The 72,089-nt window shown below is 47.0% G+C and overlaps 1 protein-coding gene across 1 annotated transcript; it reads left to right on the forward strand.

Annotated features, from left to right (window-relative positions):
• Window positions 1-24,249: 24,249 nt before the first annotated feature.
• On the forward strand, window positions 24,250-40,290 carry LOC119972682 (CCN family member 3-like). The gene is made up of 5 exons (XM_038809788.1): window positions 24,250-24,383; window positions 24,534-24,753; window positions 28,381-28,632; window positions 30,962-31,170; window positions 39,760-40,290. Exons 1-5 carry the CDS (start codon window positions 24,327-24,329, stop codon window positions 40,039-40,041), a joined length of 1,020 nt encoding a protein of 339 aa, XP_038665716.1. The 5' UTR covers window positions 24,250-24,326; the 3' UTR covers window positions 40,042-40,290.
• Window positions 40,291-72,089: the final 31,799 nt, after the last annotated feature.

Consider the following 72,089-nt stretch of genomic DNA (forward strand, 5'->3'; position numbering starts at 1 on the left):
AAGCTATTGGACGAAAATAGTGCCCTCAGTGGCACAGATGGAGGCAACAATTTAGTGCAGTCTCTGCCATCCATTGGCAAATATTGTTGGTCTGTATCAGTTAAGGTATTTAGCCATAGTTCATGAGGCACCATGGAAAGAAATGAACAGTGAATGCACACCAGCTTGTACTGACTAAAATTGTACAATGTTTTCTTGAATTTTGAGAGTGGATAACATGGACAGATCAACATTCTCACATAAGCTCATCACATCTTTTCTAGGTAATGAAAGTGACTTGCTAAAGTGTACTAAGTAACGATGCAGCAACCTACGTAGTCTAACCAGAATCACATAGCAGCATAGTACACGGGAATGCCCAAACTTGCCACATATGCCTGGCCAGATACTACCATTTCACTAATTTGTCAATTTGAAATAAATTAATAAAAACAGAAAGTACTGTGGAAAAAAAACTCCACAGAATCTGACAGCATCTGTGGAAAGACAAACATTTTGAATCCAATATGACTCGGTACTGACGAACCGCCATATTGAACTATAAACGTTAACCCTGATTCTCTCCTGACAGATGCTGACCACCCCCACCTTCCCAAGCTGCTGAATGTTTTCCAGAACTTTGTTTTTATTTTGGATCTCCAGCATCCGCAGTATTATGCTTTTAATTTAGAAATAACGCATTTTTAAGAGAATTAGCAAAAAAGTTGAATTAGATTGAAAAATTATTTTATTTTGGCTGGTTTAAGAAAAAAGGTAGGAGTAGACTACAGTGTCTTGGGATTCTTCATGATGAGCGTGTACATGTGGAATCCTTTAGCCTCTTCTGTAAGCGATCTGGAATGCAGACAGGCAAGGGAACATTTACCTTATTAAATCTCCGGTGTGTATTTCATCGTATTTACATCTACCCAAAGAATTATCATCAGAGATCCTGAGTTCCACATCTGGATTTCCATACATCTCTGCCATTTGTTCATTCTGCATGTAGTATTGTAGATACAATTAAATCGTTAAAAACTTATGTGTAACAGCAGTAACACAGGAGGAACAACTGCTTCTGTGCACCACGGTACTGAATTTGTTAACACATTTATAAAGAACTGGGCCACGGTTTTCCTTCACATAATACACAGGATATCTTTTCTTTCACAGAAGAATATTGATAAAAGAACACTGAAGGTATAAGAGATAGAACATCGAACATTGGGAGCATCCAGCATCCCAGTAGGAAGAATGATATAAGAAACTTGGCTTTGGCAAGATTCATCACTTATAAATGTTTCAGGAATGAGGACACCTGAATATCTTTCAGGGCCCAACATTGAGAATTCCTCATGGATGAAGAATTTGAGGAAGATAAAGGAAGTGTTAGACAGACAATGCCACGAGTGATTTGTCATAGCAAAGAGACACAGGTGGCTGAAGTGGTCAGGGTAGTTCGGAACCAACCGCAAAGGATTTCATTCGATCCCATTCTCATTCTTGAGCAAAACAATGGGAATGGGGGCCTCACGGTAGCATGGTGGTTAGCATCAATGCTTCACAGCTCCAGGGTCCCAGGTTCGAATCCTGGCTGGGTCACTGTCTGTGTGGAGTCTGCACGTCCTCCCCGTGTGTGCGTGGGTTTCCTCCGGGTGCTCCGGTTTCCTCCCACAGTCCAAAGATGTGCGGGTTAGGTGGATTGGCCATGCTAAATTGCCCGTAGTGTAAGGTTAATGGGGGGATTGTTGGGTTGCGGGTGTACGGGTTGCGTGGGTTTGGGTAGGGTGGTCATTGCTCGGCACAACATCGAGGGCCGAAGGGCCTGTTCTGTGCTGTACTGTTCTATAGTGTTCTAATTTAATACTGATAGGAGATAGAATATAGTTTAATATTTTTTTTTAAAAAGGAACTGGCCAGTTGAACCATTTTCTCATCTTTGCTGTTTTAAGAGGCTTGGGGCTAGATTTTGTCACCGAGATAATTCTGGGTTTGGAGGTGAGTGTGGTAGGAATTTCTTGATGCTGCTATCAAGCCACGTTCCCACCTTTGGCCTATTTTCAGTGATTTGACACCTCGGAAGGAGTGGGGGGGGGGGGGGGGGGGGGGGGGGCTGGAATGGTAATGATGGGGAGCCCTGCCCACCAGCAATGCGTGGCCAATTAGGCCAATTAAAGTGTCCATTGAGGACACTCTTCATACTCCATATGAATTTTCCAGGTGGCTAACTGGCTCCCGTGCAGCTGGTAGCTGGAAGGTTGGCAGCATGCCAGCAACAGGTGATGGGGGTCAGTGGCTGGCCCAGCCTGGATCCGGTGGATTGCAAGAGCCATCCTGCAAAGGGGATTGTGCACATTTAGGGACCCTCCTGGTCTCTCGGTGGGACAGCTAAGGTTCCAGAGCTGCTGCAATCCGATTGGGCTCGCAATATTGTGGGCCCGCCACCGTCCTTTTGCAATGGCAAGCTTGGAAGTGGCCAATGAGGACATGGACTCCCTGAAGGTTGATAAGCCACACTTTTGCTGCCAAGTGCAGGCCACAGACCTCCATTTGGTTGCAATGTTGGTGTCCCAAAGACAATGAGAAAATAGGGCTGCCAACTGTGATAAATGTGTTCCTGGAGACTTTATCACATGACTTGCCCCCACAGCCAGCTAATAGTCGGCCAACATATAGATCCTTGTGACACACTGCTTTCCTATGTGAATTGGAAAGCAAAGAAGACTCATTAGCCAAATGGATGCTGGGTCAGTCAGCCAAACAGCCACCCCTCCCCCCCCCCGATCCCGTGCCGTTTTCAATATTTTTATACCAGGGAAAGAGAAACGTTCAAAAAATATGACAAAAAACACAATCTTTTTTAATATCCCAAGAAATTTTCTCCAGGAAGTGTTCTGGAGATTGGCCTTCAATTCCTGGAGATCCCCGGCCAATCCTGAAGGCTACCCAAGCCTCTGCCTACCTTCCCCCCACTGCTTATGCAGCTCAACCTGACCCGACTACTCACCCACCCAGACACCCACTCACTCACTCACTCAATGACTAATCTGCAATCTCCACTCAAAGCCGAGACCTTTAGAAATTTCCATGGACACAGTAGCTGGTACTGCTGCACCTCTTTGACATTGCTCTCCACGGACAGTTTCACTGATAGATCACTACTGTGATAGGAAGACCCAGCTGCAAGGACGGAGAAAGGTTATTGACTGAAAGATGTGGCTGCTTGTCTGGACAGGAGGATTACAACAACACTTCCTTTTTCACACATTTGCGATTTGTTTTTAAACATTCTTCTGCACAAAATGGAAAAGGCTTGCCATTAAATGATATATTACTCCCGTCTTTGGCAGGGACACCTTTAATAATAATAGGCAATATATAAATAATAAAGGAAAAATCAAACAACTTTAAGAAGCGGTTTGCAGAAGCTGAAAAATGTTAACTGAGCAAAAACAAAAATCTTGAAACCACAGAGTGCGAGTGTTCATTGGCTGAATTGAGAATGAATCACATCTTGGAACTCAAAGAATACAAATAGCCAAAACAAATATTAGATGTTTTAATATCTAATTATTTCAGCCTAGTTATTTCTGGCAAGAAACAATAACTAAGGTCAATCATAGAATAACATTTGTTTCAAAAAGCAATTACAGGGAAAGGACTTTGTGTTGTTCCAATTTATGAGAAATGGAACTATTGCTTGAAAACATGATGTTGTTACTGGGGGAACGCATCATCAAATTATAATCAAATATTACACATATTATTTTAAATACTGCAGATGCAGCAATTTTTCCAATTAAGGGGCAATTTAGCGTGACCAATCCACCTAGCCTGCACATCTTTGGGTTGTGGGGGTGAGACCCGCGCAGGCATGGGGAGAATGTGCAAATTCCACACGGACAGTGACCGGGGGCTGGTCCATCTGGTTCTTCCTACCAAAATAAATCACTTCACACTCCTCTGCATTGAATTTCCTCTGCCACTTTTCATAGAATGTACAGTGCAGAAGGAGGCCATTCAGCCCATCGAGTCTGCACTGGACCTTGGAAAGAGCACCCCACCCAAGCCCACACCTCCACCCTATCCCCATTACCCAGTAATCCCACCCAACACTAAGGGCAATTTTGGACACTAAGGACAATTTATCATGGCCAATCCACCTAACCTGCACATCTTTGGACTGTGGGAGGAAACCGGAGCCCCCGGAGGAAACCCACGCACACACGGGGAGAATGTGCAGACTCCACACAGACAGTAACCCAAGCCGGCAATCGAACCTGGGACCCTGGAGCTGTGAAGCAATTGTGCTATCCACTGTGCTACCGTGCTGCACTTGTCTGTCTGTTTTATAGGAAAAGAGGAACATATGAATTAGGAGCAGAAGTAGGCAGTTCAGCCCTTTAAGCCTGCTCCACCATTCAATCAGAACATGGTTGATTTCTTCCTGGTCTCAAATCCACCTTCCTGTGATGATATCATGGTTGTGTTGTAATTCACTGACTGACCATTAGGATTCGTATTAGTATATTAGTATATAAGTATTAGTATATAAGTGAATGCTAGAGTCAGGTGACCTCAGGCTGACTAGGGAGCTGGGAGAGAGTTTCCTTGTGAATGCTCATATTGTTATTCATCATTTGTTTTGTAAATATTTGACCCAGAGTTAACGTTAATAAATTATTTATAGCTTTAGCTACAAGTGTTCTTGTAATATAAATTAGGCCATCGGCAAGAATTTTACATTCTTTTTAGGTGGATTGACCATGATAAATTGCCCGTAGTGTCCTAAAAAGCAGCGAGTTCCACAAATCCACCACCCTCTACGAGAAGTAGTTCCTTCTAATCTCAGTCCAAATCTACCGCCTCTCAACCTTTCCCTGTGACCTCTCATTCTAGATTGCCCTACAAGGAGGAATATTTGGTCTACATTTACTTTATTAACCCTTTTAGTATCTTATATACCTCAATCAGATCCCCTCTCAACCTTCTAAACTCCAGTGAGTCTAAGGTTTGATCTCTCCGCATACAAAGGGGCTGGTTTAGCCCACTGAGCTAAATCGCTGGCTTTTAAAGCAGACCAAGCAGGCCAGCAGCACGGTTCAATTCCCATACCAGCCTCCCCGGACAGGCGCCGGAATGTGGCGACTAGGGGCTTTTCACAGTAACTTCATTGAAGCCTACACGTGACAATAAACGATTTTCATTTTTCATTTTCATCAACGCTTTCATCCCCGGAATCAATCTGGTGAACCGCCTCTGAACTGCCTGCAATGCCACCACATCCTTCCTCAAATAAGGAGACAAAAACTGGGCACAATACTCCAGATGTGGTCCCACCAACACCCGATACAATTGCAATAACACTTCCCTACATTTATACTCCAGTCCTTTTGCAATAAACGCTAACATTCCATTTGCCTTTTTAATTATATGCTGTACCTGCAAACTGACTTGCTGCGATTCATGAACAAAGAAACCAGGTCCCTCTGCCTAGAATAATCTTGAATCTGCTTTCCATTTAGATAATAACTTGCCTTTCTATTTTTTGGGCCAAATTGGATAACCGCACAATTATCTACATTAAGTGTGGCAGGCTGTGGACAGTTCCAGTCCCCAGGGTCAGCACGTGTGCAGGAAGTGTCTCCAGTTGCAACTCCTGGAAGCTCGAGTTTCAGAGCTGGAGCGGCGGCTGGAGACACTGTGGAGCATCTGCGGGCTGGAGAGCATCGTGGATAGCACGTATGGAGAGGTGGTCACACCGCAGGCTCAGGCTCCGCAGGCAGGAAGGGAATGGGTGACCACCGGACAGAGCAAGCGAGCGAGGCAGGTAGTGCAGGAATCTCCTGTGGCCATTCCCCTGCAGAACAGATATACCGCTTTGGATACTGTTGAGGGGAATGGCCTCTCAGGGGAAAACAGCAACAGCCAAACTTGTGGCACCACGGTTAGTTCTGCTGCAGAGGTGAGGGGGGATAAGTGTGACAGTGCAATAGTTATAGGGGATTCAATTGTAAGGGGTATAGACAGGCGTTTCTGTGGCCGCAAACGGGACTCCAAGTTGGTATGTTGCCTCCCTGGTGCTAGAACATAGAACGTAGAACATACAATGCAGAGGTAGGCCATTCAACCCATCGAGTCTACACCGACCCATTTAAGCCCTCACTTCCACCCTATCCCCATAACCCCTCCTAACCTTTTTGGACACTAAGGGCAATTTAGCTTGGCTGATCCACCTAACCTGCACGTCTTTGGACTGTGGGAGGAAACCGGAACACCTGGAGGAAACCCGAGGTCACGGATATCTCGGAGCGGGTACAGGACATTCTGGAGGGGGAGGGTGAACAGCCAGTGGTCGTGGTACACATCGGTACAAATGACATAGGTAAAAAAAGGGATGAGGTCCTAAAAGCAGAATACAGGGAGCGAGGAAGGAAGTTAAGAAATCGGACCTCGAAGGTAGTGACCTCAGGATTACTACGGGTGCCACGTGCTCGTCAGAGTAGAAATGACAGGATGTATAGGATGAATACATGGCTGAAGGGATGGTGTCAGGGGGAGGGTTTCAGATTCCTGGGGCATTGGGACCGGTTTTGGGGGCGGTGGGACCTGTACAAACTGGACGGGTTACACCTAGTCAGGACTGGAACTGATGTCCTAGTAAATGTCCTATTTACTAGAGGTGTTGGGGAGGGTTTAAACTAATGTGGTAGGGGGATGGGAAACGATGCAGGAAGTCAGAAGGTAGTAAAACAGGGACAGAAACAAAAGGCAGTAAGGGGGAAAGTGGAAGGCAGAGAAGCCATAGTCAAAAATCAAAAAGGGTGACAGTACAAGGTACAGTGACTGAGGGGAGCTCAGTGAATAAGCCCAGTAATACTAAAAGGAATAAAACGGGAAGTGAAAACATAAATGGAAAGCGACGCGGCAGGTTGTTACATGAAGATATGGGTTTAACAACAAGGAAAATTAGGAGAAACGTTAAGAGGAAAAATAACTTAGGAGAGGTTGCTGATCAAGGTGTTAAGATTCAAAACAGAGGTATAAAAGCCAACATAAGTGTACTTTACCTGAATGCTCGTAGTATTCGGAATAAAGTAAATGAGTTGATGGCGCAAATCATCATGAATGACTATGATTAGCTGGTCGACTCCATACTGGAGGTAGACCGTAAATACTCCGAGGCCCCGACCATAGAGCTCCTGGCGGAGAGAAAAGAATTACAAAGGAACTTTGACCTGCTCTCCACCAGGAAAGCAGTACACCAACTCCGCCAGGCACGCGGGGCCCTGTACGAACACGGAGACAAAGCCAGCCGCCTGTTGGCACACCAGCTGAGAAAGCAGGCAGCCAACAGAGAAATTGCGCAAATCAGAGGTACCAGAGGCACGTGGGAAACAGAACCAGAGAGGATTAACGAAACCTTCAAGGCCTTCTACCAAGAGCTGTACACCTCAGAGCCCCCAACGGGGAAGGCTGGGATGAACCGGTTTCTTGATGGACTGGACATACCAGTCGTGGGAGAGGGCAGAAAACGGGATCTGGAAGCACCACTAGCACTGGGAGAGATCATGGAGAGCATTAGCTCCATACAGATGGGGAAGGCGCCGGGACCGGACGGATTCCCGGCGGACTTCTACAAAAAATTCGCGACAGCGCTGGCCCCGCACCTGCGGGAGATGTTCACAGACTCGCTAGCTAGGGGCACACTGCCACCCATGTTAGCACAGGCCTCAATCTCGCTGATACCTAAGAAAGACAAAGACCCAACGGAATGTGGGTCATGCAGACCCATATCTCTGCTGAACGCAGACGCCAAAATACTGGCCAAAATCCTAGCCAAAAGGCTAGAAGACTGTGTACCTGAGGTGGTCACAGAGGACCAGACGGGCTTCGTCAAAGGTAGACAGCTTACCGCAAACATCAGGCGCCTGCTGAACGTGATAATGACCCCCTCCGGGGAGAGAACACAAGAGGTGATCGTCTCCCTGGACGCAGAAAAGGCCTTCGACAGAGTCGAATGGAAATACCTCATAGAGGTACTGGAGCGATTTGGGCTTGGAACAGGGTTCACCGCTTGGGTAAAGCTCCTATACAACGCTCCCATGGCGAGTGTACGGACCAACAATACCAACTCCCAATATTTCCAGCTGCACAGGGGCACCAGACAAGGATGCCCACTGTCCCCGCTGCTGTTTGCACTGGCAATCGAACTGCTAGCAATCGCGCTCAGGGCAGCAAAAAATTGGAGGGGGATCCGAAGGGGAGGTAGAGAGCACAGAGTCTCACTCTATGCGGATGATCTGCTCCTCTATATCTCGGACCCACAAAGCAGCATGGACGGAATCATCGCGCTCCTGAAAGAGTTTGGAGCCTTCTCGGGCTACAAACTCAACATGAGCAAAAGTGAGATCTTCCCAGTACACCCGCAAGGGGGGGGGGGGCGGGGGGGGGGGGGGGGGGGGGGGGGGGAGAGGCGGGGGGGGGGGGGGGGGGGGGGGGGGGGGGGGGGGGCAGCACTAAAGGGGCTGCCGTTCAAACAAGCCCGACATAAATTCCGCTACCTGGGGATCCAAATAGCCCATGACTGGAAAGGGATCCACAAATGGAACCTCACCAGCCTGACGGAGGAAGTTAAAAAGGACCTGCAAAGATGGAACACACTCCCGCTCTCCCTCGCAGGGAGAGTTCAGACGATCAAAATGAACGTACTGCCCAGGTTCCTCTTCCTGTTTAGATCCATTCCGATCTACATCCCCAAGGCCTTTTTCAAAGCGCTGGACAAACTTATCATGGCATTCGTATGGGGGGGGTAAAAATGCTAGGATCCCAAAGAAAGTCCTACAAAAAACAAAATCCAGGGGAGGGGCTAGCCCTCCCGAATCTACAATTCTACCACTGGGCGGCAACAGCCGAGCGAGTAAGGGGATGGATCCAGGAGCCAGAAGCCGAGTGGGTGCATGCGGAGGAGGCCTCCTGCATGGGAACCTCCCATGGCAGCACTCCCATCCCCACCCAAAAAACACTCCAGCAGCCCAGTGGTGACAGCCACCCTCCAATCCTGGAACCAACTGCGGCAGCAATTTGGCCTGTACAAAATGTCGGACAAGGCTCCCATCTGCAACAACCATAGGTTCAAACCAGCACTGACTGACGCCACCTTCAAAATGTGGAGGCAGGACGGGGGGATACTGACAGTCAGGGACCTATACACGGACGACAGGATCGCAACACTGGACGAACTGACAGAGAAATTTCAGCTAACTGGGGGGAACGAGCTACGGTACCTGCAGCTCAAAAACTTCCTACGAAAGGAGACAAGGACGTACCCACAAACGCCACGACAGACACTACTGGAAGACCTACTGGACGCAAGTATCCTAGAGAAAGGGAACTGTAGTGACATGTATGACCGACTGGTAGATAGGGACGACACCGTACTGGACGCAACAAGAAGGAAATGGGAGGACGACCTGGGGATGGAGATAGGGTGGGGACTCTGGAGCGAAGCACTGCATAGGGTCAACTCCACCTCCACGTGCGCAAGGCTCAGCCTGACGCAACTAAAAGTGGTACATAGAGCCCACTTAACGAGAAACCGTATGAGTAGGTTCTTCCCGGAGGTGGAGGACAGATGTGAGCGGTGCCAAAGAGGCCCGGCCAACCACGCCCACATGTTCTGGTCTTGCCCCAGACTTGTGGAGTACTGGACAGCCTTCTTCGAGGCTATGTCCAAAGTGGTGGGGGTGAGGGTGGAGCCATGCCCGATAGTGGCGGTCTTCGGGGTTTCAGACCAGCCAGATCTATTCCTGGGGAGGAGGGCGGACGCCCTTGCCTTTGCCTCCCTGATCGCCCGCCGTAGAATCCTGTTTGGCTGGCGGTCAGCAGCACCGCCCAGAGCTGCAGACTGGCTGTCCAACCTCTCGGAATCTCTCCAAATGGAGAAAATCAAATTCGCCATCCGAGGGTCAGACAACGGCTTCCACAGAACGTGGGAGCCATTCATGCAATTGTTCCGGGACCTGTTTGTGGCCAACGTACAAGAGGAAGAAGAGTCGGGTGGCCAAGAATCAGGGGAAAATGGACGGGAATCGGGGGAAGGTGGGGGGGGGGGGGGGGGGGGGGGTCTATAGGTCACCAAATAGTAACATTATGGTGGGGCAGGCAATAAACAAAGAAATTACTGATGCATGTAGAAATGGTACAGCGGTTATCATGGGGGATTTTAATCTACATGTCGATTGGTTTAACCAGGTCGGTCAAGGCAGCCTTGGGGAGGAGTTTATAGAATGTATCCGCGATAGTTTCCTAGAATAGTACGTAATGGAACCTATGAGGCAAAAAGCGGTCCGATCTGGTCTTGGGTAATGAGACAGGATTGATTAATGATCTCATAGTTAGGGATTCTCTTGGAAAGAGCGATCAATATGGTGGAATTTAAAATACAGATGGAGGGTGAGAAGGTAAAATCAAACACTAGTGTTTGTGCTTAAACAAAGGAGATTACAATGGGATGAGAGATGAGCTAGCTAAGGTAGACTGGGAGCAAAGACTTTATGGTGAAACAGTTGAGGAACAGTGGAGAACTTTCCAAGCGATTTTTCACAGTGCTCAGCAAAGGTTTATACCAACAAAAAGGAAGGACGGTAGAAAGAGGGAAAATCAACCGTGGATATCTAAGGAAATAAGGGAGAGTATCAAATTGAAGGAAAAAGCATACAAAGTGGCAAAGATTAGTGGGAGACTAGAGGACTGGGAAATCTTTATCTTTATCTGAACAGGTTTTTTGGGTCAGTCTTCACAGTGGAAGACACAAATAATATGCCAGTGACTGATAGAAATGAGGCTATGACAGCTGAGGAGCTTGAGAGGATTGTTATCACTAAGGAGGTAGTAATGGGCAAGCTAATGGGGCTAAAGTTAGACAAGTCTCCTGGCCCTGATGGAATGCACCCCAGAGTGCTAAAAGAGATGGCTATGGAAATTGCAAATGCACTAGTGATAATTTACCAAATCTGGGGTGGTCCCAGCGGATTGGAAATTAGCAAACGTGACACCACTATTTAAAAAAGGAGGTAGGCAGAAAGCGGGTAATTATAGGCCAGTGAGCTTATCTTTGGTAGTAGGGAAGATGCTGGAATCTATCATCAAGGAAGAAATAGCCAGGCATCTGGATGGAAATTGTCCCATTGGGCAGACACAGCATGGGTTCATAAAGGGCAGGTCGTGCCTAACTAATTTAGTGGAGTTTTTGAGGCCATTACCAATACGGTAGATGACGGGGAGCCAATGGATGTGGTATATCTGGAAAGACCAGCTATTATCTCATTGAATGGCGGAGCAGGCTCGAGGGGCCAGATGGCCTACTCCTGCTCCTAGTTCTTATGTTCTTATGTTCTTAAACTCCATCTGTCAAATTTTGTTCCAATCTTTTAGCCTATCTATATCTATCTGTAAAATCTGCTCCTCCTTTTCACTGCCTACTTTCCCACCTATTTTGGTATCATCCACAAATTTTGCTATGTTACACTGTCCCTGCTTGCAGATCATTTATATAGATTGCAAATAGTTGAGGTCCAAGGACTGACCCCTGCGGCACCCACACAGTTCGCCAGCCAGAGAATGACTCATTTATCCCGACTGTCTGCTTTCTGTCCATCTGCCAATCTTCAATCCAATCTAGTAATCTACCCCCAGTCCTGTGCAATCTCACTTTATGGATCAGTCTTTTTTTTAAATGTTTTTATTGCAGTTTTTCATTTTATACACTATACAGTAGACAAGGGTTGTACATCGGGTACAATATACAAGAAATTTCCATTGGTGTCGACCCACCCTCCCCCTACTTCTTGGTTTCCACCCCCCGCCCCCCCCCCCCCCCCCCACCCCCCACCCCCCACTCCCCTATTTGTTGCTTTAAGATATTTTCTTAGGTCTAGTATCATACAGTGGCCGATTGTCCTCTATTTACATATGTGTGTTTCTTTCCCCTTCTCCCCCTTTGTCGATTGGCCCCACCCCCTCTCCTTACTCCCCCCGTATCTTTGGGATTCTGATCTTTGTGGCCTTGCACTCGGCCCCCTATTATCCGTTTTGGCCATTCTCCAGCCTCTCCCTCTGTGGTGATAGGCTTTTGGGTATATCATAGATGGATGGCATGTGACCTCCAACCAGCAAGTGGCGGTGCAGACAACCCATGCGGTCTCTAGGCCAAGGTCATGTGACCAGTGACTCCCATATAAGGGGAGACACATCCGGCCATCTTCAGAAGAATATTGAGAGGGTAATAAGTCATAGCTAATGGTCAGTGCTCAGTACAGATTCCAGAGGAGTAATTCGCAGACTCCATGATAAGTGCTGTGTATCAGATTGCTATCTTACCACACAAGACTCAATAAAGATTTGAGTTTGGACAAGTCAAAGTGTTTGGTGGATTCCTTCTTAAGGTATAAAGGACCAAACACAACACCCTCCTCTCTCCGTGGACTTCCCCCACTCCCCTCCCTTCCCTGTCTGTCCCCAGCTGTCTCGTTGGTTCCCGTGTGCCCCCTCTTCTCGCTCTATTGGCTTTTGGCTTCGAACAGATCCTGGAACAAGTTGGTGAATGGCCTCCATTGATCCTCGGATAGAAAATTTGATCTTTTCCAGATGGAGAAATTCCAACAGGTCTGCCAGCCGGTCTGCCAGCCAGTCTGCAGCTTTGGGTGGTGCTGCTGGTCATCAGCCGAGCAGGATTCTCCGGCGGGCAATTAGGAAAGCAAAGGCAAGGTTGTCTGCTCCCTTCCACATGAATAGTTCCGACTGGTCTGAGCCCGAAGATTGCCACTCTAGGGCATGGCTCCACCCTCCCCCCCACAACCTTGGACATTGCCTCGAAGAAGGCTGTCCAGAACCCGACAAGTGTGGGGAGACCCAGAACATGTGGGTGTGGTTGGCTGGGCCTCCTTGGCACCGTTCACATTTGTCCCCACCTCCGGAAAGAACCTGCTCATTCGGGTTCTTTTCAGATGCACTCTGTGCACCACTTTCAGTTGCACTTGCCTTGCATAAGTGGAGGTGGAGTTGACTCTGTTCAGTGCTTCACTCCAGAATCCGCACCCTATTTGCACCCTGAGTTCTTCCTCCCATTTTTCCCTTGTTTTGGCCAATGGGGAGTATGCCCTTTCTAATAGTTGTTCGTATTGGACCAGTCGTTTGTGTGACACCTTGTCAAAGAGCTTCTGGAAGTCTAGATCTACCACATCCACAGGTCCTCCCTTATCTGCCTTGCTGGTTACGTCCTCAAAGAACTCAAGCAAGTTTGTCAAGCATGACTTACACTTCATAAAATCATGCTGACACTCTTTGTCGAAAGGCCTTCACCATGGCGGGGGCGGAAGAGACCCCCTCCCCTGCGTATGCGCCTGTATGACATCATCAGCCCATGACACACGCACATACACATACGCATGCACATACATGCATACAAACACACACACACACATAAACAGTGCAAAGGGGGATAGAAAAGAAGAGTTTTCCAACTCTAGATAGTAATTGTACAAGAACCACAGAATTGAATATCAGTTCATGTGATTTCCAGGGCCTGAGAAGTCAAACTCCAGAGGGTGTTTCCTTTGTAGCAGAGTTCAGTCCCAGTGAGCAGTGACTATAGTTTGGATGAGCAAACTGATCACAGCATAGTACAGGGAGCCATTTAAGTTGAGGGAGAAAGGACAAATGTAGTCATAATTGGGGATAGTATAGTTAGGGGCATAGACACTGTTCTCTGTGACAAGAATTGAGAAAATCAAAGGTTGCCTATCTGGTACCAGAGTTCAGGATAACAAAACTTACAGCTAACATCAACTGAGCATGAATTAGCAGCTTTACCTAACTGGATTTAGGTCAGGTGAGTACAAAACCCAATTGCTATGTAAATTTGATACTTGGGCTATTATGATTTTCCGGCAGGCTTCGAGGGCTTTTGTTGCTTCACTGCTGCAAAAGGATATTGTCCAGAAATTGGGGTGGAGCATATTTATTATGCTAAGCAAGGTTGCACAAACGTCCATAGTTGTTTGTGCATTTGTGTGTGAGTCGGAGATAAGACCCCACATTTCCTGTACCTTCCTGGAAGTCATGATCAAATGGGTGAAGAAGAGAACTACTCAATGTCTGGAAGGCTTACAAAAATTACGTTGTCACCCGATCTGGAAAGAGATGACTGAGATTGTCAGCTTCAGGAGGTATCCACCCTGAGAATCATAGAAGCCCTACAGTGCAGAAGGATGTCATTCAGCCCATTGAGTCTGCATTGCACCTTTGAAAGACCACCCCCCTAGGTCCAATGCCCTACCCAATTCCTACAATCCCACCCTAAGGGGAAATTTGGCAGTGATGAATCCAGTAGCGATGGTTTAACAGTATAGGTGAGTAGACTTTCTTTCTCCATCCGTGGATCTTGGCAGCAGCCCATCCCACTGCCCACCCCATCACCCTCCCCCCCCCCCCCCCACACCCATCCTCCATCCCTTGCACAATTCCGTCCTCTCACGTCCTTCACCATGCATCACAAGAGCACATCAAAACATCTTTAATTTTCATTCTACACATAGACTCTCACCTCTTCTTTCTTCCAATCACAGAAATGTATAACAGCATTCTGTTCTTACATGGCAACATTTAGAGAATCAAGAACATGTCTCATGCATGCTTCCTGGCTCACACTCCAGTACTTTGTTTTCCATTAGCAGCTCCTTAACCTGCTTACAAATTGTTTCCTCTCAGATCTTCCAGGCTCCGAATACTCGGGCAATTTCTGACCAACTCCACCAAGAAAGCATCTTACCATCTCCCATTGACATTCAACAGCATTAGCATTGCTAAATCCCCCAAGCAATCAACATCCTTGGGGTTATCATTCACCAGAAACGTAACTGAACCAGCCATATATGGGGCGAAATTCTCCCATCGGGAAACTAAGTCCCGACGCCGGAGTGAAAACCGGAGTGTTTCACTCGGGCGTCGGATGCCGCTCCTCGCCCCCTATTCTCCCACCCCCCGGGGGGGGGGCTAGGAGTGGCGCCGCATCATTTACGTGCACCGGGCCTTGGCGCCGCGCAATAGCGGCGCCGCATGAGTGACGTCACCCGCCCATGCGCGGTTGCCGTCCTCCCCGCGGCCGCCCCGCAAGAAATGTCGGATGGATCTTGCGGGGCGGCGGAGGAAAGGAGTTCCTCCTTCAGAGAGGCCAGCCCGCCGATCGGTGGGCACCGATCGCGGGCCAGACCCCTTTTGAGGCCCCCCCCAGTGCTGGATCCCCCTCCCCCCCACAGGCCCCCCCCCACCCCCGCGTTCCCGCGCTGTTCCCGCCAGCCGGGACCCGTCGTATTGGGCAGGCCGCTCGGCCCATCCGGCCCGCAGAATCGGTGCTCGCCCATTACAAACGGCGAGCGCCGATTCTCCCAGCAGCCAGCCGTAAATCTCGCCTCGCCGGTTTGGGGCGGGGGGGGGTGGGAGAATCGCGTGTGGGTGCCGGGGCAGCATTGCGGGACTCGCGCAGTGCCCCCGCGATTCTCCCACCCAGCATGGGGGGGGGGGGGGGGAATTCCGCCCATGTTCTGTGGCTCCAACAGCAAATCAAAGGCTCTGAGTTCTACTGCAAGCAACTCATCTCCAGGCACAAGAAAGCCTAGCCAATATCTGTAAGGCACAAGGTAGGATTGTAATGGAATATTCTCTGTGAGTGCAGCTCCAACAACACTCAGGAAGCTTGACACCATTCGGAACAAGACAGCCGACTTGAGTGCCACCCTCCACCACCTTAAACATACACTCCCTCCACCACCTGCACAGAAACGGCGTGTGTACCATTTACAAGATTGACTGCAGAAAGTTGCCAAGCCTCCATCAACGGCATTGCAACCGTTACTATTTAGGTGGACTGTCCCTTCACTGTCACTGTGTCAAAAATCAGCAACTCTGTTACTAACAGCACACTGGGCTCCAACAGGATGGACTACAGTGGTTCAAGAAGGTGGCTCACCTTCTGAAGAGCAATTAGGGCTAGGCAATAAATGCTGGCTTTTCCAGAAGCACTCATCCCTGTGACAACCAGCAGCCTCAGTGATGGCTGCAGTAGGGAGATCATTGGCTCATTCCTATTGGCGATATCATTCTCACTAGTGAATTATTTATTTCATTCACAAATTTTTAATTTACTTCTTTCAGCCTCAGTTCCACTCTTATCTGATTATTCTACCTCGGATCTTCATCAGCTGAGGTATTGTTTGTATTTTCACAAGCTGAGTCTGCTCCCAGCAGAGCCTTTGTGTTCTTAACATATGTTTGTCTTATCATTATCAACCTGCAAATCCTTCCAATTTGTCTATCGCAACCGGTAAGTGCGGGAGAGTTCCCTGGTCAACCAAAACTATATAGTAACTGCTGCGCAACAGCCTCCACACGGTAAAAGGTTCCCCACAGTGGTTGTCTTCCAGTGCAAGCATCTCCTTTCTTTGAGTTACCAACAATATGTCCCCGCATGCTGATTTGTTTTTTATTCATTGTACAAGGACACTCTGGTCCCCGCTGTACCACAACATTTTTCAGTCTCTCCATTTAAATGATGCTTTGATTTTCTATTTTTCTGGCCAAAGTGGACAATCTCACATTTTCGCATATTATACTCCATCTGCCAAATTTTTGCCCACTCGCTTAACCTATCCATATCCCTTTGCAGTCTCCTTATATCCTCTTCACAACTTACTCTCCTATCTATCTTTGCATCTTTAGCAAGTTCAGCTACCATGCATTCTGTTGCTTCATCCAATTCATTGATATCATTTGTAAATAGTGAACCTTGTGGCACTCCACTAGTTACAACTGGCCAACCTGAAAGTGACCCATTTACCCCTACTCTATGCTTCTTGTTAGCTTACCAATCCTCTATCCATGATAATATGCTACCCCCCCCCCCATACCAATGATGGACCCTAGGCTGGTGAGTGGGTCTCATGAGTTGCCCTCCTTCATCTCAGTCGGCCGCAAGATTGCAAATTGGACATGTCCACTAACCATGACCCTGTGAATAAGATTAAATACATTTCCATACACATTAAAACATTTATAATGAGTTAAAGTAAATGTTTTGGGTGGCACGTTGCCACAGTGGTTAGCACTGCTGCCTCACAGCGCCAGGGGTCTGGGTTCAATTCCAACCTTGGGTGACTGTCCATTTGGAGTTTACATGTTCCCCGCGTGTCTGTGTGGATTTCCTTCGGGTGCTTTGTTCTCCTCCCAGTCCAAAGATGTGCAGGTTAGGTGGATTGGACATGCTAAATTGCCCCTCGGTGTCCAAAGATGTGCAAGTTAGATAGATTGGCCATGTAGAATTGCCCCATAATATCCAAAGGTTAGGTGGGGTTACGGGGATAGGATGGGGAGTGGGCCTGTGTTTGGTGCAATCTTGATGAGCTGAATGGCCTCTTACTGCACTGTAGGGATTCTATGCTAAAACTGTCATCAAATTCAATAGTAAAAATAAAAAGATTTGTGTGTTGATTTTATACAGAAGGAATGCACAGCTCTCACTGTCAGTGTGCACACACCTCACTTCATGAACCCTTTGCCTGTATCGATAGGGGAAAAAAGCGATGTGGATGAAAACCAGTGGAACCTGACAACCCTGCATGTAGTCAATGATCAACAAATACTTCTGCACTCAGTACCCTGATGGGCTGCATGTTGCCCACCACTGCCCTATACCATGAACTCTTATTTTGTGTAGTAACCTCTGATGTGGCACTTTATCAAATGCCTTTATCCAAGTACAGCACATCTATAAGTTCCCCTTTATCTACATTGCCTATTATTTCCTTCATATCCCAGGTTGTCACTCCATTGATGGTTCCGGCTGCCCCTCAGTTTGCAGTGTTGAACATGTTGCTGCCAGACAATCTATCCTGCCACTTGATGCCAATTAAATCATAGAGAGGAGAAGTGGAAATGGTCAAGCTGAAAAATGTGAAGGCAGTAGCAGATCCATGATTCCAGTCCATACAGTGAAGTGGCTATGACAACACCATGCATATAACAACCCTTTGTTCCTACCAGTGCTTTGCTTGAGAGGGTGGAATTATGTTATACTCAACTTCTGTATACGCCTCGATTTCTTTCTTATCGTTTTACCAACTGTGACCTGATCTGTCTGAAAGTTTCAAACTGCCGCGTGATTTGAATAGTTGCAACCTGGAGCCCGAAGATAACTATAAAATGTTGAATAAGATTACACTTGGCTGAATTAGCATTTCAATTATTATCATAAACATTTAATAAAATTAACTTCTACCAGACAGAAGGACAGATTTCCGACGGTGTTTCAGAACGTCAGTGTTAACAAACAAGACCTAATTCACTCTTGAACAGAAAACAGCAGGTGGCTCAGTTTACTTTCCGACCATGAATCTCATTCTCGTGAGTAATCATTTTGATAAGTATATGTTATGACGGTTCACAGAGTCCTTCAGTCTCCAAACAACATTTGCGTGACACAAGAATGTCTTCTCATCGAGAGAACCCGTTGAAAGGAGACAAGAGTGTCCAAGTCCAACACAAACATTTGTTGCACAGCACATTGCTCACCGATTGTTTTGGCTACTGCAGGGCTGATGTTTGACATTTAAATGGCACATTCCACAGGTCTCAATTCAGAGACACACCACAAAGTGTTTTCAGATATCAGTCCCGGCAGGAGGGGGTTTTGCTGTCGTGGCGATTTTGCAACAAATACTCCCGGTGTTTTCCTGCAGCCTCCATGCGTTTTCGCCTGCAAACGCCAGGTGTTATCCTGCAGCACCCAGGAGTTTCCCTTCAGTCTCCAGTTGTTTTCCTGCAGCCTCCAGGAATTTTCCTGCAGGCACCAGGAGTTTTCCAGCATCCTCCAGGTGTTTTCCTGCAGTTTCCATATGTTTTGCTGCAGGCACCAGGAGTTTTTCGGCAGTCTCCAGGTGTTTTCCCACAGCCTCCATGTGTTTTCCTGCATCCTCCAGTTTTTCCACCGCTTCCAGGTCCATTTCCCATACCAGCCTTCCCGAACAGGCGCTGGAATGTGGCGACTGGGGGCTTTTCACAGTAACTTCATTGAAGCCTACTTGTGACAATAAGCGGTTTTCATTTTTTTTTTTCATTTGCAGCCTCCAGGTGTTTTGTTGCAGTTTTCAGGTGTTTTTGACTGCAGACTCCAGTTATTTTGCTTGCATCCTCCAGATGTTTTCCTGCAGCCTCTCGGTGTTTTCCTGCAGGCACCAGGAGTTTTCCGGCAGTCTCCAGGTGTTTTCCTGAAGCCTCCACGTGTTTTCCTGCAGCCTCCAAGTGTTTTCCCGCAGCCTCCAGGTTTTCCTGCAGCCTCCAGGTTTTCCTGCAGCCTCCACGTGTTTTCCTGCAGCCTCCACATGTTTCCCTGCAGCCTCTGTGTTTTCCCACACCCTCTAGGTATTTTCCCACACCCTCCAGGTATTTTCCTGCAGTCTCCAGGTTTCCCTGCAGCCTCCAGATATTTTCTTGCATCCTCCAGGTATTTTCCTACAGTATGGAATCCCTGCAGTGCAGAACGAGGCATCTACCCATCAAGTCTGTACTGACCCTCGGAAAGAGCATCCGACCTAGCATCACTCCCCCACCTAATTCCCGTAACCCCACCCAACATTTTTGACAGAGGTATTTTCCCGGTCTCCAGGTGTTTTCCCACAGTTTCTCACAGTCTCCAGGTGTTTTTTTGCAGCCTTCAAGTGTGTTCCCGCAGTCTCCATGTGTTTTCCTGCAGTCCCCAGGTGTTTTCCCGCAGTTTCCAGCTGTTTCCCCGCAGTCTCCAGGTGATTTCCTGCAGTCTCTGGGTGATGTACCACAGTCTCCAGGTGTTTTCCTGCAGTCTCCCGGTGTTTCCCCACAGTCCCCAGGTGTTTTCCCACAGTTTCCAGCTGTTTCCCCCAGTCTCCAGGTGATTTCCTGCAGTCTCTGGGTGTTTCTCCACAGTCTCCAGCTGTTTCCCCGCAGTCTCCGGGTGTTTCCCCACAGTCTCCAGGTGTTTCCCCCGCAGTCTCCGGCTGTTTCCCCACAGTCTCTGGGTGATTTACCAGTCTCCAGGTGTCTCCCCGCAGTCTCCGGCTGTTTCCCCACAGTCTCTGGCTGTTTCCCCACAGTCTCTGGGTGATTTACCACAGTCTCCAGGTGTTTTCCTGCAGTCTTTAGGTGATTTCCTGCAGTCTCCAGGAGATTTCATGCAGTCTCCAGGTGTTTCCCACAGTCTCCATGTGTTTTCCTGCAGTCCCCAGGTGTTTTCCCACAGTTTCTCACAGTCTCCAGTGGGTTTTCCCACAGTCTCCAGGGTGATTTCTCACAGTCTCCAGGTGTTTCCCCGTAGTCTCCAGGTGTTCCCCGCAGTCTCCAGATGTTTCCCCGCAGTCTCCAGGTGTTTCCCCGCAGTCTCTGGGTGATTTACCACAGTCTCCAGGTATTTCCCCGCAGTTTCCAGGTGTTTCCCCACAGTCTCCAGGTGTTTCCCCGCAGTCTCCAGGTGTTTCCCCGCAGTCTCCAGGTGTTTCCCCGCAGTCTCCAGGTGTTTCCCCACAGTCTCCGGGTGTTTCCCCGCAGTCTCCAGGGTGATTTCTCACAGTCTCCAGGTGTTTCCCCGCAGTCTCCAGGTGTTCCCCGCAGTCTCCAGATGTTTCCCCGCAGTCTCCAGGTGTTTCCCCGCAGTCTCTGGGTGATTTACCACAGTCTCCAGGTATTTCCCCGCAGTCTCCAGGTGTTTCCCCACAGTCTCCAGGTGTTTCCCCGCAGTCTCCGGGTGTTTCCCCGCAGTCTCCAGGTGTTTCCCCACAGTCTCCAGGTGTTTCCCTGCAGTCTCCGGGTGTTTCCCCGCAGTCTCCGGGTGTTTCCCCACAGTCTCTGGGTGTTTCCCCGCAGTCTCCAGTTGTTTCCCCGCAGTCTCCAGGTGTTTCCCCGCAGTCTCCAGGTGTTTCCCCGCAGTCTCCGGGTGTTTCCCTGCAGTCTCCAGGTGTTTCCGCGCAGTCTCTGGGTGATTTACCACAGTCTCCAGGTGTTTCCCTGCAGTCACCGGGTGTTTCCCCGCAGTCTCTGGGTGATTTACCACAGTCTCCAGGTGTTTCCCTGCAGTCTCCAGGTGTTTCCCCACAGTCTCCAGGTGTTTCCCCACAGTCTCCGGGTGTTTCCCCGCAGTCTCCAGGTGTTTCCCCGCAGTCTCTGGGTGATTTACCACAGTCTCCAGGTATTTCCCCGCAGTTTCCAGGTGTTTCCCCACAGTCTCCAGGTGTTTCCCCGCAGTCTCCAGGTGTTTCCCCGCAGTCTCCAGGTGTTTCCCCGCAGTCTCCAGGTGTTTCCCCACAGTCTCCGGGTGTTTCCCCGCAGTCTCCAGGGTGATTTCTCACAGTCTCCAGGTGTTTCCCCGCAGTCTCCAGGTGTTCCCCGCAGTCTCCAGATGTTTCCCCGCAGTCTCCAGGTGTTTCCCCGCAGTCTCTGGGTGATTTACCACAGTCTCCAGGTATTTCCCCGCAGTCTCCAGGTGTTTCCCCACAGTCTCCAGGTGTTTCCCCGCTGTCTCCGGGTGTTTCCCCGCAGTCTCCAGGTGTTTCCCCACAGTCTCCAGGTGTTTCCCCGCAGTCTCCGGGTGTTTCCCCGCAGTCTCCGGGTGTTTCCCCACAGTCTCTGGGTGTTTCCCCGCAGTCTCCAGTTGTTTCCCCGCAGTCTCCAGGTGTTTCCCCGCAGTCTCCAGGTGTTTCCCCGCAGTCTCCGGGTGTTTCCCTGCAGTCTCCAGGTGTTTCCGCGCAGTCTCTGAGTGATTTACCACAGTCTCCAGGTGTTTCCCTGCAGTCACCGGGTGTTTCCCCGCAGTCTCTGGGTGATTTACCACAGTCTCCAGGTGTTTCCCTGCAGTCTCCAGGTGTTTCCCCACAGTCTCCAGGTGTTTCCCCACAGTCTCCGGGTGTTTCCCCGCAGTCTCCAGGTGTTTCCCCGCAGTCTCCGGGTGTTTCCCCACAGTCTCCGGGTGTTTCCCCGCAGTCTGTGGGTGATTTACCACAGTCTCCAGGTGTTTCCCCACAGTCTCCGGGTGTTTCCCCGCAGTCTCCAGGTGTTTCCCCGCAGTCTCCAGGTGTTTCCCCGCAGTCTCCAGGTGTTTCCCCGCAGTCTCCGGGTGTTTCCCCGCAGTCTCCAGGTGTTTCCCCGCAGTCTCCAGGTGTTTCCCCGCAGTCTCCGGGTGTTTCCCCACAGTCTCCAGGTGTTTCCCCGCAGTCTCCGGGTGTTTCACCGCAGTCTCCAGGTGTTTCCCCGCAGTCTCCAGGTTTTTCCCCGCAGTCTCTGGGTGATTTACCGCAGTCTCCAGGTGTTTCCCTGCAGTCTCCAGGTGTTTCCCCGCAGTCTCCGGCTGTTTCCCCGCAGTCTCCGGGTGTTTTCCCACAGTCTCCTGGTGTTTCCCCCGCAGTCTTCGGCTGTTTCCCCAGTCTCTGGGTGATTTACCACAGTCTCCAGGAGATTTCCTGCAGTCTCCAGGAGATTTCCTGCAGTCTCCAGGTGTTTCCCCGCAGTCTCCAGGTGTTTCCCCACAGTGTCCGGGTGTTTCCCCGCAGTCTCCAGTTGTTTCCCCGCAGTCTCCAGGTGTTTCCCCGCAGTCTCCAGTTGTTTCCCCGCAGTCTCCAGGTGTTTCCCCGCAGTCTCCAGTTGTTTCCCCGCAGTCTCCAGGTGTTTCCCCGCAGTCTCCAGTTGTTTCCCCGCAGTCTCCGGCTGTTTCCCCACAGTCTCTGGCTGTTTCTCCACAGTCTTCGGCTGTTGCCCCGCAGTCTCCGGGTGTTTCCCCACAGTCTCCTGGTGTTTCGCCCGCAGTCTCCGGCTGTTTCCCCACAGTCTCTGGCTGTTTCCCCACAGTCCAAAGATGTGCGGCAGGGTAGCATGGTGGTTAGCATAAATGCTTCACAGCTCCAGGGTCCCAGGTTCGATTCCCGGCTGGGTCACTGTCTGTGTGGAGTCTGCACGTCCTCCCCCTGTGTGCGTGGGTTTCCTCCGGGTGCTCCGGTTTCCTCCCACAGTCCAAAGATGTGCGGGTTAGGTGGATTGGCCTTGCTAAATTGCCCGTAGTGTCCTAATAAAAGTAAGGTTAAGGGGGGGGTTGTTGGGTTACAGGTGTAGGGTGGATACGTGGGTTTGAGTGGGGTGATCATGGCTCGGCACAACATTGAGGGCCGAAGGGCCTGTTCTGTGCTGTACTGTTCTATGTTCTATGTCTCTGGGTGATTTACCACAGTCTCCAGGTGTTTTCCTGCAGTCTTTAGGTGATTTCCTGCAGTCTCCAGGTGATTTCCTGCAGTCTCCAGGAGATTTCCCACAGTCTCCAGGTGTTTTCCTGCCGTCTCCAGGTGATTTCCTGCAGTCTCCAGGTGTTTTCCTGCAGTCTCCAGGAGATTTCCTGCTGGGTCACTGTCTGTGTGGAGTCTGCACGTCCTCCCCGTGTGTGCGTGGGTTTCCTCCGGGTGCTCCGGTTTCCTCCCACAGTCCAAAGATGTGCGGGTTAGGTGGATTGGCCATGCTAAATTGCCCGTAGTGTAAGGTTAATGGGGGGATTGTTGGGTTACGGGTATACGGGTTACGTGGGTTTAAGTAGGGGGATCATTGCTCGGCACAACATCGAGGGCCGAAGGGCCTGTTCTGTGCTGTACTGTTCTATGTTCTATGTTCTATTTCCCACAGTCTCCAGGTGTTTTCCTGCAGTCTCCAGGTGATTTCCTGCAGTCTCCAGGTGATTTCCCACAGTTTGAACATAGAACATACAGTGCAGAAGGAGGTCATTTGGCCCATCGAATCTGCACCGACCCACTTAAGCCCTGACCTCATAACCTTTTTTGTCACTAAGGGCAATTTGTCATGGCCAATCCACCTAACCAGCACGTCTTTGGACTGTGGGAGGAAACCGGAGCACCCGGAGGAAACCCACGCAGACACAGGAGAACGTTCAGACTCCGCACAGACAGTGACCCAGTGGGGAATCAAACCTGGGCCCTGGCGCTGTGAAGTCACAGTGCTATCCACTTGTGCTACCGTGTTGCCAGTCTCCAGGAGTTTCCCACAGTCTCCAGGTGTTTCCCAGTTTCCAGATGTCAATCACCAGCACAAGCTTCAGAACCCCGCCCAGTTTTCTGACCCAATCACGGGGCGTTGCCATGGCAGCGGGAGGTGACTCTTGGACCACAGCTGTGGTGCCCTGAGCCAATGAGAGCGGCGGCTCGGCTGAAGGCAGCTGTATAAGATGCAGCTGCACAGAGGCTGAGCGGGAGGTTGTTCTGTGTTATAGTAGCAGCATGCAGCACCTCACACTCACACTACTGCCTTTGCTGCTTCTGCTACTGACAACTGAGGTGAATACATTTCACAGCATAACCGAGAATACGATGTATTAATAAAATAACGGTTTTGTTTTAATATGAAATTTACAAAAAAAAATAAGGGAAAGCGGATTTCAGGTTTGGTAAATCAAAGCTTTTATGCTGCGTCTTTCTGTTTTACAGCGGGTCAGCGCCCAGCAATGTCCTTCCCTTTGCAAGTGCCCGAAGGATCCGCCAAGATGTACCACCGGAATCCGGTTGGTGTTGGATGGCTGCGGCTGCTGCCGGGTTTGTGCCAAGCAAGCGGGCGAAGTCTGCACCGAGAGCGACACCTGTGACTCGCAGCAGGGGCTGGAGTGCGACCGCAGCGCCGACAGCCGGCAAGGGCTAGGCGTTTGCATTGGTGAGTTTACAGCCTACACCACGAAGTATCTTTGTCAACTCAGTTTATAACCAGCCTGTCTTCATTTTCAGAAAAGTACTACAGTTATTAACAATTAAAATGAAGTTGGTATGTGCATCTCCGGTTGTTTTTCTGCCTGCAGCTGCCAGGTGTTCCTGACAGGTCCTGCTGAAAACAAAAACAATACTGGCATGATCCAGGTAATGTCATGCAGGCTCGAAGAATTGTATTCAACAAAACAAAACTGTAAGCATTAATAGGTTAATAACTGGGAGGTCAGTTCTATACTGGTAAGTAACCAAGCTGCTCGGTTGATGTCAGCTAAAGGACTAAGTTTTGGACCAAACGAGGTCCACCTAAAGGAGCCTAAGGGAAATAGGGGGGAGAAATAATGGAGGCTGTATACATTATGAAGGGAAATTACTTTGGGTTCTCCCCCCCCCCCCCCCCCCCCCCCGCCTTCTCCGATTGTCCGGGACAACTTGGTAAGAGTTGGAGAAATCCTGAAAGAGTGGAATGGTATAATTGTGCTATTTTTCTGTGGCCTCTACAGTCTTCTGAGGTTTGGGTGGGAAATCAGAAGTTATGTGGGAATTGGTCCCATTTTTGCATTGTTAGGAATGGTTTAGCCGAATATTCTTTTGTTTTCCTGACCTGCTGCAATGTGATCTATGTCCGGTTTAAGTTCTGACCTATGCTGATGATATACACCAGACATTTTGGTGGTAATTGCCAAGGGGGAAGAGCTATTTAAATTCAGCCATTGGCCATTACTTGCCAGTAACACCAGGCCACAGAGGACTCCAGCGTGTCCGTGTAAGACAAGGACACACGGGAAACGGGGCTAACCTGGGCAACTTGAAACCAGTTAAGAAAAATCAAAAATCTTTACCTTGATTAAAGATGAAATAACTAACACCTAGATGAAGAGAAAATAATTAAAACCTCTAATTCAGAAAGGGAGATTGTGCTTGATAAACCTCAAAGTTATTTGAGGTGACAGAAGTGAAAGATAATACAGCAGATGTGGAATATTAAGTACCACATGCAGAGAATATTGAATGATTAACATTTTAAAAAGTAAGAAGTTGAACTTGAAAATTGGTTTAATGGAAAGAAGTTGTAGAACTTCCGGGTAATTTCTCTATGATTGGAAGTGGGTAGTACTGTGGCATTGGATTTTGCTCTGCGCCTATTGACTGAGTACATCAATGATTTGAATGAGTCAGAGTAATTCCAGAATGTGCAAATTATATTAAAATAGAAGATAGTATAAATAATTCTGAGGATGAAAGGGAACTGGGAGAGGATATTGGTAAGATGGTAGAATGGACAGCAATGTGGCAAAGGTACTGAAGCGTCCAAAAAAAAATAAAAAGATGATACTTTGAATGGGAAAATAGTTGAATAATATATACAAGCAGGGAGATTTTGAGGTTTAGTTTCACAAAACATTCCAAGGAGGCCCTCAAATAGGTGACCACAACAAAGTTGATGGAATACTGGATTGAATGGCTAGTGATATAGAAGAGTTAGGCCGGAGCATATTGATAAGTTTGTAAAACCTTAGTAAGATCATAGTTGGAATATAAGCTACCCCCCTTGATGGAATTTGATGTAATAGAGTGCTGCCTGGTATAAGGAAATGGAAGTGCAAAGGGAGATGGAAAATATGGACTGTTTTCATCAGAACAAATGAACGTAGAAAAATAAATGACCCTGTTGATTAAAAATGCCTTCGCTGGAAGTGGTTCTTTTCTCAGCGGAGTACCCATAATGGAGAAGGGTGATTGGTTGCTTCCGGAAACAGTCATTGTCCAAGTGATAGATTTCTAAGAGAATTGGGCAATTCTTCAGCAAAGCAAGAAGTTCACTATAATTTGTAAAAGCTGTAGCTTTAACATGTCAGTACTTAACAAGCTGATTTAAGGTAACATGAAAACACTCCTATGTGGGCACAGAGAGTTGCTGATACTCCATTGTTGCCATTCTGATGTGCTCCCTGAAATGGAGGGTCAGACAGAGAAGTGGAATTGAGTAGTTTCCTCACCCTATCTACTTTGAAAATGGCCACAGCACTTAGTAGAAGCAGTACCCTAGTTACTTGAAAGAATTACATTTTAGTAATATTTTCACTGACAATATTGAAGAAAATGTTTGTGAAATAAATGTTATATGTCTAAAAATATATTTGTGTGAACACAATTTTCTGCCATGTAAAATGTCTCTGAACCTTTTAACAATTTGGGGGTAGACTATTCTGACATTTATTGAGCACTTTATTGCTTCAAATAATAAAGGAATTCTCAGCCTCTGCAGACAGTGAAACAACAGCATAGGTTGACTTAACTTACCACTTGGACCACTATATATATTCAGCAGGAAAATAAAAATAGACAATATTTGAAAATTAATTTCAATACAAAATTAAAACTAAAGTGTATTTGGTTTGTTTTTCTCCAGACTATTTAAAAATCTAAAAGAATGTTATCTTCCACCAGTGATCTCTGTAAGCAAAAGTCTATTCGGTAGAGACTAAATTTTCCCTCTTTCTCTATTCCTTTCCTCCTTTCTCTATTCCTTTCCTCCTTTCTCTGTCTCTTGTTCACTAGTAGTAGAAAAAGGGACCACCATCTCTTTTTGTGTGTTGAAAATAAGGAAACTTGTGCAAAGAAGAAAGCTGCATATTGCGTCTTTTGGTGTGCTTCTGAATGGGAAGCAGAAACTTGATTTATAATATTAGTTATTTAAATTTGTTGGAGGAGAACTTAGATAGTACTGAGTGATTACAGCCTGTAGCATTGCAACCATTCATCTGTTCGTATTCCTCCACATTGACACACCTGTCCCACCAGCCCCCACCCCAGACTGTCACAATCATATGTCTCTGGTTCACTGGTTTTAAGGTGCAGATTTGCCTCGAAACTTTGCTGTTGATAACCTTCAATTCAGAGAAGCTAGTGTGCTCTATGCAGTCAGTTCAGTATCCTCAAGCTGTCAGTAAAAGTGGCATGTGATAGCTCAGCCCTATTGCTAGAAACCTGAGAGCTAAGTGGACCCAGATCTTTTCAAGTTAAAAATAAAAATTTACATTGATTATCCCACAGATGATGTGCAACAAAGTGATGCAAAGTCTATAGGGCTTGTTTCAGAGGAATAGTCCTCTGTATGAAGTTTGTTTGGCATAAAGCAGTGTCGTTGCTGTTGCTGCATAAATTCCCAAGATACAGTGTAATGGCAATATTAAATTATTATTTAATTCTCCCACCTCATTAGTACTGTCTCTGGTGGGTGAAGTACAGGCTGCGTTTTGGGATGCCTGTTTAATGTACAAGTGCATGGCCACTCAGCTTGAACAAATGTTTCTGAAGTAAGCATTCGTTGAAAGAAAATTGATTTTGTACTTTTGTCAAGAAATTTTCAAATCCTGTATGTTAACCAAAATAGGTTATACAACTATTAAATAATTTAATAAACTAAAATGCTTGCTTCATAAGTGCCTATTTCTTCCCACTATAATTTATTTAAAAAATACACAATTGTTATGTAGATGGAGGATTATGTATTTGATGGCATTGGTAATGAGAATGATGTAAATTGTCAATGCTCCTTGTCTTTGAATTCCAGCACATGAAGGTAATATTTGCATGTATGACGGAGTTGTCTATCGAAATGGTGAGACATTCCAGCCAAGTTGCAAATACCAGTGTTCGTGTAAAGATGGTCTGATTGGCTGCGTACCCCGTTGTAATTTGGATGTCTTATTGCCGGGCCCTGATTGCCCATTTCCCAAACAAGTACAGATGCCAGGAGAGTGTTGCGAGCAATGGGTGTGTCACCACAAACAAGAGGCCCCTGTTGGAGGATTGGCAATGGCAGGTAGGATACAATGTTTATGTATTATGTATTCTTTTAGCTACTTATAAACTGCGGGGCCTCTTTTACACCCTGTAATGTATAAATAAGCAACTAAATCAGTGACTCAAACTTTTAGCTGCATGCAAGTGATGCCTTAATTTTATCTAACAATACAAAAAAAATCTGCATAGAGTATATATTACAATTTGCATTCCAGCATAGCATGTTGGGACATTAGGCATCCAAAATATGCTTCTGATGTGTACTGCTTTAAATTAAGAATTTGAGACCAGGAAGAGATCAGGCATGATCTGATTGAATGGTGGAGCAGACTTGAATGGCTGAATTGCCCACTTCCGCTCCTAATTCCTATGTTCCTGGTATGACAGTGACAGGTAGTAAGCTGCATGACCAACAATTTGTTGGTTCAGTCCTGTGTCTAAGATGGGTTAACTGCAATTTCTTCCAGGACAATGTTGGGTACACTACAATTGACCATTATATCTCAGATCATGGAGGAGTAAATTCATTTTACCAGTTTCCACGTTTATAGACCTAACTGTCTCCTTTTCACTCCAGAAGTACAGTCTCTCGACATGTCAATCCTTCACAAAGTGCCCTGTTTCTTCCTTGAATAGTAACCTACCTAGTCTTCAAATGATACCACTTTCCTTTGCCTGACAGAACCTATTATCACGTTGAACATTTGTTTCCAATAAAGGTCAACATAGGAACTTGGATTGGCAATCACCTCTTGTAAGATACGTTGAACACACCTTGTTCCTCTTCCACTCAGGTCCATTTAATGATCTATTTTTTTTTCACTACATTAAGTGTTCCTAGAATCATAGAATGTACAGTGGAGAAGGAGGGCATTTACCCATTGAGACTGACCCATTTTATTCCTCCCACTGGAGCCTGCTCCACCATGCTGGTTTCTCATGTTTTTTCTTTCTGCTAGTCTCTAGAGCTAGTCACATATACCGTGTCCTGTATATGCCTTTTATTTTTCCCATTGTTTCTCCTTTTTGTCTTACTAAAATCTCGTCTGTCACCTACCATCTGTTCTCCTCACAAGCACTTAATAGGCCAATCTATTTATTTTCCTGTGTCTTTTTCCTTCTACCTCATCTACCCCTACCCCTTTTAAATGTTGCTCACCTGTAATATCTTTCAATCCTGAGGCAGGGTCTTAAAGATTGAAACCTTAGTGGACTGACCCTTGTTCTTCCATGCACTGCTAATTATTTCCAGCTTTTCCTCATTTGTTTTCAAATTTCCAACATCTGCAGTATTTCTTTTTGGATTTTGACAGAGAAGCCGCACTGACCAGCCCATATTGCATTCTCATGGAGTAAGCTGGCTGGCCTTAGTTCTCGTTGATCCACAATTAAATAATATATTCCGTTCAAAATCAAACCTGAAGAATGATGCCTTAAGTGAGATCGGAAGACAGTTTCATGGAACTGTTCCTCAACAAAGTTACCAGTTTCAGTACAGGACTGGATCAGGGGGCAAACTGAAACAAAAGAAAAGGAATGAATGTGCAAGCACATTTTTGTGGAAAAAAATGGAAAAACTGCAACCTGTGACCCCTATTACATGGGTGACTCATATTGTATTTAAATTCTCATGATTGTTGTCAGCAGTTTGGATTCATTCCATTGTACAAAAGGTTTATTTTTGCTAATCTTGAATTAAAGCCAACCCATATCAAAGAATCCCAGTTTTTCTTGGCTCATAATTTCAACTGTGAAGCTTCCCAGCCAAATTCTCCAATATCCTTAAATAATTTTGTAGATAGCACTTAGAGTGCAGAAGGAAGCCACTCGGCCCATCGAGTCTGCACCGGCTCTTGGAAAGAGCACCCTTCCCAACTGCACACCTCGACCCTATCCCCATAACCCAGTAACCCCACCCAACACTAAGGGCAATTTTGGACACTAAGGGCAATCCAGCATGGCCAATCTACCTAACCTGCACATCTTTGGACTGTGGGAGGAAACCCACGTGCACACGGGGAGAACGTGCAGACTCCGCACAGACAGTGACCCAAGCCGGGAATCGAACCTGGGACCCTGGAGCTGTGAAGCAATTGTGCTAATCACTATGCTACCATGCTGCCTCCCAGTTTACATTGGATATAAGTCAAACTTACTAACAATAGAGCTACGGTGTCTCGTGGAAAGGCAAAACATGAGAAAATTGAACTTGAAATATTCCAGACATGGTGACTTCGAAACTAGCGATTATCGTGGTGATATTTAATTCTGCTGTAATTGCAACAATTTTCAGACATTGATGTTTCTATGCACAGAGCTGTAAAAGGCCATCTTTTTCTTTCTTTTAGCTTATCGACAGGAGGCCACCTATGAATTGGATTCACTTAACCCGAGTCTGAACTGTATACAGCAAACCACACAGTGGAGTGCCTGCTCCAAAACCTGTGGCATGGGCATTTCGACTCGTGTAACTAATAAAAACCCCCGATGTGATATGGTGAAGCAGACAAGAATTTGTGAAGTTCGACCATGTGGCAACTACAAAGTCACGGTGAAAGTGAGTCAAAACAATTAATGCGAGATGATTGGTCTTTACTTATTCTTTTGGCAGATAACATGTTAAGATACCTGAAGTGAGAACAACAACTTATATTTATGTAGCACGGTTCATGTAGAGAAAGGTTCCAAGACGCTTCACAACAGCGTAGCCAGACAAAAGAGGACTCTGAAGCAAAGAAAGTATTAAAGGTTTCTAAATGTTTAGTCATAGTAGTGGGTTTTAGGGAGGATCTTAAAGAAAGTGTGGCAGCAAGATTTAGACAGAGAAGTTCAGATTGTAGAACCTAGATGAAAGCACAGAACCTAATAGCAAGAAAATAGTTATAGGGATGCACAAGAGGCCAGAGCTGGAAGAAATTGAGGTCTTGAAGTACCGTAGAGCAAGAGAATCTTACAAATATGCAGCGAGGTTAGGCCCTGAGGGAATTTAACACAAAGATAGGAATTATAATTAGAGCATTGATGGACCAGAAGCCAATCTAGGTTAGCAAAGACAGAGGTAATGGACGGATGGGACTTGGTTGTATGATAGGATGGACACTGTAGAGCTCAATGTGAAATAAAGTTTAAGGAGATTGTGAGGTTGCCCAGAAGTGAACTGGAATAATTGAGGGAAATGTATCTTTAAGTGATGTCCCATTTACAAAATCACTGTGTTGTCCCATTTACAAAATAGCACTTAAGTGTTGCTCATCTGTAATTTCTTCCAGTCCTAGGGCAGGGTCTTAAGAACTGAAATCTAGGTTCTGGAGGTGACAGAGCGACTAAGGAGACCTTCTTTCAAAGGTGCAAGTAAGAAGTGACCAACGTTCTGAAGGCAGAAGTGTTTTTATAGTGGAGAGGATGTAGGGCTGGAAGCTCATTTCAGGATGAAACCAGATGTGGTTCAACCTGAGACAGTGGGCAAGGAGGGGGATGAAAGGCCTCACGGTAGCATGGTGGTTAGCATCAATGCTTCACAGCTCCAGGGTCCCAGGTTCGATTCCCGGCTGGGTCACTGTCTGTGTGGAGTCTGCACGTCCTCCCTGTGTGTGCGTGGGTTTCCTCCGGGTGCTCCGGTTTCCTCCCACAGTCCAAAGATGTGCGGGTTAGGTGGATTGGCCATGCTAAATTGCCCGTAGTGTAAGGTTAATGGGGAGATTGTTGGGTTACGGGTATACGGGTTACCTGGGTTTAAAGTAGGGTGATCATTGTTCGGCACAACATTGAGGGCCGAAGGGCCTGTTCTGTGCTGTACTGTTCTATGTTCATTGTTTGTGTTTGTGTTTGTGTTTATATGGCATCTTTAATACAATAAAATGTCTCAGGATCTCCACTGGAATATTATAAATCAGACAATGACATTGAGCCAAAGAAGGCAATATTAGGATTGAGGGCCAAGTGTTGTTTTTTGAGAAGTGTCATAAAACAGGAGAGAAAAATATAACTGTGGACATGGAATACCATTGCTGAAGACCTAGCCAGCTGAAAACATGGCTGCCAAAACTAGGATGAAGGGAGGAGGGATATACAAGAGGGCCAGAGTTTGAGGAATGCAGAGGTTGGGAGGAGGTTGCAAAGTTAAAAAAGGTTACACCAAGGAGGGATGTGAACATCCAGCAAGAATTTTAAAATTGAGATATTGAATAACCAGGAACCAATGTAGGTCAGTGATCACTGTGATAAAGGGTAAATGGAACTTAGTATAAGTTAGTATGAGTGTGAGATACAGGCAGTCAGGATTTGGATTACCATAGGTTCAGGTAAATGGGTTTGAAACTATAGTATTAAAGTTCTTGTTATAGAATATCAATTCCTAAATACAATTTGCACTTTTTGTTCAACACTGCTTCAACTTTTACCACAGTGTTTCATTGATGTATCCACTCTTTAAATTATTTGACTAATCAATGTAACAAACATTGAGTAGTTCCAAAGCCATTGAATAGCTATCACAAAAGGAACCCTTTAATTCTCTCCGTGCCTGCTACCTCCCTGCTAATTTTTACTTCCCATTGCCGTCAATTGGGCAAAGTGAGTGATGCAAGGCTGATATGCTACCAGAGGCTTCAAGTGCTTGCAATTTCAGCTATTGAAACTTTAAAGGGTCTGGATGATTGTCACTCTTATTGCCCTGTGGTAAAATGACTTTTAACAGTGGAAAGTTATAAATGAATTACTTTTTCAATCTTCTTTCAATACATTCAATATGCTATCATCACTCTGGGGTTCATTGACCCAGGGTACATTTTATGGAATCAAAGGTTATGGTAGAGCCACAGTTTGGCAGAGGGAATATGAGGTATCATGAATGGTGGGTGGAGGGGCATAGCTTTGCAGATGGGACATGAGACTATAGGAGTAGTTTGGAGGGGTATACCTTGGCATGAGGGGCCAGAAAGGTGGTTTGAGGGGGATACCTTGGCATGAAGGGCCATGGGGAGAAAGCAGGATTAGTCCATTGAGTTGGACGATCAGCCATGATCATGATGAATGGTAGAGCAGGCTCGAAGGCCAAAAGACCTCCTCCTGCTCCAATCTTCTATGTAACTATGTATCTATGTACCCCTGCCAATCGGAAAAGGACCCATTTATTTCAACTCTTTGCTTCCTATCTGCTAACTAGCTTTCTATCCATCTCAAAACATTACCCACAATCCCATGCCTTTAACTTTACATGGTAATCTAGTTATGGGAGCGGCATTTTCAGAACCCCAAAATGTATCATGGAGTTCAACCAACCTCTCCCTTTAATGTATTGTTGCTTTTGAAGCACACGGCTTGGTCTCCAGGTGTGGTATTACAATTATGGACAGTGGGTTTTTAAACACAAAACAATGTTTATTCCATGAATTCAACTTGACCTTTTTAAATAAATGTTGGATCCCTTAACACCCCTTACTTCAAAGATAACCCCGAAAATAATACAACACTAAATAATCCCTCAAAATGTTCCTTCAAACCTCCAAAAGGCTTAAGACCTTTAAACAGAAACACATGAGGTTAAAGACATTACTTTTATGAGTTTAAATCACCCAAATGATTCAGAGATAGTCTTTCATGGCAGAGATCACAGCAGAATCCAGCTCACTGCAAACACAGACACACCCAAGCTCTTTTTCTCCCATGCAGCTCTCAGCAAATCAGCCAGGCACTTTTCAGCTGATCTCTCAAACTGAAACTAAAACTCCCAAAAAGCTGAAGTGAGCTCAGTTCAGCTCCCCCCGCCCTCTAACATCACTTCAGTAATATGAGATGCTCCATTTCTTAAAGGTACATTGCTTAAACATCTATTTCTTAAAGGTACTCTCACATGACAATCTGATATGTGAGACTTTGTCGAAAGCTTTCTGAAAGTCTAAATAAACGAAATCCACTGGTTCTCCCGGTGAACTCTACTAGTTAAATCTCCAGAAAATTCAAGTAGATTTGTCAAGCATGATTATACTTTTGTAAAACCATGCTGACTTTGTCTGATTTTCCCAATGTTTTCCAAATGCTGTGCTATGAAAACCTTGATAATGACTAGCAACTTCCCTACTTCCAAAGTTTCTCACTGGTCTATAGTTCCCTGTTTTCTCTCTCCCTTCGTTTTTGAATAGCGGGCTTATATTAGATACCTTCCCATCTGTAGGAACTATTCCAGAGTACAAAGAATTTTGGAAGAAGACCACCAATGGTTCTACTACTTCCGGGTTACTTCCTTATGTTCTTTGGGATGAAGATTTTATCTGTTATCATGTTCTTTGGGATGAAGATTTCAGACCCTGGAGATTTATTTGCCTTCAATCCCATAATTTCCCCCAAAGCATTTCTTTACTAAGACTAATTTCCTTCAGCTCTACACTAAAATCTGGTATATTATTCATGTCTTCCTTTGCGAAGACAGAAGCGAAGTACAAATTTAGTTCCTTAGCAATTTATTTGTTCCCGTTTATGAGCTTTCCCAATTTCTGGCTCATGCCCCATATCATGATAGTTACATTTATTGAGATTTAGGATCCTGATCTCAGAATCAACTACCTCACTATCCACCTTGGTGAAGAATTCTATCATTTAATGGTCACTCATCCCCAAGGGTTCTCTCACAACTAGATTGCCAACTAATCCTTTCTCATTGCACAATACCCAGTCCAAGATGGCCTGTCCCCATGTTGGTTCCTCAGCGTATTGGCCCAGAAAACCATCCCGTATACACTCCAGAAATTTCTCCTCTATTGTACTTTGACTAATTTGACTTACCAAATCTATATGCAAGTTAATGTCACCCATAACCACAGATATTCCTTTATCACATGAATCTCTGATTTCCTGTCTAATGTTATTTTCAACATTACCACTACAGTTTAGTGGTCTGCGTACCACCCCTACGAGTGTTTCTGGCCCCTTGGTGTTTCTTATATCAACCCACACAGATTCCACATGATCAGTGCTAATATCTTTCCTAATATTGTTCAATATCTTCTGTAATCAACAAAGCAACTCCACCACATTTTCCTTTCTGTCTGTCCTTCCTACACACTGAATAGCCCTCAATATTTAGTTCCCATCCTTGGTCACCTTGGAGCCGTGTCGCTGTAATCCCAGCTATCATACCTCTCTGCATCCATCTGCACAACTTATTTATCCATTTTATGTCGAACGCTCCAAGAATTTGGTGCAAAACCTTTTTTTGCTAGTCCTTTTTTTTTGAAAAATATTTTAGTTCTCCATTTTCACATTTTCTTCAGAATTTAAAGGCTAGTCTTTTTAACATCCCTTGTCCTGCCCCTACTATTTTTTTTTAATAAATGTTTTTTATTGAGTTTTCATATTTTATATCCAACAAATTACAAATTATTAGAGAGAAAAAAAAAGAAAATAAATAAAATACGCAAAAATTAACATGTATATTTACAGGTAAGCATCTTCATAATAACAACTGTGGCCGCCCCCTTTAGTCGGCATACATATTTTACATTCCCCAATATGGCAAGGCACATGTTTATAGGCATTTATTTACAGTTTGGTTTTGGGCCTTAGCTAGCCATCAAACCCCCATAACGAACCCGCACCACTTTGGACATAGCCTCGAAGAAGGCTGTCCAGTACTCCACAAGTCTGGGGCAAGACCAGAATATGTGGGCGTGGTTGGCCGGGCCTCTTTGGCACCGTTCACATCTGTCCTCCACCTCCGGGAAGAACCTACTCATACGGTTTCTTGTTAAGTGGGCTTTATGTACCACTTTTAGTTGCGTCAGGCTGAGCCTTGCGCACGTGGAGGTGGAGTTGACCCTATGCAGTGCATCGCTCCAGAGTCCCCACCCTATCTCAATCCCCAGGTCGTCCTCCCATTTCATTCTTGTTGCTGCCCCTACTATTTTTGATAAGAACAAGTTACTGCGGATGCTGGAATCTGAAACGAAAGAGACAATGCAGGAAAATTTCAGCAGGTCAGGCAGCATCTGCAGGGAGAGAAAAGAGCTAACGTTTCGAGTCCAATGACTCCTTGTCAAAGCCCTACTATTTTTAACTGTGTCCTTATCTGATTCTGGCTTTTGATTTCTCTGCCAATTACTTTTCTTGTTCTCCTTGCTGTCTTTTTCTCTTGTTCTTGATTCCCCCTGATCTGAATCCTTACATAGGTTCCCATCCCCTACCATATTAGTTTAAAACCTGCCCCACACCCCCTGCAATAGATGTTTAAATCCTCTCCAAATCCCCCCTCCCTCCATTAGTTTAAATTCTCCCCAATCACTCTAGCAAGTACCCCTCCCCACCCAAAGACGTCCCAATCCTGCCCAGGTATAACCCATCCAGTTTATAGTTGTCTCACCCACCCAGAACTGGTCCCATTGCCCCAGGAATCTGAAACCCTCCCCCTCACGCCATCTTTTCAGCCATGTATTCATCCTATATATCCTGGTATTTCTACTCTGACTAGCAGGTGGCACTGGTGGTAATCCTTTGGGGCCCTGCTTTTCAACTTGTTTCCCAGCTCCCTATATTCTGCCCTTAAGACCTCATTCCTTTTTTTTACCGATGTGGTTTTCATCAATGTGTACCATGACAACTGGCTGTTCACCCACCCCCCTAAAGAAAGTCCTGCAACCACTCTGGGTCAGGAATACTGGAATCCCCGACCCACCATTTTAAAAAATGCTCCCAAATCATCTCTGCTCGGTGGAAATTCGGCCCACATACCAATAATTGTAAGTAGGAATGTAACTTATAACAGAACTTCAACCAAGGGTGAAAGAAAGAAAAATTTGCATTTGTAAAGCACCCTCCGTCCAGATCCTCAGATGTCAGATTTGGGGCAGCATGGTAGCATTGTGGATAGCACAATCGCTTAACAGCTCCAGGGTCCCAGGTTCGATTCCGGCCTGGGTCACTGTCTGTGCAGAGTCTGCACATCCTCCCCGTGTGTGCGTGGGTTTCCTCCGGGTGCTCCGGTTTCCTCCCACAGTCCAAAGATGTGCAGGTTAGGTGGATTGGCCATGATAAATTGCCCTTAGTGTCCAAAATTTCCCTTCCTGTTGGGTGGGGTTACTGGGTTATGGGGATAGGGTGGAGGTGTTAACCTTGGGTAGGGTGCTCTTTCCAGGAGCCGGTGCAGACTCGATGGGCCGAATGGCCTCCTTCTGCACTGTAAATTCTATAATTCTATGATGTCCCAAGACACTTCACACACAGCCAATTACTTTTGAAGTTTACTTATTCTTATCAGGGCGAATGTGGTACTCGTGCCACTGAGAAACATGCAGCCTGGACAACCGGAGAATAACTCATCTGGGTATCCGTATCTAAAACAGTGTTATGTTGTCTCATTATGAGCATAGATCGTGGTGAAGTCCTGGAGTGGCATTTGAACTCATGTCTTTCTGTTCAACTCAGCCAACAGTACTCCCATTGAGCCAAAGCTGAAAGGCAATAAACTAGGCCAGTGCTTTCCAATATACTCGCCACTATTGAAGGAAGTGAAAGTGAAAATATTTAGTTACTACACCATAATACTGTGTAGTAATTAGTTGCAGCTATTTAAAATATTAATTGCCAGAGATACTGTCACAGTGTAGTGCACTATTGCTCTCATCTGTAGTCCTCAATCCAAATTCATTTCTGGGAGATTGTTATAAGATTCACTCCATCCTTTGCATATATTTTACATCATGTAGCAAATATGGTGACCTGAATAGCACGGGTGGGATTCTCCAATCCTTCCCACTGGAATCGCGCCTGGCACGGGGGCCGAGAATAGCCATGCACGCCAGAATCCGGCCGCGAATCTCCGCTGACCCGCCAGTCCCACGGGCGTGCGCGTGGTCAAAGCGGTGCCAGTCGGGGCTGTTGAAAGAGGACCCCGCTGCGATTCTCCGCGGTCGACCAGCCATGTTCCCGCCTGCGTGGTTTACACCTGGTACCACCCGGCGGGAGCTCGGACTCGCAGCTGTGGTAGCGGTCCTGGTGGGGGGGCGGGGGGGAATCTGGCTCCGGCGGGCCTCAGCGGTGGCCAGGCCTGCGATCAGGGGGCCACTGATCAGTGGGCCATCGCGATCTGGGGAAGACCTACTTTCTTCCCACTGCCATGTCGACGGTGCCCACGCCGAAGTGGGCTGCCACGCTAATACGCGGACCCGCTTGCGGCAGCCGTGCGAATGCACGGACCCACTTGCAGCCGCCGTGCACATGCGCGGTTGCACAGTCTGGACAGCAGGGGCCTGCCGGCAGCCAGAGCTGTGTGACACACGCAGGGGCTGTGCTGGCCCCCTGGAAAATGGGGAATCACCCCGGACGTTTGAGGAAAACGTCCGGAGTGATTCTCACCCACTTTCCGGCGGGCGTGGGGACTTAGTCCCCAAAAGGGAGAATCCAGCCCCACAAGTTTGGCAAACATTCCTATTTGACAATATGGGACTTGATTAACTGCAGAGTCATTAGTTTTATACTGATATCAAGCAAGACAATGGAATTGGGCATTGAGAACACAGTAAAGTCAACGTAGTCCCAGATGACTATAGGCGCCTTTCTCCTTTGAGGGGTAGAGATGTCTGGTGGTGATTTAACCTGAGGAGCAAGGTTAAGAAGGCGGGGACTTCATGGATAACCTCAGCCGTTACGGGAATTGTACCCACACTGTTGGCCTTGGTCTGCATCACGAACCAGGGGTGGGATTTTCCAGCTGTGTTTTCCTGTGCGGCATGTTCCCGCCGGCAGTAGGATCCTCCTTTCCGGCAGCCAGCCAATGGGATTTTCGATTGTGGACACCCCATGCCATCGGGAAACGGGCGGGCATGGGTGTGCTGCCGGCAGAGTGGATGATCCCGACGGAGAATTCCGCTGCAACTGAATTACAATAAGACAGGAATGAAAAGCCATGTTTTCACTTCAGTGATGCCATAATATTTGATGCTAGTGAGAATTTGGCACAAAGAATTGTCTCTTCCTCTTATCTCAAACTGCAAATGCCTTCTTTGAATTTCATAATTGTGTCTTGTTTAACCATGTATTGATGTGCAAGTTAGGCTCTGCTGCACACATGCCATATGATGCCATTCTTTTCAAACTATCTCTGCTAAAATATCTGATGGAACGTTTTAATTAGTATTACTTTTGCTTTTTTTTTCAGAAAGGGAAGAAATGTGCCCGAACACCAAAAGCAACCAAACCAACACGATTCGAACATAATGAATGTATAAGTGTCCAGTCCTATAAACCTAAATATTGTGGAGTTTGCAATGATGGAAGATGCTGCACTCCACACAGCACCAAAACAGCTCAGCTGGACTTCAAATGTCCAGGAGGAATAATCATTAAAAAGCAGATGATGATCATTACCACATGTGCCTGCCATTATAACTGCCCAGAAGACAACACTGTACTCCAAACAGACCAAACGTCTGGTCCCTAAATATTTTACTCCTAGTTTAGAAGCTGGTACAGTATAATTAACTGGGCTTTAACTACAGTTGGTAGGATTTCAGTTTACCCTCTGATTTGTGAGAATACTTGAACATTTTTATTGAATTTTGTATTTAAACAATGTTCTTGCCTAGGTTGTAAATAGAAAACTGGCTTATTGTTATGAGTTGGCATGAGAAGTATATCTGTACAGTTATGTATTAAATGGTTATTAAAATATATTTTTTATAAAAGCACAGCGCACATGACTTCAGTTGCCATATCTAATACAAATCAGAAATTATTTTTGCTGTGCAACCGAGGTCCAGGTGAAACAAGCAGCTGAAGCAGGGTTTCCGCAATTTTGAGATCAGAATGTGCAGATTGTGGCTGGCATTGCAAGATGCACATGCATATTCAATGAGGTTGACATTTTCAGTGAGTTGGATGCTTGTGGTCCCTTTTACCACCGACTGAAAGCTTGGTGGTCCTGTGGCGCAGTGGGTGGCATCCCTGCCTCTGAGCAAGAAGCTCCGGGTTTAAGTCCCACCCCAGGAAAGTGTGTTCATAACGTGGTCAAACACATTGAGTGTCAACCTGCAAATCCTTACAAACATGCCAAAGGCTGGTGGTAAGAGCGGGACAGACTGCTAGTTAGCTGTGCTTGATGTGGAGTGGCACCCCTCAAGCTTAAAAGCCCCTGGCGACAGACATCCTGTTCTGGGAATTACTAGCTATGGAAACAGATGAAAGTCTGCCTTAGTGCACCACTAGGCGAAGGAAGAGAATTGGAATGGAAAGTTCAGCACCAGTATTTGAATTACCGATCAATGCTGCGAGCAAATACATTGAGTTGGATTCTCTGTTGGCGGAATCCTCCGCTTTGCCGACATCGCACTCACGCCCGTGGATTTCCCAACGGCATGGGATGCCCACAATGGGAAACACCATTGACCGGCTGCCGGGATGGAGCACCTCGCCGACAGAGAATCCAACTCCATGATCCCACGGAGAATCCAGCCCATTATCCTTCATCCTGGCATTTACAGTACTCAGTTTGTTGACTGGAAAGTAATATCAGATGTTAGAATAAATAATAGCCTGTGGAATTTGGAGATAGCAACAGTACAAATATGCTGCAGGTAAAATATCAGAGTTTCCAAATCCAAATCTATGGTTTTGATTTCAGAACCATTCTTCCAAAATATGAATTTGAAAATTAGGGATAAACGGTAGACACCAATATTAGATCTATATTATAGATCTGATGTGACGCCTGCAAGTGTTTGATGCAGAGAACATTCTGTCCATCACATTGTGCAGCATTAATCTTCAGAACACTTTTAGTTACCTGCATTGAACTTAGAAGTTCAAGTAAGATCCATTCAAGAGGTGGTAAGAATGCAGTTTCTTCTAGTTGCCGTGTGAGGCTCCGGCTCGAGAGTTGAAGATGTTCAGGGCTTTATGGCTCTGGTAATAGAGGGTATTCTCGGTGTTTCATCCTTTGAGAAATTGTTTCAGATTTTTCAGCCTCTAACCTGCCCTTGTAGCCACAATATGTATATTATAGAATTTACAGTGCAGAAGGACACCATTTGGCCCATCAAGTCTGCACCGACTCTTGGAAAGAGCACTCTACTTAAGCCCATGCCTCCACCCTATCCCCATAACCCAGTAACCACAACTGACCTTTTCGGACATTAAGGGCAATTTATCGTGACCAATCCACCTAACCTGCACGTCTTTGGACTGTGGGAGGAAACCCGCGCAGACCTGGGGAGAACGTTCAGACAATGACCCAAGCCGCAAATCAAACCTGGGACCCTGGAGCTGTGAAGCAACTGTGCTAACCACTATGCTACCGTGCTGCGCCTGAACCAGTTCAGAACCTGGTCAATGATAAGCACCAAGATGTTGGTATTGGAGGATTTAGTGATGGTAATGTCATTGAATGTCATGGAGAGATGGTTGTATTCTCTGTGTTGGAGCTGGTCATTTCCTAGCATTTTTGTGACGCAAATGTTACTACTTGTCAGTCCAAACTTGAATATTGTCCAGATGTTACTGCCAATGAGCACATACTGCTACATTGAGGAGTAGCAAATGGTGTTAAACATTGTGGAATCATCAGCAAACATCCACGCTTGTGACCTTATGATGGAGGGACGGTCATCGATGAAGCAACTGAAGATAGTTGGGCCCAGCACACTAGCCTGTGGAACTCCTGCACTGATGTCCTGGGACTGAGAATATTGACTTCCAACAACCACAACCTTCTTCCTTTGTGCTAAGTAGGAATCCAACCGGGGGGTGTTTTAGTTTTGATTCCCATTGACTCCAGTTTTGCCACGAGAGATCCTTGTGCCACACTCGGGCAAATGCTGCCTTGATGTCACGGGCAGTCACTCAACTCACCTCTTCGAGTTCTTTTCTGTTATCCATGTTTGGATCAAGGCTGAAATTAGGTTAGGAGCGGAGTGGCCCTGGCAGAACTCAAACTGAGCGCCATTGACCAGGTTTTTGCCGAGTAGGTGATATTGATAGCACTATTGATGACCCTTTCCATCACTTTGCTAATGATTACGCGGAAACTGATGGGATGGTATGGCCTTTTTATTGTGGACAGGACATGACTGTACAGTTTTCCACATTTCCGGGTCGATGCCCCTGTTGAAGCTCTACTGGAACAGAATAGGTCTTCAATACTATTGCCAAAATATTGTTAGGGCCTATATTCTTTGCATGATCCAGTGCCTTCAGCCATTTCTTGATGTTACACGGAGTCAATTGAATTGGCTGAAGACTGCCACCTGTGATGGTGGGGACCTTTGTAGGAGGCTGAGATGGATCTTCCACTTGGCATCTCTGCTTGAAGATTATTGTGACTGCTTCAGTGTTGTCTTTTGCACAGATGTGCTGGGCCCTCCATTATTTGGGGAGCATCCTCCTCCAGTGAGGCAGCACGGTAGCATTGTGGATAGCACAATCGCTTCACAGCTCCAGGGTTCCAGGTTCGATTCCGGCTTGGGTCACTGTCCGTGCGGAGTCTGCACATCCTCCCCGTGTGTGCGTGGGTTTCCTCCGGGTGCTCCGGTTTCCTCCCACAGTCACAAAGATGTGCAGGTTAGGTGGATTGGCCTTGATAAATTGCCCTTAGTGTCCAAAATTGCCCTTAGTGTTGGGTGCAGGGCCGGCTCAAGGTACCGGCAACACGGGCAGTCGCCCGGGGCGCCATGTGCTAGGGGGCGCCATCAACGAGTGCCTGACCGGCGTCAGAGACCTGCCGACAGAGAGACCAGCCCGCCGATCGGTGAGTCCCGATCATATACGAGGTCACTCCGGCCCCCCCCCCCCCCCCCCCCCCCCCGCCCCCCCCGACCCGACCCGACCCCCCCGACCCGACCAGCCCCCCCCCGACCCGACCCGACCCGACCCCCCCCCGACCCGACCCGACCTGACCCCCCCCGACCCGACCCGACCCGACCCCCCCCGACCCGACCCGACCCCCCCCGACCCGCCCCCCCTACGACCCCCCCCGACCCGCCCCCCCTACGACCCCCCCCACGACCCCCCCGACCCGACCCCCCGAACAGACCCCCCCGACCCCCCCGACCACCCGACGCCCCCGAAGCCCCCGACCCTCCCCGACCCCCCCCGACCCGACCCCCCCCCGACCCGACCCAGACCCCCCGACCCGACCCAGACCCCCCCCGACCCGACCCGACCCGACCCCCGCGACCCGACCCCCCCGACCCGACCCGACCCCCCCCCTGACCCGCCCCCCCCGACCCGCCCCACCCGACCCGACCCGCCCCCCCGGCCCGACCCGCCCCCCCGACCCGCCCCCCGACCCGACCCGCCCCCCCCGACCAGACCCGCCCCCCCGACCCAACCCGCCCCCCGACCTGACACGACCCGCCCCCCCGACCGGACCCGACCCCCGACTTGACCCCCGACCCCACCCCCGACCCCCGACCCGACTCCGACACCCGACCCCACCCCCGACCCGACCCCCGACCCCCCCCCCCCCGAAGGGCGCCGAAGTTCAGCTTGCCCGGGGCGCCAGCAACCCTAGCGCCGGCGCTGGTTGGGTGGGGTTACTGGGTTATGGGGATAGGGTGGAGGTGTTGACCATGGGTAGGGTGCTCTTTGCAAGAGCCGGTGCAGACTCGATGGGCCAAATGGCCTCCTTCTGCACTGTAAATTCTGTGAAGTGAAGTGAGTTGTTTAATTGTTCACAACTGGATGTGGCAGAACTGCAGAGCTTGGATCTGATCTTTTGGTTGTGGGATTGCTTAGCCCTGTCTATCGCATACTTTTTCTGCTGTATAGCAAGCAAGTAGTCCTGTTTTGTTGACACCTCATTTTTGGGTATGCTTGGTGCTGCTCCAGGCATGTCATCCTGCATTCTTCACTGAACCACAGTTGATCTCCAGTTGTAATGGTAGAGTTGAGGAATGTTATATAAGGTTACAGCTTGTGGTTGACCACAATTCTGCCGCTGCTGATGGCCCACAGCGTGTCATGGATGCCGAGTCTTGAGTGGTGAGATCTCTTTGAAGTCCATTCCATTTAGCTTGGTGTTAGTGCCACACAACGCAATGGAGGGTATCCTCAATGTGAAGCTTGGACTGCTCTCCACAAAGACTGTGTCGTAGTTACTCCTACTGATACAGTCATTAATAGATGCATCTGCGACGGGTAGATTCCCTCTGAATCCACGCATAAATTCCCTCTTTTGTCTTAGAGTGGGCCAATCCTTTCTCTAGTTACCCTCTTGCTCCTTATACACGAATAAAAGGCTTTGGGATTTTCCTTAACCCTGTTAGCCTAAGATATTTCATGACCCCTTTTAGCCCTCTTTATTGCGTGTTTGAGATTTGTCCTACTTTCCCGATATTCCTTCAAAGCTTCATCAGTTTTGAGTCGCCTCGATCTTATGTATGCTTCCTTTTTCATCTTAGCTAGTCTCACAATTCCACCCGTCATCCATGGTTCCCTAATCTTGCCATTTCTATCTCTCATTTTCACAGGGACATGTCTGTCCTGCACTCTAATCAACCTTTCCTTAAAAGACTCCCACATTTCAAATGTGGATTTACCCTTAAACAGCTGCTCCCAATCCACATTCCCGAGCTCCTGCCGAGTTTTGCTATAGTTGGCCTTTCCCCAATTTAGCATTCTTCCTTTCGGACCACTCTCGTCTTTGTCCATGAGCATTCTAAAACTTATGGAATTGTGATCGCTATTCCAAAAGTAATCGCCAACTGACACGTCAACCACCTGGCCGGGATCATTCCCCAATACCAGGTCCAGTATGGCCCCTTCCCGAGTTGGACTATTTACATACTGCTCTAAAAAACTCTCCTGGATGCTCCTTACAAATTCTGCTCCATCTACACCTCCAACACTACATGAGTCCCATTCAATGTTGGAGAAGTTAAAATCTCCCATCACAACCACCCTATTGCTCCTACATTGTTCTATAATCTGTCTACACATTTGTACCTCTACTTCATGCTCGCTTTTGGGAGGCCTATGGTAAAGTCCCAACAATGTTACTGCACCCTTCCTATTTCCATATTGCCTCAGTGCTCGGATCCTCCATTGTGTCCTCCTTAATCACAGCTGTGATATCATCTCTGAACAGTAATGCAACTCCTCCACCCCTTTTACCTCCCTCTCTATCCCTCCTGAAGCATCTATACCCTGGGATATTTAGCTGCCTGGGCTAAATTGCTGGCTTTGAAAGCAGACCAAGGCAAGCCAGCAGCATGGTTCGATTCCCGTAACAGCCTCCCTGAACAGGCGCCGGAATGTGGCGACTAGGGGCTTTTCACAGTAACTTCATTCGAAGCCTACTCGTGACAATAAGTGATTTTCGTTTCATTTCATTTCACATTTAGTTGCCAATCTTGCCCATCCCTCAACCAAGTCTCAGTAATACCAATAACATCATATTCCCAGGTACTAATCCAAGCCCTAAGTTCATCTGCCTTACCTGCTACACTTCTCGCATTAAAACAAATGCACCTCAGACTACCTGTCCCTTTGCGATCATCATCTCTTCCATGTCTACTCTTCCCCTTAGTCATATTGAGTTTATTATCCAGTATCTTACTGGCTTTAGTTGCTGCTTCTTTACTGACCTCTAACTTCCTAATCTGGTTCCCATCCCCCTGCCACATTAGTTTAAAACCTCCCCAACAGTGTTAGCAAAAGCACCCCCGAGGACATTGGTTCCAGTCCTGCCCAGGTGTAGACCATCCGATTTGTAATGGTCCCACCGCCCCCAGAACCGGTTCCAATGTTCCAAATATCTGAACCCCCTCCCTCCTGCACCATCTCTCAAGCCACGTATTCATTCTGACTATTCTTAAATTTCTACTCTGACTGTATTGTGGCACTGGTAGCAATCCTGAGATTACTACCTTTGAGGTCCTACTTTTTAACTTATCTCCTAACTCCCGAAATTCTGATTGTAGGACCTCATCCCGTTTTTTACCTATATCGTTGGTGCCTATATGCACCGTGACAACTGGCTGTTCACTCTCCCCCTTCAGAATGTCCTGCAGCCCATCTGAGACATCCCTGACCCGTGCATTCGGGAGTCTCGTTTTCGACCACAGAAACGCTTGTCTACTCCCCTTACGATTGAATCCCCTATGACTATAGCCCTGCCAGTCTTTTTCCTGCCCTTCTGTGCAGCAGAGCCAGCCACAGTGCCATGAGCCTGGCTACTACTGCCTTCCCCTGATGAGTCATCTCCCCCAACAGTATCCAAAACGATATACCTGTTTTGGAGGGAGATGACCGCAGGGGACACCTGCACTGCCTTCCTGCTCTTTCTCTGTCTTTTGGTCACCCATTCCCTGTCTCCCTTACCAATCCTAATCTGCGGTGTGACCAACTCACTGAACGTGCTATCCACGACCTCCTCAGCATCGTGGATGCTCCAAAGTGAGTCCATCCGTAGCTCCAGAGCCGTCATGCGGTCTAACAGGAGCTGCAGCTGGACACACTTCCCGCACATAAAGGAGTCAGGGGCATCGGCCGCGTCCCTGAACTCCCACATTGAGCACGAGGAGCATAACACGGCTCTGGGATCTCCTGCCATTTTTACCATTAGACTCCAGGAAATACATATAAAGTGCAAATCGATTTGTGCTTCAGCTCCATTTTTGCTTACTCTAACAACATCAACCTCATTCTGCTATAATTTTGATCTACAGAATCATAAATCTGCTCACACTAATTTCACTCGCGAGTTGAAATCAAAATCAAAAAGCCTATTTTTAATATCCTCTGGACAAACTAATTCACAAGACAATTGTTAAGAACCCTGCTCAATTCTTAAATCTTCACAGGCAGCACGGTGGCGCAGTCAGTAGCGCTGCAGCCTTATGGCGCCGAGGTCCCAGGTTCGATCCTGGCTCTGGGTCACTGTCCGTGTGGAGTTTGCACACTCTCCGTGTTTGCGTTGGTTTCACCCCCACACCCAAAAGGATTTGCAGGGTAGGTGGATTGGCCATGCCAAATTGCCCCTTAATGGGAAAATATGAATTGGGTACTCTAAATTTATTTTTAAAAATTCTTACATCTTCCTTTTCTACCACAAGCTTGACACTACCAATTTCCCCCAAAGTAATTAAGGTGAGTTATAAGGAGTTATTTTTCTGTTCTCTTGTCCCCACTTCACCAATCAAAAAAAATCAGCAACAACTGAACAACATGCATGATTCAAAACATTTTATTCGCACTTTGAATTTCACATATAGTTGAGCACTTATTGAATGAGTCACATATTCCATAATGGCACATCTATTTTTAAAATCACATTCATGGCATCATTAAAATGCGAGCTAGTGGGGAAGACTTAGGTTGGTGCTTGAATGGGCACCGCATGGATGCTGTGCCCACAGTAACTGCCCAATGTAGCATTTTGGAGATCTGAACCGATTTCAGTTTGCAGGCCTCATTAATACGTTGTTGGTGAGCTGCAAGAGTCAAATAAAGTCCCACTGCAGCCCTCCAGTTTCCTGCAGTAGGATATAATCTGGTTACCCGTACAGTTGACTGGTGGGCTGTTGGAAGGTATAGACACAAGTGGGTGAGAATGGGCCAGCAGTAGCCTGGTGGAATTTTATGGGGCCCAGAGGATCACTCCAATTGCTCCTCCTTGCGCCATGAAAATCTTCAGAGAACTTCAAGTGGTTTCTTTCAGGATTGCCAGTTATGTCTCCCAGTGCTTCATGAAGTGGGATTGCCAATTCCACCTTGAAAGCTGCAGTTGTGTTTCCATATCACAACTGCAACTGGAGTACTGTGTGCAATTCTGGTCACCTCATTTTAGGAAGGATGTGGAAGCTTTGGAAAAGGTGCAAAGGAGATTTACCAGGATGTTGCTTGGAATGGAGAGTAGGTCTTATGAGGAAAGGTTGAGGGTGCTAGGCCTTTTCTCATTAGAACGGAGAAGGATGAGGGGCGACTTGATAGAGGTTTATAAGATGGTCAGGGGAATAGAGTTGGCAGTCAGAGACTTTTTCCTCAGGTGGAACAAACCATTACAAGGGGACATAAATTTAAGGTGAATGGTGGAAGATATAGGGGGGATGTCAGAGGTAGGTTCTTTACCCAGAGAGTAGTGGGCGCATGGAATGCACTGCCTGTGGAAGTAGTTGAGTCGGAACCATTAGGGACCTTCAAGCGGCTATTGGATAGATTATGGTAGAATACTGGGGTGTAGATTGATTTGTTCTTAATCTAGGATAAAAATTTGGCACAACATTGTGGGTTGCAGGGCCTGTTCTGTGCTGTATTTTTCTATGTTCCATGTATATTGAATGCCCTCGTCAATGCAAGTGGTGTAGGTGATACTGTTTCTAACTTGGCAGAGATGTAACTGCTGCAGCAAATTTTCAAATCATGAATATAAACTCTGAAGAAGTACAATTGAAATAATTGTATCTCCCCAAAGTGGAGAACTGTAGAATTGCATCAACAAGCTGCAGACTAAGTATGAGTATTTATGAACCACATTTATCATGTTAAAAATAATTTCTCCAGTGCCTAATTTTAGAACATGTTCACCATTATTTCATTGCACTGAGCCCTAAGTTTCACCTGTATTCACTTTAACTCACACTGCATCACTCTACGGGCACTTTACACACACTTACTTTGTGATTATTTAAATATCAATAAACACAACAAATAAAGTGATCGGTTCAAAATTCTTAATGTTATATTGCATTAAATTCAAACAAAGAGAATATACAGCACAGAAATAAGCCATTCAACACAACAGGTCCATGCTGGGGATTATGCTTAGGACAAGCCTCCTCAAAACCTACTTCATTTTATCCTATCAGCATATTATTCTATTCCTTCCTCTCTCAGTTTAATCTATTTTACTTCTAAATGCATCTATGCTAGTCACTCTCCACTGCACCTTGTGGTAGAACTCTCTGGGTAAAGAGGGTTCACCTATTTTTAAAAATTGAATATATCAGCGACTATCTTTCATGCTCCTGACTTTTCTAAGTGGAAACATCGGGCTGGATTCACCGTTTCTGGAATCAAACTATGTTTTTCCAAATAATCATAAGTCCCATCTCTCAGAATCCTTTCCAGTATTTTGCTCACCACAGACGTAAGACTGATGGATCTGTAATTCCCAGGGATTTCCCTGTTCCCTTTCTTGAACAGGGGAACAACATTCGCCTTCCTCCAATCATCCGATACTACTCCAGTGGAGAGTGAGGACGCAAAGATCATCGCCAACGGTGCAGCAATCTCCTCCCTCACTTCCCATAGTAACCTTGTGTATATCCCGTCTGGCCCAGGGCACTAATCTATCCTGATGCTTTTCAAAATTTCCAGCACATCCTCCTTCTTAATATCAACCGGTTCGAGTCTATTAACCTGGTTCATGCTATTCTCATGAGCAACAAGGTCCATCTCTCTAGTGAATACTGAAGCAAAATATTCATTTAGGGCCTCCCCCACCTCCTCAGACTCCAGGCACAGGCTCCCTCCACTATCCCTGATCAGCCTTACTCTCACTCTCATCTCTTATTTCTCACATAAGTGCAGAATGCCTTCGGGTTTTCCCTAATCCTTCCCGTCAGGGCTTTTTCACGCCCTCACTATAGCTCTCCCAAGTCCATTTTTGAGTTCCTTCCTGGCTACCTTGTAACCCTCTAGAGCCATGCCAGATCCTTGCTTCCTCGACCTTATATAAGCTTCCTCTTGACTAGAAGCTCCACTTCTCTTGTCATCCAAGGCTCCTTCACTTTACCATTCCTCCCTTGTCTCAGTGGGACAAAACTATCCAGCACTCACAGCAAGTTCTCCTTAAACAACCCCCACATTACTGTTGTGCATTTCCCTTAGAACAACTGTTCCCACTTTATGCTCCTCAGCTCCTGTCTAATAGCAGTATAATTTCTCTTCCCCCAATTAAATACCTTCCCATACTGTCTGTTCCTATCCCTCTCCATGACTATGGTAAAGGTCGAGGAGGTGTGGTCACTGTCACTGAAATGCTCTCCTACCAATTCATCTGGCACCTGGCCTGGTTCATTGCCAAGCACCAAATCCAATTTGGTCTTTCCCCTAGTCGGCCTATCGACATATTGAGTCAAGAATCCTTCCTTGACACACCTGACAAAATCTGCTCCACCCAAACCATTTGCACTAAGTAGATTCCAGTCAATATTAGGAAAGTTGAAGTCACCCATGACAACAACTCAGTTACTTCTGCAGCTCTCCAAGATCTGCCACCAATCTATTCCTCCATCTCTCTGCTGCTATTGGAGGTCTATAGAAAACTCCCAATAAAGTGACTGCTCCTTTCTTGTTTCTGACTTCCACCCATATTGACTCGTAGACAAACCCTCCTCGACTTCCTCCTTTTCTGCACCTGTGATGCATTCCCTAATCAACAGTGTCACTCCCCCTCATCTTTTACCTCCCTCCCTATTCTTCTTAAAACATCTAAACCCTGGAACATCGAATAACCATTCCTGCCCCTGTGAAATCCATACCTCCGTAATGGCCACAATATCGTAGCTCCAAGTACTGATCCATGCTCTAAGTTCATCTCCCTTATTCCTGACATTCCTTGCATTGAAACAGACACACTTAAACCCATTCCACTGAGTGCAACTTTGCTCTATCAACTGTTTATCTTTCCTCACAGACTCACTGCATACTATTTCTGCCTGTTCAAAAGCTACCCTATCCTCTGATCCATACCTCTGGTTCCCATTCCTCTGCCAAATTAATTTAAACCCTCCTGAAGAGCTCTAGCAAACCTCCCGCCCAGGATATTAACGCTCCTCGAGTTTTGGTGCAACCCGTCCTTCATGTACAGGTTCCACTGTTCCCAGAAGGTATCCTAATGATCTACATATCGGAAGCCTTCCATCCTGTACCAGCCCTGTAGCCACGTGTTCAACTGCACTCGCTCACTGTTCCCTGCCTCACTTGCACGTGGCACCGGTAGCAATCCAGAAATTACTACTCTGCTCGTCCTGCTCTTTAGCTTCCAACCTAACTCCCTAAAATCATTTTTTAGGTCCCCCCCCCAACAGCATCCAAAACGGTAAACTTATTTTGAAGGAGAACGGCCACTAGGGATCCCTACACTGTCTGCCCATTCCTTTTCCTTCTGCTGGCTGTAACCCAGCTACTTTTGCCACGAACCTTGGGTGTGGCTAACTCCCTCTAACTCCTCTCTACCATCCCCTCTGCCTCCCGGATGATCCGAAGTTCATCCAGCTCCAGTTCCCTAATGCGCTCTCCGGAGAGTGGAGTTGGGTGCATTTCCCGCAGGTATAGTCAGCAGGGACAATCGTGGTGTCCCTCACCATCCACATCCTACAGGAGGAGCATGCAACTGCCCTAGCCTCCATCCCCTCTGATCTGGGCCGGGATTCTCCCCTACCCGGCGGGGCGGGGGGTCCCGGCGTAGCGGAGCGGCGCCAACCACTCCGGAGTCGGCCCTCCCCAAAGGTGTGGAATTCTCCGCACCTTTAGGGGCTAGGCCTGCGCCGGAGTGGTTGGCGCCACGGGGTCCGATCGCCACACGCCCCCCCCCCCAGAACCCCGAGGGCCCGCTCGCGCCGCCAATCCTGCCTCCACCAGAGGTGGTTGAAACCACGTCAGCGGGATTGGCCTGTCAGCGGCGGGACTTCGGCCCATCGCGGGCTGTAGAATCGCCGCGGGGGGAACGCCGATCGGCGCGGCGTGATTCCCGCCCCCATCAATTCCCGGGTGGCGGAGAATTCCAGCCACGGCGGGGGCGGGATTTACGCCAGCCTCAGGCGATTCTCCGCCCCTGAATTCCGAAAGAGATTTAAAAAGGGAGAAAAAATTTTAATTAAAGATTAAACACCCATTAGGTCCCTAAAAATCTATATATATTTACTGCTGCTACTCTCTCAAGTGAACCCTTTAAAATTGGTGATTCTGTGGAATGATACAAAAATAGCTTGCTGCCCCTCCCAAAAAAAAATAACTCTGACCTTACCGAATGTAGCTGAGATTCTGCCCTGTGAACCAGCTGGAACTCCACCCTCCGACTCTGCTCCCAGTCAGCTGTACTCTTTGTAAACTCCCAGCTCCCTTCACACTCTGAGAAAATGTAGGAAATGAAAGGAGCACCTTGCTCACTCCTCACCAAACTCCCTCAGTCACCAAACTCCCACTTTAGCACTCTAATGCAGCCCAAAGTCAACACTGTAAGATTGTCCACTTTTATACTGTCTGACTGTCGCCTCTGAAAACTAGCTTAATCCAATTAACTAATGAGTCTGAGTAAACTCTGTTTAAAGCTGGTTTGAAACGCATCTCCTTCTAACCCAAACAGTAACTTTTAAGTTAATTTACTAAATAAAAGAAAGATTAGACTTTAGATAAAAATGAACCCTTAATATACCTTAGTCACCAAACTCCCACTTTAGCACTCTAATGCAGCCCAACGTCAGCACTCCAGTGTATTGCTTGTTTGACCCTTGTTCCACACTGTAACCAACCATTATTTGTTGATGTACCATTTGTCAATGTACTCTGTCGATTATTCTTTTGTCTACTATGTATGTACTGTGTGCGTTCGCTTGGCCGCAGAAAATGCTTTTTACTGTACTTCGTACATGAGACAATAAATATCAATCAATCAATGAGGCTCAAATGCCGCAGCCGCACTTAAACGGTCCTTCCTCCCACACACACCGTCGCAACCAACAGAATGGCTGGAAGGAGAGCAGCGCCACGTTTCAGGAACGCTGAGATGGAGACTTTCCTGGCCGCGGTGGAGGAGAGGTGGATTACCGTAATTCCCCGGCGCCGGAGGCAGGGCACCAGGTGCTGCCATTTGTCATGCCTAGGCACAGGTGGCAGAGGCGGTCAACGCCGTAGGCAACGTCATCCAGGGACTGCATCACATCACTTTGGTGGATAGCATGGGTGCTGGCATGCGGGACAGGTGAAGATTCGCCGTCCCCCCCCGGGTGGGGGGGGGGGGGGGGGGGGGGGGGGGGGGGGGAAGAGGCGGGCGGGGTTAGTGCCAGGGGCACGGAGCAGGCAACTCTGGCAGCCCTAAGAAGGTTATGGAGTTTCTTCCGGCACCGCAGGCCAGTCCGGGCGAGCACCAGGGACTCAGGTTTGATCCCTGCTTGGGTCACTGTCTGTGTGGAGTCTGCACGTTCTCCTCATGTCTGCGTGGATTTCCTCCGTGTCCTCTAGTTTCCTCCCACAAGCCCTGAAAGATGTGCAGTTAGGTGAATTGGACATTCTGAATTCTCCCTCTGTGTACCCGAACAGGTGCCGGAATGTGACAACTAGGGGACTTTCACAGTAACTTCATTGAAGCATTAATGTAAGCCGACTTGTGACAATAAAGATTATTATTATTAATGTACTGCCTCCCACACCAACTGGACAGCCAATGTGATGATGCTTGACTGTCAGCCAAACGACCTTCCACCCCCCCCCCCCCCCCCCCCCCCCCCCCCCGGCCACCCCCACCCCCGCCCTATTTTTAATACTTTTACATCTGGTGAAGAGAAATATTCAATTTTTTTAAACTATCTTTTCTAGTGTCCCTATGATTCCTCTTCAGGATTGCACACAGCCCTGTCTTGGAGCTTCTGAAGGTACATTCTTGGCATTGTGGGTAATGGACTCAGATGACAGTTAAGTCAGCTCAGTCTGCTCTGCTCTGAACCACAATTAAAGGCGACAGCCTCAAGAAGTGTGGCACGGTAGCACAGTGGTTAGCACTATTGCTTCACAGCTCCAGGGTCCCAGGTTCGATTCCCGGCTCAAGTCACTGTCTCTGCGGAGTCTGCACTTTATCCCTGTGTCTCCGTGGGTTTCCTCCGGGTGCTCCGGTTTTCTTCCACAGTCCAAAGATGTGCAGGTTAGGTGGATTGGCCATACTAAATTGCCCTTAGTGCCCAAAAAAGGGTGGGTGGGGTTACTTGGTTACTGGGATAGGGTGGAGGTGTGGGTTTAAGTAGGGTGCCCTTTCCAAGGTCCAGTGCAGACTCGATGGGCCGAATGGCCTCCTTCTGAACTGTAGATCCTATGAAGGGGCAACTATCTTTTTCCAGGAATGCAGCAAGGCACAGGGGGGTGAAGGACAAAGAAGAAAATAGGAATGATTTGGAAAACAACCCCTCTGTTACAGTGACTCCTAGGTTCAACATCCTTTGTGTGATTTACTATCCACCACTGTTTACATACGTATTTAATTCCAAGTCTGAATCAACCTTCAAAATATTGATTGCAAAGTACGCTGTGACCTTTAGCAATTTGGTGCTCCTGCTTGAAACATACCGTAAGTATTTGAGTCTAATATACACCCAATAATCTGAGCAGGAAACTTTGGCACAATATTAGTATCTCAATCAGCAATCCCAACTTCCTTAAGAGGCAAAATCATATTCCAAGATTTATGGTGTAGTGACTTTCTACTGGTCTGAAATGGTGATGAATGTAGCCTGGAATAAAAATAGGAGTACAACACAATAGTCAGATTAAAAATTATATCAATCAGAAAGAGACAGGTTTCATGAAGTAGTCTCTTTTCATTTGAGTTTCACATCAGGTCCTGTGTAGGTGTAGCCTGTTGCAAAAAGGTCTTGATTTTAACCACAAACCGGATTCAGGTGAGTAGGAGCCAGGCCTAAAGTAAAACACACTTGCTGCACTAAATTTCAGGCCTGGGTATTTTAATTTTCAGGCCCCACTAACATCATGTTGGAGGGCTTCCTGCCCAGTCAAGGTGGGATTAAGAAGCCCATCCATCTTCTGTGCACCATATTTTGTGAGCTACCATAGTGTGAATGGGCCTCTTAGGCTTCCATTTTAGCTCCCTAGTCAGGAGTATGCAGGTGGGACACTACCCAGCTTGGCAAACCCGACCCAGGATAAAGTGCCCCAGAGTGAGGATTTCTGCTCCTGGCATTCTTCAGGAGTTAGGGCCGGATACACCGGAACGAATGTGGAGGCAGGCTGAGCCAAAGGCTTTCTATTGGTGCACCAGCACTTTGTCAAAGATTGTTAGAAAAACATTAAAACAAAAAATAGCCATTAACCTGGATGTCTCCTCACCCCTCACAAACTCCCCATTACCCATTCATGACATCCCATATCACCTTATGGCTTCCACCTCATACCGTCCATACCAACGTATGCAACTAAACCCAAAACCTTTGCCTTTTCTATACTTATTCCAACCTCGTGTCAACTCATGCCAACCCATATCCCACCCATCACTCTTTGCCATTACATCCAACATCTCAGCTGACCCAGTACCCACTCAGGGTCCATGCTGATATTAAATTCAATAAAACTCTAAGTGACTATTGCAGACTTTATTTTTAAATCATTCTCATTCATAAAAATCCATTCATTTAAGTTGCACTCCATCAACTACATATTAGGGTAAACATTGAGTTCAAGTGCTTCATCCCTTATAAAATAAGCATTGGAATTCATAGTTCCATTTCAGCTGGTTTAGCTCACTCGGCTAAATCGCTGGCTTTTAAAGCAGACCAAGCAAGCCAGCAGCAGGGTTCGATTCCCGTACCAGCCTCCCCGAACAGGCGGCGGAATGTGGCGACTAGGGGCTTTTCACAGTAACTTCATTGAAGCCTACTCGTGACAATAAGCAATTTTCATTTTTCATTTCATTTCATTTGGAGCTGTCAATCAAACTGTGACATAGAAGACACCCCACTGTGATAACAGAGGGTTCTGATATCAATCATGCAGCACAAATCCAGGAAATCCACAGGCTTATGTCAGCGGACAGAATCAAATAACCAGTAATTTTTTTTTTGCATTTGACAGTTTTTTTACAAAAATCTAAATGGCAGGAGTTTCAAATACCTTTCAAGTTTGACAGTTGCTTTTGACACTTTTGTCAGTTCTTCTTGACAGCTCTCTTAACAATTCCAGTGAATTTATGCACTTTTCACACACATTCATGTCCATTTTTACAGTCCCAAAAGGGTACCTTACCTCTCCCAAAGGACAGCTTACCACTCCTAACAGGTACATGACCTGCCTAAAAGGGCATTTGACTTCCACAATGTGTCCTGGGGCCATACCGAAAATGCTACCCTATGTCTATACCAACACTTTTTTTGGGGGGGGGGGGGGGCGGCAAAGATACAGTACTCTATAGGTAACCCTTAGTAACTTTCCGAACAACATCCATAAGTGGTAGGTGCAGTGCTTTTACAAGAAGACGACGAAGGACTAGAGCAGCCTATTGATTATTTTTCAAAGAAATTAAATAAGCACCAGAAAAAGTATTCAACGATTGAGAAGGAGGCTTTGAGCTTGGTGCTGACTTTGCCACATTTCCAAGTTTATATTACCAGCAATTGGTCTGAAACAATTGTAGATACTGATCATAATCAATTGACTTTTGTGGAGCAATTCCGGAATAACAATGCAAGACTGTTTCGATGGAGTTTATTGTTACGGCCATTTCATTTAAAAATAATACATTTGGCAGGACGAGAAGTGATAGCCGATGCTTTGTTAGCCACTGCAGCTACTTGAGAAGACAAACATTTCTTAAAGTGACATTCCCAAGACTCCTCCCCTCAAGAAAAAAAACCCATCAACTTTAAGATAGTTTCATTTTTCACCTTTTCACATTTTAAACAACATTGGCAGTAAATATACTTTTATGTTTAACGAAACAAAACACGCAAACATTTACAATAACATAGTCCATTTTAGTTCTTCTTCTTTCATCTAACCTGCTTCTCTTCATCACATTTGTGACAAAGCATCGGCTATCACGTATGCATATGTAAAGGTCTCCATTTTCTCATCAAGATATCATTTTTATGGTAATAACATTCTGGTATACGCTCAGATTCCTCTTCCGTGTATGCTTTCTGATACATCTGTTTTATTTCTACATCTTTCTGTTGTAACTCCGCCAGTTTTCCTGAACTAAAAATATCGGCCTCACCCTTTATTTGTTCTTGTTCTTTTCCAACCGATCAAAAATCGTTTCTGATAATTGAACTTTAACTTTATCTTCTCTCTTTGAGTTCTCCTCTTGTCTTCACCTGTGGCTTTGTGACCTTGTTACGACACAATCCAGAAAAATCCCAGGATACTCGTCCTTCAAAATTACAGTTGTCTGATTTTCAACTGGCTTATCAACCACAGTAGGCATCGCTCCCACCTGCAATCGAGCTATATCATTACCCAAGATAAACTGTATTCATGGACAAGATAGGTTCTCTAATACACCTACTACCACTTCACCACTCTTCATTGGACTTTCCAACATTACCTTATATAATGGAACACTCATCCTTTTCACCCTGAATTCCACATATTACCACTTCTTCTGGCAATATTCCTCCAAAACTACATCTCTTGCCATCAAAGATTGACTTGTCCTGTATCTCTTAAAATTGGGACTTCTTTACCTACTTCTTCTGGTACACATGAGTAAACTTTACCCACAGAATAATAATAATAAAAAGTAAATAAGTAATAACAAGTAAATTCTGTAAAGAGATCTGACACCTTCTTGTCAATCACGTCTTGATCAGGTGGTACAATCTTTTGCACCCCCTTCGCTTCACTTGGGCTTTCCTTTACCACTTTAACAAACCCCACTGACTTATCCTGTTTTATCACATCAGCCTCCCCAGTGCTTTTCTTCAACCACCAACACTGTGACTTTCCATGGCTTAGTTTATGACAGTGAAAACATTTGAAACTTTTTATTTCTCTTCCACCCTCCTGGATTTCTTTTTTAATCGGAGGTACACTCTCCCTATTATCTCCCATTAGGTCTCTTTTACTTGTACCACTTGAGTGTTTCTCTTTTCCCTGTTTGTATCTCTCACAGGCTGAAACTGATGTTGGAAACCAAACTTTGATTTATGAACTAATTCATAATCATCCGCCATTTCTGTTACTAACCTTGCAGTTTTAACCCTCTGCTCTTCCACATGAGTTCTCATTACATCAGGAATTGAATTTTAAACTCCTCCAAAAGTATAATTTCTCTGAGAGCTTCAAATGTTTGGTCTATTTTCAAAGCCTTATCCATCTATCAAAATTACTCTGTTTGATCCTTTCAAACTCCATGTATGTTTGACCAAATTCTTTCCTTAAATTTCTAAACCTTTGTCTGTCGGCTTCAGGCACTACATCATATACACCTAAGATGGATTTTTTTCACCTCCTCATATGTCCCAGATGCCTCCTCTGATAGTGATGCAAACACATCACTGGCCCTACCGACCAGCTTTGTTTGAATCAGTAATACCCACATGCCCTGTCACCATTTCATTTGTTTAGTTACCTTCTCAAATGAAATGAAAAAGGCTTTGACCTCCTTCTCATCAAACCTTGGCAATGCTTGGACATATTTAAATAGATCCCCACCAAGCCTTCGACTATGTTGATCTTTCTCTTTATCCACATCACTATGCTCAAACTGTACGTTTCTCTTTATATTCACCAATTTTAACCGACTGTCATGTTTCATGGCCATTTTCTGAAGTTCAAACTCTCTCTTTTTTCCATTCCTCTCTCTCTCTTTCCCTTTCCTCTCTCTCTCTTCCCTTTCCTCTCTCTCTCTTTCCTCTCTCTCTCTCTTTCCCTTTCCTCTCTCTCTCTTTCTCTTTTTCCTCTCTATCTCTTTCTCGCTCTTCTTCTTTTTCCTGTCTATTCTCTTTCTCTCTCTTTCCCTGATCTGTACCTCCCTTTCACTATCTTGTTCTGCTAAGGCTATTCTTTCTCTTTCCCTCATTTTGTATTCAAGCTGCTTTAATTCTTTTTCATGTTCAAGTTGTTTAATCTCTAAATGAATTTTTACCATTTCTAATGAGTCAGACTGTATCTCAGGCAATTTTAAATGCTTAGCTGTAAGTATCTCTTCTTTTTGTGTGCTGTCAGGTAACATTAGCTGCAATGTTTTTGCCAAATCTAAAAGCCTTTTTTTAGTCTCTGTTCATAAGGCACTGTGTGTGACCTTCTCCACTCCCAAAAACCTCCGAGCCTCTGAAAGAGCCATTGTCCACAACACATTCCGTACTTAAACTGGAATACCACACATGAAAAGCAAACACAAATATGCTCACCCCGCACTTTCTTTAAGTTCACTAAGCCAACCCAATCACGAAAGATAGACTTTTATCCTGGATGAGCCCCCAATTTATTATGGCCAGGGTTTAGAGAACACCAAAATATATCATGGAGTTCACCTGACCAGCAACTTTTAATAGATTTTGGTTATGGGGAGCACAAGGGCCCACTTTACAGGTGTGATGCAACAGAGAATCTAAAGGATTTTTAAACAAATACATTGTTTATTCTATGAATTCAGTGAACATTTTATAAACACACAGCAAACATCTTATCAACTACCAACACTGATACCTCCCCCCCCCCCCCCCCGCCAAAAGATACGGTACTCTATAGGTAACCCTTAGTAACTTTCCTACCAACATCCATAAGTCAAAGACCCTTTTTAACAAGACAGTAGGTTTGCATTCCTTACAGAAACAGTTATTACTTTGAAATCATCAGGTGATCTGGAGATATTCTTTAGCATGCAGAGAGAGAGGCCAAAATACACCTCCTTGGTTTGAGTGCAGCTCTCCAACTGAAAATGAAACTAAAACTCAGAGCCAGAAACAGCTTCCAGCTGAAAATGAAAGTAAAAAGGAGAGCTTGAGCCCAGCTCCACCCACACACTGACATCACTTCAGCCACTTGAGAAGACAAACATTTCTCAAAGTGACATTCCCATGACATTAGTAATTGACTTATTTTCCCATCATGCCTTACGGCTAGTATTGACCACCTTTCCCACACCCCTGTTGACATTTAGTATTGTGGGTGCCGGGTGGCACAGTGGTGAAGTGGCACTGTTGCCTCACAACGCCGAGGACCCGGGTTCGATCTCGGCCCCTGGTCACTGTCTATGTGGAGTTTGCACATTTTTCCTGTGTTTGCATTGTTCTCACCCCCACAACCAAAAGAAATGTGCAGGGTAGGTGGATTAGCAATGCTATATTGCCCCTTAATTGGGAAGAGCCTTAATAGGGGCAAGGGCAGCCTTCAGGCACAAGGCCCTGCCTGTACCATCGTGAAATTGTGTCTGGGCCGGGGAGGGACCCCAGAGGAAATCCAACCATGCAATCTTATGCTACCCCTGCCTCAAAACCTGTCCGGAGGGGGGGGGGGGGGGGGGGGGGGGGAGGGGGGGGGGGGGGGGGAGTGTAAAATTATGATCCAGTGAAGCCAATCACCATTGCAAATCATTTTGAATGTCGATGTCGATGGGACAAGCAATATGTTGACTGGCCCTGGAAAACTGGTGACCTGTTTGATGCAGCTGTGCAGTACAGCTGGTAGATATGTGTCATCCATGTAGCCTGAAAGGAACCTGAGGCAAAAATGTTATGGGTGATCGCCACCTTAACAGCCATTGGCAAAACATGGAGCTCAACTGGGTGAAGGTCTTTTTGCAGGAGGCCGCATAAATGAGCAACATCCTGCTTAGCGCTACATCGCCTCCTGATGAACTGTTCATCCATTATATTGAGGAAAGTGGCTGTGTGTGCTGGTTAAAACCTTCTACCAGCCATCTCCTCACTTACTGCCTTCTAACCATCTCGGTAGCTGTTTGACCTGTTTGTTGAGGGTGTTGGTACTCCTCTCCCTACCACTGTTGCTCCATCTAAATAACAAAGCACAAATTGTAATCATAATAAATTGTGAGTGCTTAATTAGAGTGAGTAACTATAGTAACAAGGGGAGTCTGGCGATTCCACAGGGAGACCTTTATTCAGGTTTACAGCGGCACATACATAGGGCCTGGTTACACATTACCGGGTCCTTACTCATTTTATCTCGCCTACTACAGAGCCCGTCCTATAATTAACTGGTTAATTCCCGGTTCAATTAGAACAAGGGAACAATCATCCTCAGCTGGATGAACATCATGCATGTCTCATGCAGGCTATTACAGTAAGGAAATCGAAGACATAAAAAAGCGTCTGCCAGGCTCAAATAGCTCAAATACCTGTTGCCTATCCAGTAAATGCAATAGGTTGCCAACCCATATGATGAAAGTGCCTGCAAATTGCTATTGCTTTAAACAATGATGCGCATGCGTCAATCAGAGCTTGAAGCCGAAACCAGGACCTTTTACGAAATAAAACTTTCCCATCAAGTTAAAAATGTGCCTGTGCTTTCATATGACCAGGTACCTCAGACACCTAAATAAAGCTGAGTTCAAATTGAGAGCAATTGAATCACAATAGGAGTGGGGCAAAAAGACAAATACAATCAATTGAACGCACCCCCAGATCTTCCCCTCCCCACCCCCACTATTCTTGCCAGTTGACGTAGTGTAGGTTAAAAATTAGCCCAAGGTTTAAATAATAGTTAGTTTTCCAGTTCAGTTGGCAATTTTAAAATTTACAATGCTTTCAATGTTGCTTCTGACTGAGCATTAAATGTGACTGGCATTTGGTAACCAATGAGTGGAGCTCTGTGCATATGAGAGGTATGAATGCACAGAGCCCTAATGTGCCCTTGCTAGGCAGCAATTAAAGGCCTGAAGTACAAGTTGTATCTGCCAGTGGCGCATCATACTCACCAGGTATCTATAATAAAGCTGGTCCATTAAACAATAATTTCAGGGGATGCAACTATCTTCTCAGGTTCAGTGGCAATGTCACTGCAGTGTGGGGATAGACTCATATTGCCCTCTATCTATTCACATTAATGTTATGTTCGTTCTCTTAATTTTGATCTTTCGCTCGAGCGAAACGAGGCCGCTGAATAGTGGAGAGGCCAAAAACAAGAACAACGACAGGCGCCAAACAATTTGCGATGCAACCCGCCCGCTCCCATAGGTGAAATCGGGATCGCACCATAGCCTGACGAGAAATCAATTATTACTACTTAAGCCCCATTTCCCTACAATTAACGGGAGCCACCCCAATCGAACGGTCTCCCGTCACTCATCAGCAAGTGGTCACACTGGTGGCAATTGGGATTTGGATTTGGATGTGTTTATTAACCTGTCTTTGATTATACTGCCCGCTTTCCTAAGGCACCGGGAGGTGTGGACAGAGTCAATGGATGGGAGGCGGGTTCACGTGATGGACAGGGCTGTGTTCACGACTCTCTGAAGTTCCTTGCGGTCTTGGGCCGAGCAGTTGCCATACCAGGCTGTGATGCAGCCAGATATGATGCTTTCTATAGTGCATCTGTAAAAGTTGGTAAGAGTCAATGTAGACATGCCGAATTTCCTTAGTTTCCTGAGAAAGTATAGGGGTTATCTTGGTCGTAGCGTTGACGTGGGTGGACCAGGACAGATTGTTGGTGATGTGCTCACCTAGGAATTTGAAGCACTCCTTTTGAAAAACATGAACCTGGTGGAAGAACCTGTGGGAGTCGAGGAGGTGAGTAGCCATCTTTGCTCACAGGCAAAGAGCCCGGTATTGTTGGGCTTGCCACCCTAATGCTCGGTGGGAGGTAGGGGACCCTCCATATAGTTGGGTTGCCATGGGAGGATGGGGAGGTGGAGAGGCCTTCGGGAGGGGGGGGGGAGAGGCGGGGGCAAACGGGTGGCAACTGTGCATGACACCACCATGTCAACACCTGGATCATGTGTACCCGTTCTGATGCAACCCTTGTCCCTGCCCGTCTGCCCGACCAAACACCCATCATCCCCACCGACTGCCGAGACATCTGGCTGTGCGGCTGAAAGCTATTGTTAGTAGGGAATTGGCAATCGTGGTTAAATGGGCACTACACACAACCCATGTGGAACCCGTGGGTGGCCATGCCATGTAGCATGTGGGAGTCATTGCCTAGCATCCCGATACACCTTGATGCCTGGCCACTGTGCTTGAACACTGTGGGAGGGAACACCATACACACAGCAACCAACATCCGAACACCCAGAGGATGGGACACAGCTCCGCATTGTGGAAGAAAGTGACAGCGGCACCTGCACAGCCCTGCCACCCTGTTCCGGGTGCTGGCTGTGAGACGCAGCCTCTTCAGAGAGGTGGAACTCGGGGGAGCCACTCCATGAGACGAGTCCGGGTTGGCACCCAGCACCCCTTTAGAATTTAGAATTTAGAATTTAGAATTTAGAATTTAGAACAGTACAGCACAGAACAGGCCCTTCGGCCCTCGATGTTGTGCCGAGCAATGATCACCCTACTCAAACTCACATATCCACCCTATACTCGTAACCCAACAACTCCCCCTTAACCTTACTTTTTTTAGGACACTACGGGCAATTTAGCATGGCCAATCCACCTAACCCCACATCTTTGGACTGTGGGAGGAAACCGGAGCACCTTCTTCCTGGTCTGTGCCCATAGGGCTCTGGGGTTCACCTTGGGATGGAGGGGCAGCTGGTTCAAGCCTGCATCATCTGGCTCTGCCAGCCCTGGCAGTTCCCCGATGTCTGCACCATCGTGTGGCGCCCTCGGCGATGCTCCTCAGCGCCTGGGCCATGCTCTGCAACACCTCGGCAGTACCCACCGATGACTAGGACAAGCTCTGCAGCACCTCTGCTATTCCCTATCTGAGAGCAGGACATGTCCTGCAGAACCTCATCAAGATCAGCCTGGTGCTTCGTGACCTCCCCCAGCGAGGCCCTCAGCCATGGCTGTCACCAGCTGCTTGATATCTTGGACACCTAATGGTGCTGACGTTGTGCACCAGGCCCTCCACTACAGTCACCACCCTAGCAGTGTTGGTCTCGGTGCCACGCATTGTGGGTTACATCTCCAGTGCTGTAGCCTGTGGGACTCTTCCAATCAGCCATGGAGCTGCTGGAGTGTCGCTGGGATCTCCCTCTGAAAGTTATGGCCGCACTCTAATATCTCCATCAGCTCCGGGTAACCCTCTTCCACAGGCTCAGCATCAGGCTCGGACCCAGCTGGATCCTGGGATCCAGCAGCCCTCCGACTACTGTCTCGCCTGGGGATCCTGCCTCCTCCTGATGTACATCATCAGCTGTGTGCTGCTCAGCAGATCGTGCCCCTGAAGCTTGACGACTAACATGTCCACCGAGATGCGTATATCTGCTCTGGTGGAGGCTGGAGATGACATCTCTGATGTCTCTATTATGTCATCCTCGGAGATTCCCTCCGAAGTGTTTATAGAATTTACAGTGCAGAAGGAGGCCATTCGGCCCATCGAGTCTGCACCGGCTCTTGGAAAGAGCACCCCACCCAAGCCCACAACCCCACCCTATCCCCCTAACCCAGAAATAAGTAGGGTGATCATTGCTCGGCACAACATCGAGGGCCGAAGGGCCTGTTCTGTGCTGTACTGTTCTATGTTCTATAACACTAAGGGCAATATTGGACATTAAGGGAAATTTAGCGTAGCCAATCCACCTAACCTGCATATCTTTGGACTGTGGGAGGAAACCGGAGCACCCGGAGGAAACCCACGCACATACGGGGAGAACGTGCAGACTCCGCACAGACAGTGACCCAAGCCGGGAATCGAACCTGGGATCCTGGGGCTGTGAAGCAATTGTGCTCACCACAATGCTACCGTCCTGCCCTCTTTTTTTTAAGAGAACATTGAGCAATATTTTTATTTGAAGGGGACAGAATGGCACATGAAAGATTGAAACAGGAGTTGGGAAAGAAACGCCCATTATGGCTACACAATACCCAAACCATCATCTTCAGTTAGGAGAGGTGGAATGACTGAACTTGTTGAATATGACTACCGGAATCAAAAGCTGGAAGGGCTCGAATCAAGAGCCAAAATATTCTGCTTTCTTGTAACACAATTGAGAACACACACTGAGCTCTCTGACAGGTGGTCTCCTGGGAGGCTGGAGAGGGGGCCACCCGGGATGGGCCGGTGCCGTCAGCTTCAGGACCTGCAGGAGAATGGACATGTGGTCAGTGGGAGGGATGCGTCAGGCAGTAAGGCAATAACAATTCATGTTTGACAGGTTCTCCGAGTGGTAGTTCCTCACCTCTGCGGCGTCTGCCAGCCTCCGCGTTGTCCTCGGCCACCCAGGTCACAGCCAGGGTCCGCTCCTCGAAGGAGGTCATGATTCTTAAGACGGCACCCCACCGCCAGTCTGGCCCATTACCCGACAGTTGTGGGAGAGCTTTTCCTGAGGAGACACACAGAGGACATCGTTAGACACACACGTGCTTCACAATGGTGGATGGGGTGGTGTGTGAAGGCAGGGTTGGGAGGGTTGAAGGGAAAGGGGGGTAGAGGGAGAGTTGGGGGACACATGGAAAGTTGGGGGTGGATACTTGCGTGAGGACAGAAAGGTCTCGGTGGGGAGTGCTGGGCATTGGTGTCTATTCACTCATGCCGCCCGGTGTATTTCGTTGACCTTTTTCCAGCACTGGAGTCCTCTCCTCCTGGTCACACTCCCTGAGCTGAGGGGAGCTCCAAGGATGACATGATAGAGACATCAGAGATGTCATCCCCAGCCTCCACCAGCGCAGATATACACATGTCGGTGGACATGTTAGTCGTCAAGCTTCAGGGGCACGATATGCTGAGCAGCACACAGCTGATGATGTACATCAGGATGAGGCAGCATCCCCAGGCGAGACAGTAGTTGGAGGGCTGCTGGATCCCAGGATCCAGCTGGGTCCTAGCCTGATGCTGAGCCTGTGGAAGAGGGTTACCCGGAGCTGATGGAGATATTAGAGTGCGGCCATAACTTTCAGAGGGAGATCCCAGCGACACTCCAGCAGGTCCATGGCTGATTGGAAGAGTCCCACAGGCTACAGCACTTAAGATGTAACCCACAATGCGTGGCACCGAGACCAACACTGCTAGGGTGGTGACTGCAGCGAGAAATCTTGGGGTCTCGTTAAGTGGACCAATTAACGTTAATTAGGGCAGCATGGTAGCATAGTGGTTAGCACAATTGCTTCAAATCTCCAGGGTCCCAGGTTCGATTCCCGGCTTGGGTCACTGTCTGTGCGGAGTCTGTACATCCTCCCCGTGTGTGCGTGGGTTTCCTCCGGGTGCTCCGGTTTCCTCCCACAGTCCAAAGATGTGCAGATTAGGTGGATTGGCCATGATAAATTGCCCTTAGTGTCCAAAATTGCCCTTAGTGTTGGGTGAGCTTACTGGGTTATGGGGATGGGGTGGAGGTGTGGGCTTGGGTTGGGTGCTCTTTCAAAAAGAGCCGGTGCAGACTCGATGGGCCGAATGGCCTCCTTCTGTACTGTAAATTCTATGATTAGTGCTGCTGGCCTAGCTGGGCCAAGCGCCGAGATGCTGGCGGCAATTCCCGCTCACTACCACACTTCAAAATATTTCTGGAGAATTGTACCCTTGATCTTTCATGGTTACACCATCAGTTCTATATTCAGCGAATCTTCTTTACCCTCACCCTATTGGAAAAGGAAGAATTTGATGGCTTTGGTTGGGATTGTCGTGAAAGGCTTTTAAAACCTGCAGCAAGGCATCTCAGTATTAGCCTGCATTTGAACACTGAGCAATTCTGATATTTCAATACGATGGGGTCAATTCTCCACACTGAAAGGGTGGTAAGAACATAGAACATAGAACATAGAACAGTACAGCACAGAACAGGCCCTTCGGCCCTCGATGTTGTGCCGAGCAATGATCACCCTACTCAAGTTAACGTATCCACCCTATACCAGTAACCCAACAACCCCTCCCAATTAACCTTATTCTTTAGGACACTAAGGGCAATTTAGCATAGCCAATCCACCTAACCCGCACATCTTTGGACTGTGGGAGGAAACCGGAGCACCCGGAGGAAACCCACGCACACACGGGGAGGACGTGCAGACTCCGCACAGACAGTGACCCAGCCGGGAATCGAACCTGGGACCCTGGAGCTGTGAAGCACTTATGCTAACCACCATGCTTACCGTGCTGGTAAGATTTCTGCTTATCAGGTGAAATGTGAGCCATTAGAACAGACCCTTGACCTTCCACGCGTTCATGTGCTCCTATTATTTCAATATTATGATGTTGTCCATGCAGTTCACCTGGTGAACAGGGTGCGTACAGGGGTCAGGGGCCAGAATACCCAATGAGAACAGTCATAGGTACCAGCAAAAGTCCTGAAAAATCAATGTGGTAGGAGCACAAAAGAATTGTCACAAAGTCCAACCAAATAAGCACTGCGGACAGACAAAACTAAGTTTACCCCAGCAAAGCTGAACTTCCCTTTAAAACTGAACTCAACCGATACTGCCACATTCCCATTTATCATCAAACTCAGCTTCCGCTAATAAGTGGTCCTGGGCTCTGATTACCAATAATCTGCACCACATTGGGCAGACGGTAGTACAGTAGAGGGGGGCACGGTAGCACAGTGGAGGGGGGCAGGGTAGCACAGTGGTTAGCACTGTTGCTTCACAGCTCCAAGATCCCAGGTTCGATTCTCGGCTTGGGTCACTGTCTCTGCCATGCTAAATTGCCCTTAGTGTCCAAAAAAGGTTGGGTGGTGTTACGGGGAAAGGGTGAGGTGTGGGCTTGGGTAGGGTGCTCTTTCCAAGGGCCGGTGCAGACTTGATGGGCCGAATGGCCTCCTTTTACACTGTATTTTCTATGATTTGTGTAGTAGGTTCAGGGAGGCAGTGGGGGTGGGGGTGGGGGTGGGGGTGGGGGTGGGGGCGGGGGCGGGGGTGGGGGCGGGGGCGGGGGCGGGGGGCGGCAGGTGCAGGGTATGGGTATGTGGGACGGGGGTTGGTACCAGGGGTATGGTGCTGGTTACTCACCCTGGCTGTCCTGGGAGAAGTTTTGTTCGAGAGGAAGTGCAGGGGGTGATTCTGGGAGGGGGAAGGGATTCGATGTTAATAATGGATAGGGGCAGGTCATGCTCATGGGCAGGGCCCAGTGGTATGATCATAGTGGATAAGAAGGTGGTTGGGTGGGGGGGTGAGGGGGGGGGGGGGGGGGGGGGGGGGGGGGTGAGAGACCCCCAGCTCGGATAGTCACGTAGAACGTGAGGAGGTTAGGAGGTCTGGTCAAGAGATCAAGGGTGCTGGCGCATCTTAAAAGTTTGAAAGCCGATGTAGCAATGCTGCAGGACACTCACTTGAGGGTGAAGGTCCAAGTGAGACTTAAAAAGGGCAGGGTTAGTCAGGTGTTTCACTCTGGATTTGATGGAAGAGCTCGAGGGGTAGCGGTAATGATCAGCAAAAGAATACGCTTCCATATGTAGAATGTGGTTGCAGATCAGGAGGGTAGATATGGGATTGTGACAGGGGCGCTGGAGAGGAGATTAGTGGTGCTGGTAAGTGTATACGGTCCCAATTGGGACGATGTGGGATTCGCAAAGAAGGTGTTTGGGGCCATACCCGACTTGGACCAACACAAACTGATTGTGGGGGGGGACTGGAACTTGGTGCAGGAGCCAAGGTTGAACAAGTCATGGCCGCGCTCGCTGGTCCCATCGGGGGGAGGGTGGGGGGGGGGGTGGGGAAAGGCGCTGGCTGGGCTAATGGTGGAAATGGGTGGGGTGGACCCTTGGAGGTTTCTGCACCCGGGGGAGCAGCAGTACTCGTTTTTCTCAGCAGTCCATAAGGTATACTCACGGATCGACTTTCTTGTGGTGTGGAAGGCTTTTCTGGCTGGGATCGGAGTACTCGACAATTGCAAAATCTGATCATGCTCCGCATTGGATGGCTATGCTACTGGAGAAGGGGATAGCACAGAAGCCAGGGTGGAAATTAGAGGTGGGACTGTTGGGGGACCGAGGGTTCTATGTCAAAATTGAAAAAGTAATTTAAGAATATGTAGGTTTCAACTGTACGGGTGAGGCGTCGAAGGCAGTTGTCTGGGAGGCTCTAAACGCAGTGGTGAGGGGTGACTGTAGAAGTCAGGTATTTTAAATACACTTAATAGGCTGTTTAAAGCATAAATATTAAATCCCAGTTTTAAAATGAAAGAAATATACAACTTCCAAACTCAGACATGTGTTTGGGAAAAACAGAACCACTGATAAAAACATCACATTCTTTCAAGGACAGCGGCTAAATCCCATGGGCTGTAAGGTGGAATAATTAAAGGCTCCATTGTTCTGATTTCAGGCCACTTGTGATAACAGCCTGAACCACATTCCATAACGTATGCAAGCCGAAACATTTTAGACTGTGTCAAAAAACAGTTTAATAGTATGATGAGATGACTAACGTCTCAATTGTTGCAGATAAGCAACAATTGGAAGTGGCGTTGCATCGTGAGGATGGACAGCTTGTTATCAAATCAAATGTGTTTTGAATATAGCTTAAACCAATTAGGATTATATTGGGGTGTGATCGGATCGCTTAAGACAGATATGAAAGAGTATATCCATGGATGATTTGGCCACCATTTTAGACAGAAAGAAAGACAGAGAAAGACAGAAAGACAGAAAGACAGAGACAGAGAGAAAGAGACAGGAAAGAGACAAAGAGAACAAGACAGAAAGAGAGAGAGAGAGAAAAAGTAAAGGAAGAGAATTAGAAAAGAGTTCTGTATTCCTATTTCATTTTCATACTTTGACTTCAGCCTTTGACTTTTAAAGTTGTGTTCAGGCTATTGTCTCAGAAGATAATTCCTGTGATTCTTTGAAGAAAATCAAATTGTCTACAAACTACCTTTTAAATGAAATTCAAGTTGTAACCAATGAACTTCAAATAAAACAATTCTTATTTGCACCTGACAAGTTTTTAACTTGAATTTCTACTGAGTTTCAGCAATGTCTCAACAACAACCGGCAACCGTAAATTGAATAAACTTCACAAAATCCTAAGATACAACAGGTGAGGTGATCTTGTTTAAGGCTAGGGTGGACAAAGGAGAGGTTGGAGCGGCAGAGGGTAATAGATGAGATGCTGGAGGTAGATAGGAGTTATGCAGAAGATGGGGACCCAATGAAGTTGGAAACGAGGAAGGGTCTACAGGCGAGCTTTGACTGACTATCTACCAGCAAGGTGGGCAGCAACTGAGGCAAGCAAGGGGTGCAGTTTACGAGCATGAAGCGAAGACTGTTGGCCAGTCAGCTCCGGAGGGAGGCTGCGGCAAGGGAAATTGTCCAGGTGCAGGACAGGGGAGGGAAGTTGGTGGTGGCTCCAGATCTGATCAACAAGGTCTTTGAGGAATTCTATGAGCGGTAATACAGGTCTGACCTGGGGGAGGTCGGGAGATGCAGGAATTTCTAGATGGGTACCCAAGGTTAGGGGAGGGGGGACAGGGCTACATTAGAGTGGGCGATAGTGGAGCAGGAGATAAAAGATGCAATTGGGAGGATGCAGTCGGGGAAGATGGCAGGGCCGGATGGGTTTCCAGTGGAACATTATAAACAATTCAAGGATAAGTTGGCACCCCTAATGATTGGGATGTTTGAGGATGATAGGGAAGGGGGTGTTACCACAAACTTTGGGGCAGGCATCAATTTCCCTGTTGCTTAAAAAAGATAAGGATCCGACAGAGTGTGGGTCGTATAGGCTTTTAAATGTGGACACAAAGGTATTGGCGAAGGTGCTGGCGGGTAGGCTAGAGGACTGCCACCCGAAGGTGATAGGTGAGGATCAGATGGGGTTTGTGAGAGGGAGGCATCTCTTTTTGAATGTTAGAAGGGTATTGAATGTTGTTATGGCACCGGCGGAGGGGAAGGAAACAGAGGTGGTTGTGGCATTGGACGCTGAGAAGGCGTTTGACCGGGTAGAATGGGGGTACTTCATGGTAGTTCTGCAGCAGTTTGGGATTAGTCCACGATTTGTGGACTGGGTAAAGCTACTGTATAAGGAACCGAGGGTGTGTGTGTTGCTCTGTTTACTTGCTATAAATATGGGGGTTAATAAGGTCGCCTTTCTTTTTTTTAAATTTAAATTACCCAATTATTTTTTCCAATTAAGGGGCAATTTAGCGTGGCCAATCCACCTACTCTGCACATTTTTGGGTTGTGGGGGCGAAACCTATGCAGACACGGGGAGAATGTGCAAACTCCACACAGACAGTGACCCAGAGCCGGGATCGAACCTGGGACCTCAGCGCCGTGAGGCGGTTGTGCTAACCACTAGGCCACCGTGCTGCCCCAAGTCGTCTTTCTTAATCCTAATTATGAGAATGCTTTCAGAGTCGCCAGGTATCTCTCGATACCGCCACAAGGTTCAACCGAATGCCGATCAAAGAGCCAATACACCAGTTAGTTAGTTCAAAGTCAATACTACTTTATTTACACACAGTATGATTTATTCATGCACAATAACACTACAGGCTAAACTATATCTATCACTAACACCTATACTTAACTTCGGGTGCCCACTTAGGTCAGAGGAACAATGGCCGTTGTTCGGATCTGAGGCTGTTGGGTTCAAAGAGGTAACAGTAGTACAGCTAAGGTCATCCATCTGGTAGTGAGCGTTGAACCTGAACTTACTGCTTCTGGTGGTGCTGGTGGAAGGGTCTCTCCGCTTGAGAGCCGAATCTAAGAGAGCGAACCTTTCGCGAGGGTCCTTCTTATACTTGGAGGGGCTCACGCACTTTTAGGCAGGCCTT

The sequence above is a fragment of the Scyliorhinus canicula genome, chromosome 10 (genome assembly GCF_902713615.1).
Source record: "Scyliorhinus canicula chromosome 10, sScyCan1.1, whole genome shotgun sequence".
In the NCBI taxonomy this organism is placed as follows: Eukaryota; Metazoa; Chordata; class Chondrichthyes; order Carcharhiniformes; family Scyliorhinidae; genus Scyliorhinus; species Scyliorhinus canicula.

Coding starts and splice junctions, on each gene's coding strand:
- LOC119972682 (XM_038809788.1), top strand. CDS start 24,327: ATGCAGCACCTCACACTCACACTACTGCCTTTGCTGCTTCTGCTACTG. Junction 24,384..24,533: donor TTCTGCTACTGACAACTGAG/GTGAATACATTT, acceptor TCTGTTTTACAG/CGGGTCAGCGCCCAGCAATG. Junction 31,171..39,759: donor ACTACAAAGTCACGGTGAAA/GTGAGTCAAAAC, acceptor TTTTTTTTTCAG/AAAGGGAAGAAATGTGCCCG.